The 63,074-nt window shown below is 40.6% G+C and overlaps 1 protein-coding gene across 3 annotated transcripts; it reads right to left on the bottom strand.

Annotated features, from left to right (window-relative positions):
* Window positions 1-4,435: 4,435 nt before the first annotated feature.
* Rbl1 (RB transcriptional corepressor like 1) lies at window positions 4,436-62,439 on the bottom strand. Of its 3 annotated transcripts, XR_004944806.1 has the most exons (23): window positions 62,100-62,439; window positions 58,068-58,201; window positions 53,724-53,924; window positions 53,347-53,411; window positions 53,129-53,257; window positions 52,870-53,030; window positions 48,987-49,036; window positions 48,062-48,248; window positions 47,148-47,314; window positions 43,836-43,948; window positions 43,371-43,474; window positions 35,145-35,282; window positions 33,267-33,431; window positions 31,488-31,620; window positions 26,719-26,982; window positions 24,807-25,018; window positions 21,904-22,080; window positions 19,986-20,057; window positions 18,993-19,071; window positions 14,012-14,160; window positions 10,266-10,430; window positions 5,967-6,243; window positions 4,436-5,826 (listed from the first exon to the last, which is right to left on the bottom strand). XR_004944806.1 is itself a non-coding variant. In XM_036186109.1 (22 exons), the coding sequence occupies exons 1-22, from the start codon at window positions 62,253-62,255 to the stop codon at window positions 6,073-6,075; spliced, it is 3,192 nt and encodes a 1,063-aa protein (XP_036042002.1). In that variant the 5' UTR covers window positions 62,256-62,439; the 3' UTR covers window positions 4,436-6,072. The 3 variants fall into 3 exon arrangements, 2 of the variants coding, with proteins under 2 accessions (XP_036042002.1, XP_036042003.1); XM_036186109.1 differs by having other exon boundaries at window positions 4,436-6,243; XM_036186110.1 differs by having other exon boundaries at window positions 4,436-6,243; window positions 33,267-33,422.
* Between the last annotated feature and the right edge of the window lie 635 nt (window positions 62,440-63,074).

The following is a 63,074-nucleotide window of genomic DNA, read 5'->3' as shown; positions in this document are numbered from 1 at the left end:
TAACAACTTTCAAGGACTAGCAATTTGTATTACATTGTTAAATGAGATGTATAGGTACAATACCTTGAACAAGAATAGAAATGTATGTACAGAATGTTCTAATGAAAATAATCTCAAATTTATATAAATATATGAAGATCCATATCAATGTAAAATATTTAAAACTGCTGGGTAGTCGTTGCGCACATCTTTAATCCCAGCACTCAGGAGGCAGAGCCAGGCAGATCACTGTGAGTTTGAGGCCAGCCTGGTCTACAGAGCGAGATCCAGGACAGCACCAAAACTATGCAGAAAAACACTGTCCCCCCAAAAAATTTTTTAACTAGTAGTTGCTTTTTAAAAGTAGATTCGATAATCTACCTTTTTATCTTATCATATCTATATCCTTTTTTTCTTTTCAGAGTAGATTCAATAATTTACTCTTTTATTCTATTATTTCTATCTCTCTTTTTTTCAGAGTAGACTCAATAATCTACCTCTTATCTATATCCTCTTTTTTTTTTCCAATCAAGAACCCTGAATCTAATCTCCTTGTTTAGCTTTTTATCCTGACTATTAACAACAACTTGTAACCAACCATCCTAAACAATGACAATTATCCATAATCCATTGAAAGGCCAAAAACCACCCATCCCACTTCTTGGCAATGTGGGTGTTGTGTTCTTAAAATTACTTCCTGCTGTCTGGAGGCAAAGGCATCTTTAGGGAATCCTGAAAAGAAAATTTTTGGGTTAACTGTCAAATCCTGGGAGAGGTAGCTGTATCATCTGTTGCCCAGTCTCTGCAAAATGGGGAAGTGCAGGAATTGTCTCAAGTCTTTGCTTGAGTAGTCTGTGAGGCTGTATCATCTCAGCTAGCTATCTCAAAATTGTCATGAGCAGTTTGTAGTCCAAAGCTGACATTTGGGTGATGTTTGTCATCTTAGTGGTATTATCATCATCCTGATGGAAGCATCATTGTGGGGCCCCATCATCTTTCTGGGGACTTCAAAGTCGCTGTTAGGTGTGGTCATGGTTCACTGCAGAAAACTGAGAGAGAAAGACTCAAACCCAAAATCATGTACAAGAAGTTAGATGAAGCCTTTTTTCTAGTGCTCTATATGACCATTAATATCATGACCAAAGTTTAAAACACACACATATATCTTATAAATTTTGATATAAAATTCAGACCTTAAGAAAAGTTTTAAAGAGTCAAAATAAAACCAAAGGATCGTAAGAATTAGTAGCAATAGAGTAGTCCCTTAAATTTTGTTAATATTAGGTGGTTCTTCTGACATGATACAGAAATTTTGCATTTTCCTTTAACAAGCATGCTTGAGTTTAGAGAAGGAGAGAGCCACACTCCAACTCCAAAGCCAGCTTTAATTTTTAATCGAACTGGGACTACATAAAGACCACTTGTGTTATGTGTCTGTAGAAAACAGCAGAAACAAACATTTAGGAAGACTTAATGAAATTTTTTCCTGTTAGACATGTGATATACCAATAGGCCAATTTACTTTTACTTGGGACATTTCTTCTGGATGACTTGCCCTTTTTCTTCAGATATCTCATTTGTCCAGTGTTCTTCAGATTCCTTAGCCTTCTTCTCTTGAAAGATAAAAACAAAACCCTTCCCCAATCCTAACTTTGGAAAAGTTCCCAATCTAATCTTTATCAATTTGGATTTACAGTTTCTCTTGATTTTTTTCTCTCTTTTATAGCTGTTCTATCATCCAGAACAGTATGGTTTCTTACAATAAGCATTAGGTTCTTTAATTGCTCTGAGGAGTTTCCTCCACGATGACAAGAAACAACTGAACTGAATTTGCATGGGGGCCTACAAGAGGGCCCTCAGGGCATTTCCCAATGGCAAAGGCAAGGAATTACCTTGTCTGTCCCTTGTTGATCTACATTCATTAGTCCAATGTCTGTCTTTGCCACACCTTCTGAATAATCCAGAAGAGAGGGGTGTTCTTTTTGGATTATTCCTTGAAAAAAAAAACACCATATTTCTAGGAATGCCCTGTTTACAGTCCCTTTTTAGGTCACCTAAAGCTAGGGTGTGGTCATCATATAAAGATTGTCTTTGTACATCAGCATAGCTGTCCTCCCTAAGAAGTTGATCTTGGGAAATTTCAATGCCTCTACCCCTGCTTTGTTGTTCAATGGTCTTAGCCTCATCCTTCCACTAGGTACTCCATTGTAATTGGGAACGGCTAAGACATCTGTAACCAACTCTCTCCAGTTTCGAGGGATAATTCTATTACAAGTTGACCATGAGTTTAAGATGTGCTTCACAAAAGGTGAGTGCATGCTATGAGACTATCACTTCTTTGAATCTCTTCAAATCTAACATTTACATAGGAGTCCATTCAGCTCATACATATTCTGGGGGATCTATTATTTGGTAGTTCCTGTAATGTTACTGGATAAATTAAGGTTGGCTGTTTGAAAGCCTTAGGCTGTTTCTCTGTAACCTTATAATGCAATGTTGAGATTTGGTTCTCCTTTAAATTCCTCTATCTGGGTCTGAATATCTCTATGATCTGTTTTAATAAGTTTTTCTAAGAGTTGTATCTTGGCTCTCAGATAAACCAACTTTTTAAGGGATAAAACAAGAATAATCAAACCAATAATATTTATAATTGACATTACATAAATCCCATCTAATTGTCCTCTCATTTAGTTGTTCCATTTTCAAACCATCTAGTATACTATCAAACAGAGACCAAACTCTTTCCATTGTAACAGTGTTTCCCTTTTTTTTTTTTTTTTTGGTCTTTTGTTTTTCGAGGGCTGTGTAGCTTTGGAGCCTGTCCTGGAACTCACTCTGTGGCCCAGGCTAGCCTCGAACTCACAGAGATCTGCCTGCCTCTGCCTCTCAAGTGCTGGGATTAAAGGTGTGCACCTCTGCCCCGCAATGTTTTCCATTTTTTAATGTGGGGAAAAAACTCTCTCTGACTTTTTAAAAATACTAATTCCCCCTTTAAAAACTTCCAATCGACTCACCAATCTGCTGACAATGAGGATTCAAATGACAGTGTGGCAGCAGCCCAAGGGGCTCCAGAGAAAGTCACAACCCACCAAGAGAGGAAAGAAGCCGAGCTAGCTGTATGCACGGGGGAACATGAAAAAGCAGCTAACTCCTTGGCTTTTGGAGCCCAAAGCCTCTGGAGTTTGCTGCAGATAGGCTGTAACAGAAACTTAGCCAGCATGATAGGGTTGTGGCCAATGCAGGGTGGAGACTCCAGACACGATTAGCTCCAACCTGAGTCAGTGGCTGCAGGCAAGCAGCTTTTTCGTGAATTCATGCCCCACAAGTTGGATGCCAGAAGTTACACAAATCCTGAATGGTCTTATAATAAAAACCCAGAGCCAGATATCAGGGTGAAAGCTGAAAGATCAGAGAAGCAGAGCAAGCCACAGCCACCACCTCTTAACCAACTCCTCAGCCTGAAAGAGACTGAGTTCCTGTCTCTTCCTGCCTTACATTCCTTTCTCTGCCCAGCCATATCACTTCCTGTCTCACTCAACCTTCCTAGTACAGGGATTAAAGGTGTGTGATCCCAAGTGCTGGAATTAAAGGTGTGTACACTACTCCCCAACTTTTATGTTTAATTTAGTGGCTTGTTCTGTCCTCTGATCTTCAGGCAAATTTTATTAGTTCAAAATATCACCACAAGACAACTTGTTTTTTTTTTCTGCTTTATTGATTCTTTGTGGGATTTCACATCATGCATCATCCCATGCCACTCATCTCCCCTCCACCCACTACATCTGTCCTCTGCCGTTGCAACCCTCCCCTGCAAAATTTAAAAGAAAAACCAAAACCAAACCAAACCAACAAAAACAAAAACAAAAAAAACCAAAAAAATTTATAAAAAAAAAATGTTTAACTGGGTTTATGGTTTCAGAGGGTGAAAGTCTATGATGTCTAATAGAGTGAAGGCATGAGGGTGGGAACAGCTGAGGCCTATATCTCAAACCGCAAGCAAGAAGCAGAGAACAGACTGGGAATGCCACAAATCTTTTGAAACCTCAAAGCCCTCCCCCAGTGACATATCTCTTCCAACAAGGCCACACCCCCTAATCCTTCCTAAAGGGTTCCACCAACTAGAGACCAACTATTGAGGCATATGAGCCTGTGGGAGGTATCTCATTCAAAGCATCACCATGAGTATGTGTGTGCATACATACATGCATATAGTTGCCCTTCGAGACTAGAAGACGGTATTGGGTCCCTTGGAACTGGAGTTATAGGCTGTTGTAAGATGCCCAGTGTGGGTGCTGGGAACCAAACTCTGGTATTTTGCAAGAGCAGCCAGTGCTCCTGACAGCTGAGACATCTCTCCAACTCCAATACATGAATTTTAGATGGCTGCACATCAACCTCTAATAATATAGTAAAAAGTTCAGTGGTTTCTAAAATTTTAATTTTTATTATACTGTTTTATGTACATTAATACAAAGTCCTGAAAATTGGTAAAAACATGTCTTAAGTTTTATAACATAGTTATTGAATAAATTCACATTTATATTTTGTACATTAATAATGGAAGTGATACAGTAGTTATAGCTACATAGAAATATGTACAAGGATTCAAGACAGACTATTATTTGGCTTATTTCAACATGTGTAGATACTACACAAAACACAAGAATACAATTTTCAGCAAAATAAAACATAACCCAAATCTTTTTAAAATTTAAAAATAAAATTTCAGTTACCATTCATCATTAATTGGCAGTCAAATCTTGGAATAATTCAAATTAGCTAATTTTGGATAAGTTAAACACTATGCTGAGCTAGACTGCCAGGTCAACACTGTATATTTAAAAAAAATAAGTTTGTAGCTAAAATATTTATATGGATACATCATCTAGATATTAATTAAAAATGGCTTATTCACATCCTTTCAGATTCTAGAAACACACAAGAAAAGGTGAACACTAAAGACCTGATTCTTTAGAAGGCTATACCTCCAGTGTGGAAAGACCTTCAAGGGGATCCAGGAGTTAAACCCCAGTGGAAAACTCACAAGAAACCATAATTATCGGGACAAAGAGTAATATAAGACAGAAAGAAAAAGTGGCTCTTGATCTAGAACATTCCGACTCTCAGGCATGAAGTAATTTGAATGTGAAAGCTTCAAATATTTCCAGGAATGAAAGCTGTCTTTTTCAGTCAGGCTTTTGCTATATAGCCCAAGTTACTGGGGAACTTGCTACTAGCCAGGCTGGCCTGACATTCCCAGCAATTCTCCTGTGTTGCTGGAATTATAGGCATGTCCCACTGTGCCCAACAAGAATGGATGATCTTACCATAATGCTACATTACTAATGAAATTTAATTTCTCATTTATCTGAATTTTATTCTACTAGATTAAGAAACAGTTTCTTATTTTGAAAACTACATAACCGAATACAATCACATATAATAATTAAGGTAATATCATGAAAATCAAAACCATCTAGTAGTTTTAAAAATGGAGCAAATGTCCCTTTCATTGGGTTGTAACATCAGACTAAGAGGGCCCAGGACTAGAAAACAGGGATTGGGGCAGTGCAGGGCTCAGGGACCGAGCTGCTTGTACTTATGAGGGGAAGAAGACAAGGGCACAGATATCTAGCATGGTGGTGACACCTGATGTGCTACTACAGCGGACCCAAGGCAGGCTGGTGCATCACCGAATCCACATATTGTGGAAGCTAACCTGACTTTCAACATGAGCAGACAGTACAAGCAACTCAAAGAAGACTCACTGACCTCATATGAAAAAGTACAGGAGACATTTGATCATTTTGAAAAGACAGCTAAAAAATAGTTTCTCCTTAATTCATCCTAAAAAGTAACCCAAAGAACAAAAATTTTTAAAAATATTAATATTTATAAAGGCACTTAAAATATTTTTTTTCTAATCTAACTGAAAATACATGTCTGTCAGATACATTTTGAATAAAAGTTTTTAAAAAGCAACTTACTTTTGGTGCAAGTTTTTGTATAACCCAGTGACAGAGTGTGAAGGATGGAGGCCCCAACTTTCTTTAGAACACCACCAAAGTGCTTCGGTCAGAAAAAGGAGTGCTGTTAGTGATTTGCTCTTTCACTGACAACGTCTTGAAGGCGTTTAAGTAAAACATCATCGTTCTCTTGGCAGAGACGTTTGGCAGGTGATTCTGCATCTCCACTGATGGCTATTACACGCTTCTTGGTTTTCTGCTCACCTTGTCTTATCATGTTGTTGATATCTTTTAAACTCTACAAAAACAAGAGGGCATGTGTAAAAGACAGGAAAAAGAGAAATTGTAAGTAACGAACTAAGCTAACTAAGCCTTTCTCCTTTCTATCTTCTGCCCTAATCTAAGCACTAGTGTAAAGATTATCTTTTGAATCTAAATCAACCTAAAGAGGTGGTTTCTTGAGTGGTTTTAAAAGAAGATGTACTTTTTAACAGTAGTTCTCAAAATGTAACCTGCAGACAGAAATAGCAGAGGCACGGAGCAGCTGATGTTAGAAATGCAAATCCACAAGCCTTACCAAGCACTTTCTGAGTCAGATGTTTTGAGGTAGGTCTAGCAGTCCATGGTGTGTGTGTGTGTGTGTGTGTGTGTGTGTGTGTGTGTGTGCGCGCGCGTGTGTGCAGGGCACACTATTACCATGGCATACGTACAAAGGTCAGAGAACAACTTTGGGAAGTAAGTTCTTCCCTTCCTTGTGAGTTTCTGAGACAGAATTCAGACATCAGGACTGTGCAGCAAGTGCTTTCCTCACTGAACTTGCTGACCAGCTGCATCCCAAGCTTATGTTTGTTTTTAAAACTTGTCATTCATTCATTCATTCTTTATTTAATGTGTATGAATGTTTTGTCTGCATATATGCATGGATACCATGTGCACTCCTGGTGCCCACAGAGGCCAGAAGAGAGGTCAGATCCCCCAAGACTGGCATTAGAAATGGTTGTGAGCCACCATGTGGGTGCTGGGAATTGAACCTAGGTCCTCTGAAAGAGCAGAGTAACATATACATACACACACACACACACACACACACACATACACACATACATACATACAGCATTGTATATCATATATAAGATACAATGTAGTATAACATAAATACAGTGTATGTACTATATAATATAGTATATGGTATGCATACTTTATAATATATAGTATATAGTAATTATATATTCATATAAATATAAAATACACATACTGCATAGATATTTAAATTGTTTGTGTGTTTGTCTCTGTTGTGGGCGGGGGTAGGTACATGTCACAGCATACAGGTGGACATCAAAGGACAATCTGCAGGAGTCATCTCTTCTTCTATCACATAGGTCCCAGAGATGTAACTCGGGTCATCAGGCTTGGTGGGAAGGGCATTAACCTTCTGAGCCAACATATTGGTTTTTTCTTTTCTCTGAGACAGGGTCTTATTATATAGCCCAGGCTGGCCTTGAACTACTACAAGTCTGTCTGCTTCTGACTGATGCACCACTATGTTTGACTTCACATGGTAATGCTTTAAAACTTAAACTTGCTTACTGGTTGTCTGTGAATCTTGATAATGTAAAGACTCAGATTTAGCTGGTGTGTGTGTGTGGGGGGGGGGGTCTGTGAGTCATCCTAGGTGATGCTGGTATCATAGGTACATGAGAAGTGGTTCCTGAAACTTCATCCCAGGTGTCTAGAGTGAATGTTATACCTGGACCTGCCTGCTAGCTCTTTGTGATTCCACAAGTCTGCAGGACAATACTAGTTTCAGCAAGTTCCCTGGGTGATTCTGACTCTGGCTTTTGAATCACTGCCTTGGATCCCAGACCGTCTAATATCTTCTAAACACCATATGGGGAATAAATCATGGAGGAGGAAACACAAGTCTCATCTTGGTCAATTTTCTTTGACAAGTACTGTAAGTGTGGAGTTAAGGAGCTTGTTATTGCACTGATACAATTTGTCCAAATAATATTTATGGCTTTTGGAAACTTAAGATGCTGCTGTGAAGTCTCAGATATACTGAAAAAGCTTATGTCTGACATGCTTCCATCAGTGCACAGGGTGAAGATGGAGCTAGTTTCTCCATAAAAGTAGACATAAGGATCTGGCTTTTTGGAGCCCACTCCCTGTGGTGGGATACCTTGCTCAGCCTTGATACAATGGGGAGGGGCTAGGCTCTCCTTCAACTTGGTATGCCAGACTCTGTTGACTACCATGGGAGGCCTTACCCTCTCTGAGGAGTGGATGGGGGTAGAATGGGAGGGAGGTGAGGAGCGGGAGAAGGGGAGGGAGGGGGAACTGGGGTTGGTATGTAAAATGAAAAAGATTTTAATAAATATATATATATGTAGACATAAGAGGAGGCCCCTGTTTTATAACTTTTCACTAACCTAGCTGTCACCTATCTAATGCACTTAACTTTCAAAGCCATTCTTTAAAATTAACATTCTCATATAAGCATGGGATTAGAATCTTCAGAAGTTTGAGGGCAGCTTGTACAATCCATTGAGACATTTCTCAAAACAAAGCGAAACAAAAAACACTAAACAGGGGCTATATATAGAGAGAGATGGTTCAGTGGTTAACAGCACTAGGTGCGCTTCCAGAGGCTCAGGTTTAATTGCCAGCATCCACATGGCAGCTAACAACTGTCCAAAACTCCAGTTCCAAGAGATCTGATACCATCTTCTAGCCTCCAAGAGCACCATGCACGTAAGTGATGCATTGATATACATGCAGTCAAAACATTCACGTAAAATAATAAAGTAAAAATTAACAAACAAAAAACATCTTAAAAAAAAAAAGGTGGTGGTAGTGGACACCTTTAATCCCAGCATTTGGGAGGCAGAGGCAGGCAGATCTATGAGTTCAAGGCCAGTCTGGTTTATAGAGTGAGTTCCAGGGCTACACATAGAGAAACCTTGTTTCAAAAAACAAAACAAAACAAAAACAGACATCCTAATATTCCCTGAAATGCTACATGGGTAGCAATGGATTAAGTTGTATCAACTAGCAGGGCAGTGGTCACACACACCTTTAATCACAGCCCTGAGAAAGCAGAGGCAGGTGGATCTCTATGAGTTCGAGGCCAACCTGGTCTACAGGGCAAGTTCCAGGACAGGCAGGGCTACACAGAGAAAACCAGTTTTAAAATGTCAACAAACAACAAGAAAACAAAATAACTGTATCAATTGAATGTAAGCTCTCTTTTCCACTTCTCTTTTTGTGGTAGTAGGATCAAACTCAGGGACTGGTTAATGCTTGGAACATCTGCAGAACTAAACATATTGCTTTTTTGGGAAGACAGTATGTTACTATGTAGTCCAGGCTGGACTTGAATCACAATCTTCCTGCCTCAGCATTGTTAGAATGCATATCAGATTGCTGCTCAGGCCACAATAACTGCATCAGGCCCTCCTGTCCTATACATATTGACAGGCACCCTATTGATAGCATACTCTGTGAATCTCCAGCAACAGGCTTAAAGGTGCCTGAGATTTTTTCTTGAGATGTTGAATGTGCAGGCTTGGAGGATACGTCAAAGGGGTATTGGTGGCCATGTATCCTGCTTGCCATCCACTTCCCTGCCCTGTACTAGAGAAGCAGGGAGCCTGGCTCTCTAGAGTTCTTTAAGAAGCCCCTCTCCTGCCTGGTGGGCTTGAACTCTCCTTAGAGTTCCCACACACTGTTTTGTTGGTCCATGTTGTAATTCGTGTTGGTCCATGTTATCTTTCAAATAAACTCCTTCCCTCTAACAACAGGTCTAAGCACTCCTCTTTAGCCCCACTTCTGAGACTGTTCAAACAACTCAAGAACTGAGTGCTGGGACTACAGGTATGTACCACCATGCCTAGCTTCGTAGTAGTGTTTCTGGTCAAACAAAGCATACCACAGTTAATAGCTAATATTTTATTAGCGGTAATTTTGTAACAAAAAGATTAATGAATGCTGCCTGATAAACTGATGTCTACTTTTTTTTTTTAATTATTTATTTTTACTTCATGCCCATTGGTGTTTTGCCTGCATGTATGTCTGTGTGAGGGTGTCGGATCCTTAGGAACTGGAGTTACAGACAGTTGTGAGCTGCCATGTGGATGCTGGGAATTGAACCCAGGTCCTCTGGAAGAGCAGCCAGTGCTCTTAACCTCTGAGCCATCCCTGCAGCCCCCTGAAGTCTAGTTTTAAGAGGGAAGTTACTTGAAATCAAACTTTTTCATAGTTACTTGAAAATCCAATACTGAACAAGTGTTCACATGAGGTGTTCTAAAGCAAAGGCCTTACCTTAGAAGGGCTGCCACTGAACTTGTACAACAGAGCAGTCTTAGGGGTAAGGCCTGATCCATTTTTGTGTGGTGAAACATAAATGGAATGCTGCTGGGAAATGCGTCGTGGGGAGCCCGGCTGCTGCTTAATATGTGGAAAAGGTGAGAGAGGTGGAGCATCCATCTAAAATAATCCAGAAATCATATTTTAAGACAAAAGGAAAAAAACATTTTTTTGTCCTTATGGCAATTATTTGTTAAAAGATATTTACATTTTAAGAACTTATTTAAGGCTGAAAAAGACAAAAAGAAGTTATTACTCATTGTTTTCATCAATGATTAATAGGTAAACTAAAACTTAACTTCTTGGATCACCCGAGAAATCCTGTAACTAGATTTGAAGATTTTGGGTAAGCTGGGCACACTGGCATGTTTGTAACACCAGTACTCATGAGCTGAGGCTAGCCTGGGCTATCTTTCCAAAACAACAACAACAAAACAAAAAACTGTAACAAATCACCAGGAATGTTAAGCTGGGAACATGTGGAATCCTGTGTTCATACTATGAAGGTAAGAACAGGGTTTGGGGCTCGTTCAATTCCAAGTATCATAATACAAACAAACCAGCCCCTCTACCACTACAGAAACAAAAACAAACCATAACCAACTGATAAAGATGAACATAAAGAAAAGAAATTTCTAAGTGATGCCCAAGAAATCATGAACAGGCTGAATGAAATGACAAATGCAATCCCGGATGTGAGCACTGGACTCCATGAAGAGGAGCACTGAAGAAAGCCCCAGCTGAGATGAAGACGGAACGAAAACTGATATTTCAATCAGGACACTCAGAAAAAATCTGACAAGTAGAACAGACCAAGTAGACACTAGAATATCAGGTTTCAAAGACAAAGCAGAGGTTAGACCATGCAAGCAAAGAATATAAAAACATTTTTAAAAATGCAGGAAAAGGGCTGGGCCAGATCTCTGTGAGTTTGAGGTCTGCCTGGTCTACAGAGCGAAATCCAGGACAGGCTCCAAAACTATACAGAGAAACCCTGCCTCAAAAACAAACAAACAAACACACACACACACACACACACACACACACACACACACACACACACACAGAGGAAAGGTGTAACAGGGTTCCAGACGTGAGCATAACTGACTCCATGATGAAAGTACCATTCAGGCTGGAAAGCTTGGCACACACACAGCACCATCTGCCGAAACTAAAACAAAGGCCAAATCTATCAAAATCCAAAGTTCTGGGAAACTCTCTAAATTTACTAATCTTGCTTTCTGGCTTCTGTAGTTCTGCTTTTGGCTAGTGTTCTTGTTAACTGACATATGTCAACCCAGGGCATGATTTTGTGGTTCAATCTCACCCTGGGAAAGGCTTGAGATCCCAAACACCCAGTTTAGTTGCTGGCCGGCTAGCAAAGACTTTCTATTGTCTTAAACGCACGTCCAAGCAGTCTTCTCTGGTGAATACCTCACAACAAAAGGATTTATTCAGGAACTATGGTAAACCATGAAAAAAACCAAATCTTTGAATACAGACACAGTTGAAGGAAGAGAATCTAGGGCAATGGCACAGACCAGATATGAAGATGAGAAAACTTCCCCAAACTAAGAAGATGTAAGAAGCATACAGAAGCCCAAATAGACAAGACCAGAAAAGAAACTCCCCAAGGCATATCACAAACACAGAACAAAAATAAAATAAAATAAAATAAAATAAAATGAAAGTATTGAAAGCTGAGAGAGAAAAAATACAAGTTACATATATATATAAATCTATCAGAATAATAGCTGATTTCTCAATGGAAACTTTAAAAGCCAGAAGAGCCTAGAGAAATGCACTCAAAAATTCTAAAAAGCCCACAACCCAAATTACTGTACCCACCAAAACTATCTGCCATGGTTGAAGAAGAAACCAAAAAGATTTATGTTCTGGGGCTGAAGAGATAGCTCAGTGGTTAAGAGCACTGATGGATCTTCCAGAAGACCCAGGTTCAATTCCCAGCACCTACATGACAGTTCACAGATGTCTATAACTCCAAGATCTGACACCCTCACACAGACATACATGCAGACAAAACACCAAAGCACACTAAATAAATAAATAAGTAAGTAAGTAAATAAATGAACGATTTTTGTTCACCAAAACAATCCTAAGGCGAACACTGGAAGCAATACTTTGCACTACAAAGAGGAAGAAGCATAGCCAAGAGACTCTAGAAAGAAAACAAGGTTGTCATTAATAAAATACAAAGCATAACTAAGAATACAAACAGAAAAAACAGACAAACAATAAAACAACTGCAATGAACACATAACTCGAAACAAAAACTTAAGAACATTAATGGACTAAATGGACTAAACTCTCCAATTAAAAGATTTAGACCAGCTGAATGCAATAAGAAATAAAATCCAGTCTGGGCTGTGGTTACACATACCTTTAATCCAACACTTGGGAGACAGAGGCAGGTGGATCTCTGTTCTGTGAGTTGGAAGCCAGCCTGGTCTACATAGAATTCCAGAACAGAACAGCTAGAGCTACATAGTGAGTCCTAATCTCAAACACACACACACACACACACACACACACACACACACACACACACACAAAAAAAAAAAAAAAAAAAAAAAAAAAAAGGAAAGAAACAAAATCCTACTTCTTGGGTCTGCTAGTTATCCAATACTAAGTGATCAGTCCTGATCCATACATACAAATGCCACAGCAAATGAACTCAGCAGGTTATATTTATATTTTTAAACACACACACACACACACACACACACACACACACACACACACACACACACACACACACACGGAACCCAGGTCCTTGCCCAGACCCCCTGCCTTAGAGCCTCCGACCTTGGGCCTAGCCCTAGTTGCTTAAAAAAACCCCACCAGATGTCTCCACATGGAAAGAAAAAAACCTAATTAAAAGTTACAACTATGGGCTGGGGATTTAGCTCAGTGGTAGAGAACTTGCCTAGCAAGAGCAAGGCCCTGGGTTCGATCCTCAGCTCAAAAAAAAAAAAAAAAAAAAAAAAAAAGTTACAACTAGTAGGCTCACAATAAAGTAGAATACAATAACCACAGCACCTTTCCTGCAGCTGCAACTGACCAATTAAGCCAAGGACAGGCACCTCCTACTTGGAGGTGCACCAATCCTGAGTCTGTTCCTATGTAGCCCATAGACCCTCAGCCCCTCTTGCTTTACCCCCATAAATACCCTGCCCCATTGCTACTCGGGGTCCCTCTTGCTCCACTGCTGTGAGAGACGGATAGAGAGTCCCCAGTTAACTCACACTAAAAGACTCTTTGCTTTTGCATCAGGTTTGGTCTCTTGATGGTCTTTGGGGGTCTGGACTCTGGGCATAAAAATATATGTGTTATAATAACAAAAAAAAAAGGCCATCCATTTGAGAGGGAGTGTGGGGGAGGGGGACGACTTTGGAGGGACTGAAAGTATAAGGGAGAAATTACATAAATATATTTAAACTAAAAATTTAAAATTTTTTGAAAAAAGTAGCAAGACTTAAAACATACTGTATGGGGGCTGGAGAGATGGCTTAGCAGTTAAGAGCACTGACAGCTCTTCCAGAGGACCTGGGTTCAATTCCCAGCACCTACATGGTAGCTCACAACTGTCTGTAACCCCAAGGTCTGACAGGTTCACAGATGTCCATGCAGGCAAAACACCAATGCAAATAAAATAAATAAATTATTTTAAAAAAACTTACTATATGGTCCTGATTGGACAAGTCATACTTCAATGCAAATGACTTCACTCTTCCTACATAGATTGTATTGTAGAATTTGATAAGATCACCCCTTTCCTCTTTCACTGGTTCACTGCAACAGTTGGGCGTCTTTGTGGCATCTTCTATGTCTGTTAAGAAGAATTCTTCATTGTGATAGGTATTCTTTAATATTACATTAGTGACTTGGATTACATTCCTTCTAACAAAATTAAAAGAAAATACAAATCCTTATAAAAAGCAATTATTATTTTTAGAAAAATCTTTCTGCGCACTTTACAAATCAAACCGGGAGTGTAGTGGTCCATGCCTGTAATCCCAGCAATTAGAAGGCTGAGGTAGGGGGATCAAGAGTCCAAGCCACCCTGAGATATACTATGAGACTTTGTTAAAACAAATAATCCAATCAGAATCTAGAAAAATGGAATTGTGTAGACTGAATGTGGTGCTCTTCTCTCTAGTGACTGTTGAGAAAACACATTTCACAAGGGCAGTTTTTGAGCTCACTGTCACCTCTGGCCTTTATAAAAGGGGAACCAGCTCTGATTAGGTCTTAAGCAACTCTACAAATGAGAGGCAGTGAAAAACCCCGAACTTGGGAGTACGGAAGGCCTACAGATGCTCACACTGGTTGTCTGGAGAGGGTGGAGTGACTCTAAAAGGCAAGGCATGTAGTCACAGGCTAGGAAAGCAGCATAATGAGCCAGATATGATGGCACACATCTCTGATGGCAGCACATAGAGGTCCAGGCCAGCTAAGGCTGCATAGGGAGACCATGGCTCAAAAAATAAAAGAAAATCAAGATGAAGTGTTTGGCTGGGTGGTGGCGACGCATGCCTCTAATCCCAGCACTAGAGAGGCAGAGGCAGGGGGATCTCTGTGAGTTTGAGGCCAGCCTGGGCTATAGAGTGAGTTTCAAGGAAGGCTCCAAAGCTACACAGAGAAACCCTGTCTCAAAAAAAAAAAAAAATTGTTTATCTTTTTGCAAATGCAAGGCAAGCAAGTAGTAGAGTTTTATTGTTTGTTGAGACAGTCTTCTGTAGTAGAAGGTAACCTCAAACTTGCAGCCATCTCCCTGCCCCAGCCTCCAGAGTGTTGGAAATTAGGCATGAGCCACCAAACTGGCCAGCACATTCTAGAACTCTTGTTTTCTCTTGTAAACAGGAACTCTCAAGTCTGCCTATAGTGTTTTCCTGTTTGTTTCCTATTTGTTGGTGTCACTCAGAAATAGATTGTGACTTCAGGCAGAGCTTCAGTCTACTCACTGTTTAGGGAAAAGTATATAAACTTCAGCTTACTTGTATAAGAATGACCTGTTTTCCCCTATTCCCCCCACCCCCCTGAGACAGGACTTCTCTGTTTAACAGCCCTGGCTGTCCTCAAACCAGCTCTGTAGAGCAGACTGGCCTAGAGCTCACAGAGATCCACCAGCCTCTGCTTCCTGAGTGCTGGGAGTAAAAGTGTGTGCCATCATGCCTGGCCTGTTTCTTTACAGGAGTAAAGAACACATTGCCAAGTTAAAAGAAATTCAGCATGTCAAAAATGAGTTATTTTCAACAGGGCTGAAGCATGCCTTTGCCTTAGGAAAATTAGAAAACTAAAACAATTCAGGGCTATGTAACCCCGGGAAAACTCCAAAAGGGTCTCAGACATAGTTTGGATGTCATCTCCCACAGCAAAGTGCTGGGAATTAAAGTCAGGGCCTGAACATTCTGGCAAGGTGCTCTTCTGACCTCCATGGGCACCTGTATACATATATAAATTTCAAAAAAAAATTTAAATCAAATAGACAAGGGCTAGAGAGGTAGCTCAATGGTTAAAAGTACTTTTTGCTCTTGCAGAGGACCTGGATTTAGTTCCCAGCACCCACATGGTGGCTCACAGTCCATCCAGTTCCAGGGAATCTGATGCCTTCTTCTGGCCTCCAATGGTACTACATGCAAGTGGTGCACATATGTGTGGCATCTATATATATTTAAAAAATTAAAAACAAAACAAAGCCCCGCAAGGTCACGGTCCTTAAAATAGAATACAATACACAAACTGCCTACTTGGCTCTGCAGTTGGAGATGCTGCTTTTGCCATGTGGTACTCTGCACAACTTCAGACTCTTGCAGAATCTCCCCCATCAACAAGAAGGCCTTTACCAGAAATGGTCCTTCAACCTTGAGCTCTTCAACTTTTAGAAGTGAAAGATATAAGTTTCTGTTTTTTCTTAACTATACAGTCTCAGGTATCTTGTTATAGTAACAGAAAATAAACTCAGAAACTTGGTAATAGCTGTTGTAGGTCAATCTCATCACATGAATCAACTGTAATTATTTAACATTTTCATTAAGTTATAAATTTCAGTTTTTTTATTTTTATTTTTTATTTTATTTGTGTTTTAATTTTACACATCAGCCATAGGTTCCCCTGTCCTCCCCCCTCCTGCCCCCACTCCCACCTTCCCCCCAGCCCCTCCCCTCCATTCCCATCTCCTCCAGGGCCAAGACTCTCCTGGGGATTCAATTCAACCTGGTGGATTCAGTACAGGCAGGTCCAGTCCCCTCCTTCCAGGCTGAGCAAAGTGTCCCTGTGTAAGCCCAAGGTTCCAAACAGCCAGCTCATGCACTAAGGACAGGTCCTGGTCCCACAGCCTGGGTGCCTCCCAAACAGTTCAAGCTATTCAATTGTCTCACTTATCCAGAGGGCCTGATCCAGCTGGGGGCTCCACAGCCTTTGGTTCATAATTCATGTGCTTCCATTCGTTTGGCTATTTGTCCCTGTGCCTCTCCAATCTTGGTCTCAACAATTCACGCTCTTACAGTCCCTCCTCTTTCTCAAAATATGAATACTTTAACATGGATCTTTGGTTTGAAATTTTTCTCAGGCTTTAAAGTGCAAGTGGAAAAGAAGGTGGCAAACCATCCCATGGTCATGAGTAGACACACAGTTCTACATCCCCAGATGACATATGAACACTGGAGGAAAGAACGTAAGGGGAGCAGTACTATGTCTCATGGGGACTGTTTGGGACACGTGTTAAAGAGATCTATGTCCAGCTTCTTAAGGGACTCTCAACAACTGCATCTGGTGCCTTTGTACAGTCATTAGTCTTCAGATTGAGAAGACTCAGGCTGTGATCCTTGCCACTTAAAGATGAAGAAGGCAGGGGCCAGCCGAGACGACTGCTGGACAGTAAACAACCACGTGTGTGATCTGCCAGAACATTTCGCAATCTTGACCACTAAGCCATCTCTCCAGTCCCTGTGCATGCTTTTTCAAAAGTAATTTTTGGGGTACAGCTGTAGCTCAGTTGATGGAGTGCTTGTCTAGCATACTCCAAGTCCTGGGTTCAGTTCTTAGCACCCCATAAACTGCATGGTGCTACAAACATTTAATCACAGTACTCAGGAGATGGAAGAGTCAAAATTGTAAGGCCATCCTCTGACACACAAGGAGATCAGCCTGGGCTAGAAATCTTGTCTCAAAAAACAAAAGCAAACAAACTCCACAGAACAGGCAAAGAATCCAGGGGCCTTTGATGTTCCACATGGTTTATCCTTTTATATATTTCACATTGCCTCGGGAATAATATGTTTAAGTAAAAAGAAGTAAATAAGGTCTCCAAATCCTGAAATAGTCCAATTCTGAAAGATTTGACTATTTTACATCCGATTCCCAGCTGGTGGCATCATTTTGGGAGGCAGTGGAAATTTTAGGAGATAGGACCTAGTTAAAGGAAGAAAGTCCCTGGAGGTGGGCCTTTATAGTTATATTCAGATTCCTTCCTGCTGTTCCCCACCATGATGATTGCCTCCTGACAGCCCAGAAATAATGAAGTCAGTTGGCTAGGGAACAATAACTCTGAACCAACCTTGTCTTCTTTTCTTCTTCCCTTCTTTTACATGGTTTCTCTCAGGTGTGTTGCTGCCACAAAAACTTAGCACAACGGGACTGCTGACTGAGTTCTTCAACGTTCAATCCCAGTACACCTACTTCTATTACTCTTCCTGCTGCTGAGATACAATACTCTGAAAGCACGTAAGGAGAACGGCTTTGTTTGGGCAAATGGTCAAGGGTACAGCTCATCATGACAGGAAGTCAAGGTAGCAGGTCACGCTGCATCCACAGTCAGATGCAGAGAATGATGGATGTGCACACTCAGCGAGCTTCCTCATGTTATGCAGTCTAGGATCTAAGCTCAGGGATGGGTGCTGCTGCTCTTCTTTGCCCACCATAATCAACCTCCTTATGACAGTCCCCCAGAATAGCACCTGGAGGCTTACTAGGTGACAAGCAACACTAACCAACCCAACACCAGAGTGATACAGAGCTGTGAAACTGAAAAATTGCCTTTAGGTCTGAGAGTGTAGTGCAGTGGTTAGAGTGCTTGCCTAGCACGCTTAAGGCTTTCGGTTTAATCTCTAGCAATATAAGAAAAAAGAGCGGGTGTGGTGAGTTGGAGAGATGGACCAGTTAAAAATGTACTACTCTTGCAGGTCAGTTTGGTTCCGAGCATCCACAACATCCACAACAGACAAATTACAAATGCCTGTAATGCCAGCTCTGGGGTCCCAACACCCTCTTTTGGTCTCCACACACACCTACAATCACTTTCTTTCCCTCCTTCCCTCCCTTCACACCTCTCTCTCTCTCTCTCTCTCTCTCTCTCTCTCTCTCTCTCTCACACACACACACACACACACACACACACAAGCAAATCTTTAAAAACAATGAGACTGAGGTTGGGGATTTAGCTCAGTGGTAGAGCGCTTGCTAGGCAAGCGCTAGGCCCTGGGTTCGATCCTCAGCTCAAAAAAAAAAAAAAAAAAAAAAAGAAAGAAATGCTGAAATAACAATGAGACTGTATTGCTCATTCCTCCTACATTATGAATCCATGTTGTCTGATATCTACCATATTGTATATAATGTAGTCAAAGATTTATTATGTATAGCATATTAAGTTGGATAACTTACCATCATCTGTCATTTCACAATCACCATTGTATGCCATAATTTCTTTTGGAATACTTTTCAAGAGAACACTCCTATATACCTACAAGCCAGAGGGGGAAGGATCACTCAGTCACAAAGAGATACAAATTAAACAAAATCCAAATAATAGCAAAATAAAGACAGTTAAGAAATAATTCTCATATGGGCTATCAACAAAACTTAAAATTGGCTGGGCAGTGGTAGTGTACACCTTTAATCCCAGCACTTGGGAGGTAGAGGCAGGCGGATCTCTGAGTTTGAGGCCACCCTGGTCTACAGAGCAAGTTCCATGACAGCCAGGGCTATACAGAGAAACCCTGTCTCGAGTAGAAAAAAATAAGAAAGAAAAAGAGAGAGAGAGAGACAGAGAGAGAGAGAGAGAGAGGGAGGGAGGGAGGGAGGGAGGGAGGCAGGAAGGAAGGAAGGAAGGAAGGAAGGAAGGAAGGAAGGAAGGAAGAAAGAAAGAAAGAAAGGTAGGTAGGTTATTAGTAGTCAACTGTTATGGTGCACACCTTTAATCCCAGTACTTAGGAAGCAAAGGCAGGCAGGTCTTTGTGAATTTGAGTCTACCCTGGTCCATATAGTTAGTTCCTGGTCAGCTAGGGCTACATGGTGAGACTGTCTCAAAAAAACAGAACAAAATAAAACCCAACAAACAAACAATAAAATATTATTATATGTATCTTTTTCTAGGTTTTCTAGTGAAAAAATGTCTCTCCTCTTAAAATGAACAGAAGTTACTCCAGAATTTATGAGAATATATGCATGATATGGGTGAGTCGCCAAGAGTCAGATTTCCAGCTTCTATTTAGACAGTCCTTTAATGAAACTATTTCTTGAGTTTACAGGCATCCACTAACCAGAATATCTAAACTACAGTAAAACTATCAAGCAACTACTTTTTATATGACTTGTCAGCAAAGAAATGACACAAAAAAACTATTTTTGGACAGTAGGAAAAATAATGTAACTCACATGACTATTAGCTTGGGGCTGATTCCTATAACTTTTCATTATTTCTTGAAAAGTTCTTTCTTCTTTTGTTACCTAGGGAAAAGAAAAATTACATTTATCAACTGCTTTTGGAAGAAAAATGGCTCTGAACAAAAACTTCAATTACAGGTTGGTATTGAGAGCAGTCTTGCAGAAAGCCATTAACCCCAGGCCAAATCATGACTGAAAACCACATACAATTCTGATTTTTGCTACCTTTAAAGTTCAGTCTTTGTGGCCTGTGGGGACACAGTTAACAGTTTCATTAATCAAAAAGCACCAGAACTGGTAGGACAGGACTGTACTGAAAGGAATTTTACGAAAAGCAGTAGAAGGAAACGCAGACCTGTGGAACTCCCTGAAGTCCCTGGTTTTATTACTTTTAAGGACTTAATTAAAAGTAAATTAACCACCTACTATGGGACAGTAAATATCTTGCAGTGACTCATAAAAGAACTCAGTAGTTAGTATAGGATTAGGTTTTGAATGTTTTAAGACAGTTTGTAGGAATTCTAATACTTAGAAGTCACAGTAGGCCTAAGGAAAGGAAACAGATTAGTGACCCAGAGGAATCCCTTCTGTAATGTGTTATCATAACATCAGCTTCAATTAATCCTCCCCTGATTCACTGTCCATTAGCACTGACCCCATTTTCTGTAATGATGACTTAGAGGTGGAAAAGCCTCAATTCTGATAGATTTCTGGAAAAACACAAATGATTTTTGTTAAAAACATTTATTAGTACTTTGTATAGAGATTTTTTAAAAATTATTTTTATTTTATATGTCTGAGTGTTTGTCTGCGTGAATGCCTATGTTCCAAATGCATGTCTGGGGGCCAAGGAAGCCAGAAGAGGATATCAGATCCCCTAGAACTAGAGTTACAGGAGGAAATAAAAGCCACGTGGGTGCTGGGAATTGAACCCAGGTCCTCTTGAAAAGCAACTAGTGCTTGTATCCACTGAGCCATTTCTCCAGCTCCTATATATCAATTTTAAAGAGATACTAGACAGGAAGGTCACAAGAGTCTGGAAACATACCCTTTGCCTCAAACGCTTAAAAATCAGGTCTTAAAATTATATACATTGGCTAAGATTGCTAGTTTGGCCAATATATTGTCAAAATAGAAGTTATAAATGATTTTTCTCACATATGTCAAACTTTTAAAAAAACAAGCAAGATAGGTTAATTTTATGACCTAAAACATGGTGTAGCCACTAAAAGCAGAAACTACTTGCAAAGCAGCATGATACAAATGAAAGGCAATAAAAAAACAGAGGCATCCTACACCAGATTATGAATGAAGAGGGCCTGTGTTGGCGCTTTACTGGGCAACTTTAGCCCAGTGACTTCCAGCTCTGGGCCTTACTCATCTGAATGTAGTGCTCACTCTACTTTTACGTTTTATCTCAGAGATGTCACAAGTAGAGGTGGAAATGAGCTATTCATATTTCCCAATTCCTTTAAACCAGTGTATTCTTTTTAAAAATTTAGAATTTCATTTATGATGATAATGATGGTGTGTATATGAACTCAGGAGCATATCTGACACAGAACATGTGTGAAGGTCAGAGGACAATGTTCAGGAGTCAGTTTTCCCTTTCTTCCCTTCCACTGTGGGTACCAGAAACCAAATTCAGGCTATCAGGCTTGTATGGCAAGCACCTTTACCCACTGAGCCATCTCACTGGCCCAAGGCAAACTATAGTTTTATCAAGTGGAAAAGCTGATTATTATGAAACTCACAGAAAAGTCCAGACAATGTAGTAGCTTGAAAGTATTAAATAATGGTAAGCAATACTGGCTTGTAGCACAAAACTAAGGATCCAGTTTAACAGCTATTTATGGATGCTTCAAATTAAGGCTACTAGGGCAAAGACCTTCTCCCATCCTATACATACTTTTGCCATGATGTAAAAGGCACACAGAAGGAGCTGATCCAAATGCCTATCTTTCATTAAATCAGGGCAGTGAACTAAAGTGAATTCAAAACATGTCCAGATCTTCCTTCGTAACTCATTTGAAACATCAAGTTTTAAACATAAATCACGTAAGCGCACACTTGCCAAATGATAGACCTAAGATAGAAGAAAACACATTGTTATAAAATAAATCATTTCTCAAGTTTTTATGTCTTACCATGAATATGGGCTTACAGGCCAAGGTTAAAAAAATAGGTAGGCTGTTAATTATCAAATCATCTAAATTTTTTTGTTTTATGTAGTTCACTGCTGGGTAGAGAGCATAGATGAAAACAAAATTCTCTTTGAAAAATTACAGTTTTTTAAAAAATATTATGCTTATTTCTCTATAATGTCACCAAGTAAAGTAAGAAAGAATAAAAACAAGGTCTACCTGTGTCATAACTATTATGACTTCAAGCTTTTCAAGTGTTCAGAAGCCCTGAATATTCTCTTTTGGTTGGAGTAAAATTGTTGGAATGTTTAATATGCCAGGTAGGAAAGATCTGAATTTCTGAGGCTGAAAATAACTTGGGAAGCAAATCTATTAAAAAAAAAAAAAAAAAAAGTCTCCTGGGATTGGAGAGATGGCTCCATGGTTTACAGTGTGCCTGGTGCCTGAGGCCACAAGAGAGGCCCTGGGACTGGAGTTACAGACTGTTGTGAGCCACTACTTGGGTGCTGGGAAGTGAACCCGGGTCTCTGGTAGAACAGCCAGCCCTCAACTGATGAGCCATTTCTCCATTCCCTAAATAAACATATTTTTAAAATAAGGTAGGGAGTGACTGAGGAAGACATCCAACATTAACCTCCGGCTCCATGCACATCCACACATGCATATATACATATATATATATATATATATATATACATATACACACATACACACACATACACACACACACACACACACACACATATTCCAAAGAAAAAAACCTTTATCAAAGTTAGGAATTTATTTTTTTTCCCCCAAGACAGGGTTTCTCTGTGTAGTTTTGGTGCCTGTCCTGGATCTCACTCTGTAGCCCAGGCTGGTCTCGAACTCAGAGATCTGCCTGGCTCTGCTTCCCGAGTGCTGGGATTAAAGGTATGTGCCACTGCGAAAGTTAGGATTTTTTTTGCATCAAAGAATATAATCAACAGAGTGAAAAGACAACTCCTGCAATGGGGGAAAATATCTGAAAATCATGAATCTGATAAGAATATCCAGAATAAATAAAGGACTCCTGTAACAATCACAAAAATCCAATTAAAGTAGGCAAAGGAACTAGACAGATATTTATGTAAAGATATATAGACTGACAATAAGCCACACTTAATATTAATAAGCATAGAGACACCAAAATCCAAGCCAGAAATGGCTCAGTGGTTAAGAGCACTGACGGCTCTTCCAAATGACTGGAGTTCAAATCCCAGCAGCCACATAGTAGCTAATAACCAGAACTGTAACTCCATTAACAAGAGGAGCTGACCCCTTTTCTGGCCTCTGGCGGTACTACACAAGTATGGTGCACAGATAGATATACATGCAGGGAAAACGCCCATACACATAAAAATAATTTAAATGTAAAATAAAAATGAATATACAATGCTCTGGTTTAATACTCAGTACCACAGTCCACAAAAAAGGAAATGAAAATCCAAACTATAATGAATTAACACTTAATGCTCATTCTCTTATTTAAAAAAAAAAAAAAAAGAAGAAGGAAGGAAGAAATGGTGAGTTCCACTGCTTCTCCTTTGTGAGGACTGCTGCCTCTGCTATGACAACAGATCTTTGTGAACCCTGGAGGTCAAGCCCAGTGACACCACTGAGAAGTCCAACAGCAGGAAGACAAACAAACAAAGCCTCTTAACTGCAGTATCTAGAAAGAGCCCTTTTTGTTCCTCCTTCTGGGCTTGAGGGGAGCTGTCTTAGTTTTCCATTTTTTTAAGCTTTTAACATGTTTCATTGCACTTTCAATAAAGTTCACATATTCCTCCCCACAACCGCCCCCCTCGAAAACACCTGCTGAAGAAGAAAACATGTACATCGGTAGTAGGACTGTAAAGTGGTAGTCACTGCAGAAAACACAATGGTAGCTGCCTAAACAAATACTGAGGGCCGGGGAGAGACAATAGCTCAAGTCACTCAAGTGCTTGCTGTCCTAGCATGAGAACCGGGGTTCAGTGCCTAGAACTAACTAGAAAAGAGAAAGAAAGGAAAAGAAAAGAAAAAACAGAGTATTGTGGTCAGCATTTATAACTCCAGTGCTGGTGAGGTGGAGCTGATGGGAATCCCCGAGACTTGTCTGCCAGTCAGCCTAGCTTACCTGGGGATCCAGATCAGTGAGCAGCTCTCAAGAAAAGGTGGACGGCACATAAAGAATGACAGCCAAGGTTGTCTTCTGGCCCACAGCCCCTGACACATCACATACTGAATTACTATCCCACTTCTAGAATATACTTGAACTGAAAGAAGAGACTCAGTGGCAATATTCACAGAAGCATTACCCGTACTATCAAAAAGTGGTAACAACCCAAATGTCCGCCAATAGGTGACTAGATAAACAAAATTGGCATGCATACACAGTACATTATTCATTCAGCTTTAAAATGAACAGAAATTCCCACATATGCTATCACGTAGATAAATGCTAAAGGTGCACTCAGTGAAATAATCCAGTCAACAAAGACAAACTGTGTGACTTCTCTCAAACTGTATGCCTAAAACTTAGCAGCAGCAAATTTTAGGTTATGTATATTTAAAAACAAAACTGGTAAAAAGAGAGGCCAACACTGCTCAGTATTCAGTCTTTCTAGAGTAAAGTCAGCTCTTCTCAGAGGCTATAGGAAACACATACCTTTCTATAAAACAGTGCTAAGGACCCAGTTCTCTTTGGTTTGCTTACTCCGGTCAGATGAGCATCTTGTGCTTTGGTCAGATGGGTCTGTTTTGGAGAAGTACCAATTAATGACTGGGCAGTCAGTGATACAGGGCTCTCAGCTTTGGACTCCTGAGTTGTATTCATGGAAATAGGAACCAGTGTGATCTCTCCAGCATCATTGGCAACACCTGAATGCACAAGCAGAAGTTTCAGTTTGAGATCCAAGCTGAATGTTCCCAGTAGAGTTATCAATTTATATGTGTGTGTGTGTGTGTGTGTGTGTGTGTGTGTGTGTGTGTATGTCTGTGTATGAATAAGCACAGGGATATGTTAGAAAAGAAGGCAGCTGTAACATAGTAACTGTATGTTGGAAATGAAGTTTTGTTTTTTCTCTTTTTGAAACAAGATCATGTCTAATTTTGATATTTTTATGCTTAATTTTATTAAAAAAAAACAAATTTTGAGTAGGAGGGTATAATGATTCATGCCTATAATCTCTGTACTTGCAAGTCTAAGATAGGAGGATTGCTGTGAATTTGAGGCCAGCCCAGGCTGCATGATGAGTTAAAGCCAGCCAGGTATAGAGGCCCTGTCTCAAAAACAAACAAACAAACAGACAACAACAAAAAACCCTTGTCCTCTATTTTGTATGTGCTTGTGATGTTTTCATATGCCAGTTAAAACTTTAAGAAACATCATTTATGTCTTTTATTTATGGGGAGGAGTGTGTGTATGTGCCATGACATGTGTGTGGAGGTCAGAGGACAACCTGCAGGAGTCATGTGAGTTCTGGGAACTGAACTTGGGTTGTCAGGCTTGCAGGAAAGATCCTTTATCTGATGAGCCATCTCACTGGTCCTACTTTAATATTTTAAAGAGCAAATTTTACTCTTTTGTGTGCTTAAGATGTCTTGGAAAAAATCTCCCTAATACACTAATTTATAAAGCTCATATAATAATAATAAATTCTAACCAAAAGGGTTGTAAATTTATAAAATGTGAAAATTTAAAAAGTAATATAGTTTCAAAACAAAACAAGAGGTGGAGGCCTGAATACTTTAAGGCAGTAAGACACTGTGTATGCTGCTATGAAAGCAGACACATGTCATTATATATCATCAAAATTCACAGAATGTAAAATACCAAGGGTAAGTCTTAATGTAAGTTGTGGGCTTTGGCTGGGGATGCACCAATGTGGGCTCACTGATTCTAAGAACATGTTGGCCTGGTATAATATTGATGCTTTCAGAGGCTCTGGGAGAAAGCAGGGATGATGACAGGAAGTGTATGAGAAGTATCTCTCCTCCTCTCAATTCTGCAGTGAATCTTAAACTGCCCTAAAATACAGGGTCAGTTAAAGGAAAAGAAAGCAATTGTGGTTTAAGAATAAAATACTGGGCTGAAGAGATGGCTCAATGGTTAAGAGCATTTACTGCTCCTGCAGAGAACCCAAGGTTCAGTTCCTAGCATTCACACGGTGGTTCACAACCACCTGTACTCCAGTTCAGGGGAATCTGATATCCTCTTCTAGCCTCTGTGGGCATCAGGCATGTATATGATACACAGACATTCATACAGGCAAAACTCTATGCACATAAAATAAAAATAAGCCGGGTGGTAGTGGTGCATGCCTGCAATCCCAGCACTCGGGAGGCAGAGGCAGGTGGATCTCTGTGAGTTTGAGGCTAGCCTGGGCTACCAAGTAAGTTTCAGGAAAGGTGCAAAGCTACACAGAGAAATCCTGTCTCGAAAAAAACCAAAAATAAAAATAAATAAGATAAAAAAAATAAATCTTTAAAAAGGTGTTAGATCATGTGATCCAATTTGATAAGACATTTCTTAAATTTTTACCTAACTCAAAAGTATAAAGTAGAGATGAAGATGTTACCATGCAAAGGAACTGTAACTTTCCGTCCGGCTGCCCCCGTTGCTGTGGCTGTGGCCATTGTCAGCAGAGCCTGCCCAGGGGAGATGGATAAGCTTTCAGCAGTAACACTCGAAGGAGCAATTTTCAGTTTTGTTCCTTCTGCCATAATCTTATCTGTAAATGTCTCCTTTGGTGGGTCATCTCCAAAAAGTCTCCTCTTAGCACTCCCTGCAGCAGGAGAGCTGTAGCGTTCATGGACAGAAATTGGAGACAGCGGTTGTATATCTAACAAAGAGAAAAAAAAAAGAGTTTAAAATCAGGTTTACTTATTCTTATGCTAAGCACTTGGAATCTAGAAGCAAATAACATGGTTTCCATCCTCATGGAAGAGAGAGACATAAGTCATTTCAGTAGAGTGTGAGGGTTATGGCAGCTCATCTTTCTGGACTCCTGAAGCTCTGTCCATACCAACAGAGCAACATATTAAGAATAAAGGAGAAGCTGAGAGGTAGAATGACATGACCACTAATTTAAGAATTAGCTTATATCTCCCTATATTACCTATTAAATAGCACCCAAGAAAAAGGAAGGTACAAGCAAAACTCAGTCTGAGGTCATAGTTTTGTCATTCCCACACTCCTAGCAGTTTAAGGCAGTGCTAGAGTGCAGTGGGTAGCCAGCCGGTCCAGCTTTGACCTGAAAGGGCCACCTCCACTGGGGCTTCGTAACTGTAACGCCTACAAGGCGGAGCCGACAGAGGACCCCTAAAGACCCGAGATCTGGATGGGCTGGCTCTCTTGGTTCCTGGATCCTAGACGCTGGAGGTAGATAGAGAAGAGTTCTCCAGAGAACACTGCTGGACTGAGCTTCACCTTTCCCAGACCCTGTAACCTATCCCTTCACTTGTAAGTTACCCCACAAAATAAACCTCCCTTTTAACTACGCGGAGTTGTCTTAATATTTAAACCAATATCTGGTGCCCTATTTGGGTGTCATTTTTGCCAAATAGACTAGGTATTGTAACTGTAATTCTTGATAATAGTTTTGTTATATGTAATTTTACTTTGTTAAAGTTAAAACTTGCCTTTTTGGAAAAAAAAGGAAAAGGGGAAGTGCTATGGATGATTTATTGACAAATAAAATGCTGATTGGCCAGTAGCTAGGCAGGAAGTATAGGCGGGACTAGCAGAGAGGAGAACTGGTGGAACAGGAAGGTGGAGTCGGAGAGACGCCAGCCTGTCGTCCAGGGAGCAACATGTAAAGGCAGCAGGTAAAGCCACGGAACACAAGGCGACACATAGATGAACAGAAATGGGCTGAGTTAAGTGTAAGAACTAGTCAATGGTAGGCCTGAGCTAATGGCCCAGCAGTTTAATTAATATAAGTTTCTGAGTGATTATTTTATAAGTGGTTGCAGGGTCTGTATCGCTGGGCAGGACTGGAGAAAACTCCAGCCACTCTGTGGTTTCTGAGTTAGTAAATACAGACCATCTTTAATAGGTCCATCTGAAAACATGAGCAAAAGTGATCCATGCCACTGCTGACTTAGCCTTAATTTGAGGGTCTTCTCCAGTAAAAACCAAAATGAGGATTAGGATTGTTGAGGTGGATTAGTCAATTAAGTGCCCATCATGCAACCATAAGAACCTGGGGATTTGAGCCGGGCGGTGGTGGTGCATGCCTTTAATCCCAGCACTCGGGAGGCAGAGGCAGGCAGATCTTTGTGAGTTCAAGGCCAGCCTGGTCTACAGAGCAAGATCCAGGAAAGGCACAAAGCTACACAGAGAAACTCTGACTCGAAAAACAAACAAACAAACAAAAAAAAGAACTTGGGGATTTGGAGCCCCAATAGCCACATAAAAAAGCCAGGAGTGGTCACACAGGTTTGTAACCCTAATGAAGGGTGAAGGGGGTACGGGGATGGGCAGAAACAGGCAGATCCCAGAGCTTACTAGACAGCCTACCTTAAGAGAAAAGGTAAAGAGCCCATGATGTTAACCTCTGTCACACACACAGTTAGGGACTAGGCCTCTCCAATGCTACAATCTACGGCACTGTCTCTGTCTTTCCCCTCAGTGGAGACAAAGGTTCTCCAGACTGTTTCAATACTACATGTTCTTTTTAAAGGAAGAAGAGATATTTTATCCTAGAACTAAATATGAGTGATCATGGTCTAGGAACACAGATTTAATTTATCCCAATTCTGTATTTCAGTATGGAAGCAGTTTTATAAAGTTTTCATATTAACACAACAAAGACAGTCATGAGACAAAAGCTGGTTACAGCAACCCTGGGGCAATCTCTCCTGTAGACCGCTTGCACTTTGTGATGACGTTCTCTCGCTCTCTTTTGTTTTTTTGAGACAGTTTCTCTGTGTAGCCCTGGATGTCCAAGAGTGAGCAAGCCAGCACTCCTCCATGGCCTCTGAATCAGTTCCTGCCTCTAGGTTCCTACTGTATTTGAGTTCCTGCCTGACTTCTCTCAGTGACGGACAGTGGAACTATAAGCTGAAATAAACCTTTTCTTCCCCAAGTTGCTTTAGGTGGTAGTGGTTTATCACAGCAATAGACACCTAACTAAGAGAGTCACTAATAATTATGCATGTCAAATAATTTTAAAAAAATGGACTTTGTCCTCCAAGAGTCAATATACTCTCAATAGTTCCACCATTGTTCAAAAGTTCAAGTCCAAAGTATACTTTGACTCAAAAAAACTATTAGTTGTGAGCCTCTAAAAAACTGTAATACAAGTTACATTATTTCTGGGTTTTGTTCTTGAGGCAGGGTCTTACAATGTAGCCATGGGCCAGGTTGACCTTGAACTCACAGGGATCCACCTTCCTAGAGGTACTGAGTAGCGTGATAAAGCACCACCACTACACCCAGCTCAACTCAACTATTTCTAAGATCCATTCAATCCTACATTGCTGTCCAGAACTTTTTACCACTTTCCTAAGCCAATTTCCCAAGTATACAATGTGCTTTTTTTGTTTTGTGAATGTTAGGCAAGCATTCTACCACTGAATTTTTAAAGTGAGGGCATCTCAGTTACCTATTTTACACTCAGTAGGTAATTAGTCAATCCACTTTTAAAACATAGGTAATAAAAATTACTCTGGCAATGATGTGGAGGAACTGTGTATTAGTGAGATGGTTGGGGAAGCAACTGTGGCTAAATGAAAATCTTTCAATGATTCTGGATGTTATAAAAGCAGCTCTGCCTTCTTTAGTCCTTAGTAAACAATTCTTCTAGCTTCCATGACTCACAAGAGTCTGCAGATTCCTGAAATACCTTTTCTTACCAGAGCACTTGCTTAGCATAGCTTGAGGCCCAGAGTTTGATCCCCAGCAACCCAAAAAATAAAAAACGTACAAAGAGTAACCTAGATGATGCTTGCTGCCTTCCCATGCCATGACTAACAGAGCATCTTTATTTTTGCCCTGGCAAACTGTCACTTTTAACAAGTGTGGATGGGTCAGCTATCATTTGTATATTCATTAAGTTGAGTGTCTATCTCAGCTTTTCCAGTGTTTGCAAAGTAGCAGTAGAACAGCCAATGCTTTCTCAACTATGTGAAGAAGTCAAGGGTGCAAAATACACACCTGGATGCAAAGTACACACCTGTGATTCTAGCACTCAGGAGGCTGAGAACGGCTAGCCTGGATACATAGAGAAGCTTTCTCAAAAATAAAACAAACTAAAAACCACGAGTCACATAATTCAGAAAGCTGAGTGTGCAGTTAGTACATGGTAAGAAAAGCAAGACTGCACTACAATCTGCCCATTACTAAGGCTCAAAAGGTGAAGTCTTAAGAGTGTAGATATAGGCCGGGCGGGGGTGGCGCACGCCTTTAATCCCAGCACTCGGGAGGCAGAGCCAGGCAGATCTCTGTGAGTTCGAGGCCAGCCTGGTCTCCAGAGTGAGTTCCAGGAAAGGCACAAAGCTACACAGAGAAACCCTATCTCGAAAAACCAAAAAAAAAAAAAGTGTATTAGATATGTCTTTTAGGGGATGTAGCTCAGTAGTAGAGGACATTTTTTAAAAATTATATTTTAATGTATTTAGTTAGGAGAACAGCAGACCATGGTGCGCAAGCAGAAGTCAGAGAACAACCTGAAGGAGTTGGTTCTCTCCCTCCAGCATGTGGGTCCTGGGAAATCACACTCAGGTTGCCAGAATCAGTGACTAGATCCAATACCCATTGGGCAATCTTGCCAGTCCAAAAAACCTTTTCCTTTCTCCTTTCCTCCCATTACCTTCCCTCCCCACCTCCTGAAGACAGGGTCTTTTTCTATATCCCTGGGTGTCCTGGAACTCACTATGTAGACCAGGCTGACCTTGAACTCACAGAGATCTGCCTGCCTCTGCCTCTAGAATGTTGGGATCAAAGGCATGCATCACCAGGTGCAGCCCAGAAGTGCCTTTTTTTTTTTTTTTTTTTTTTTTTTTTTGGTTTTCTTGTGTCAGGGTTTCTCGGTGTAGGTTTGGTGCCTGTCCCAGATCTCCTTCTGTAGACCAGGCTGGCCTAGAACTCAGAGAGATCCGCCTGCCTCTGCCTCCCGAGGGTTGGGATTAAAGGTGTGCACCACCACCGCCCGGCTCCAAAAATGTTTTTAATATGAAGAAAGTATATAACAGGCCATATAGAAGGTTGGGTTAAAGCACTGAGCTTCTTGTCAAATCTTAATGAAGAAATCAGATGTTTTACTATACTATGGAGTTTGAATTTTTTTTCTTAATAAATGGTCTTTGTCTGTTCCCCCCAGTATTTCATCAGTGTCATACCTACCCTTTCGAAGACTCCCGCTATCAGTCCGAACTTCCTTCACTCTTGGATGTATTATTGGAGACATTGGCATCATGGGGAGATGTCCTTGTACATTTCCTCCATTTCCTATTTCAAAGTTATTTGGGAATATAACCTACAGAAAACAAAAACCACTTCATCTTACAAAGATGAACTCAGTAATAGACACTTATGAGACAAAGAAATTTTAGTTTATTTCACTTTCCTTTTCACTTCTTCTCAAAATGTAACATTTTCCAAAACCTCCAATAGTTACAATGTGACCCAGTAATTCCAAGCATAGATAAAATACCACTCACTCACAGATGCCTAAGGAAAACGAAAACATGCCCCTAAGACCTATGTATTAACGGTCATAGCAGCATCTTTTTTTGTTTTGCTTTGTTTTTCAAGATGGGGTTTCTCTGTGTGTATCCCTGGCTGTACTGGAACTTGCTCTGTAGACCAGTCTGGCCTTGATTGAACTCACTGAGATCTGCCTCCCAAGTGCTGGGAATAAAGGTGTACCCCACTACTGCGTGGCCATTTTTTTAAAATTTTTCATAAAATATATTTTGATCTGGCTGGAGAGATGGCTCAGCAGTTGAGAGCACTGACTGCTCTTCCAGGGGGCCTGGGTTCAATTCCCAGCACCCACATGGCTGCTCACAACCATCTGTAACTCCAGTTCCAGAGAACCTGACACCCATGGCAAAACATCAATGCACATAAAATAAAAATAAATTTAAAAAAAGATGCAATATATTTTGTTCAAGTTTTTCACCTCCGCCAATTCCTCTCAGATCTACCCCACCTTCCTACCCACTCAACTTTTAAGTTCTTCCTCCCTTTAAAACAAACAAAACAAGAAACACACACACAAAAACCCTCACAAAAAATGAAAATAAGTGAAAGACTAATAAGACAAAAACTGCCAATACAAAGCAAAATGAAACAGAAGTCCATAAAAATACCACTTAGTTTGTTTTGTGTTAACCAACTACTCCTGAGCAAGGGGCCTGCCCTAAAAGGTAGTTGATATACCCAGTGAGACTCCATCAGAGAAAACTGATTTTCCCTTTGCTAGGAGGTATCAACTGTAGACAGTTTTTAGGTTAGGGTGGAACTCCCTGTTCACCCCCCCGACCCCCCCCCCCCCCCCCCCCCACCCCCCCCGCTCAGTGCTAGTACGTATTTGGCTTGAACCTTTGTAGAGCATCGTTCTTAACAGCCAAGAGAAGGAAACTTAAATGTCTATCAAATGACAGATGAATGGGTAAAATGTGGCATATCTATCTATTCAATGAAGTATTTGACAACAAAAGGAAATGAAAGGCTGATGCACACTGCAATATATATAAAAGTGAAACGAAACCAGACATCATGGACTTAGGTATAGCCATTTATATGACTATGCCAATCTAAAGAGATAGCAAGTAGATTAGTGGTTGCTTAGGGGGAGAAAGGGAGATTAGAGAGAAGGGATAACCAAGTAGTGAGAGTCTAACAGATGTGATACCTATGTTCTAAAACTGTTACCATGAATGTACATATTAACACACTAAAACCCACTCAACTGTACACTTTAAATGGGTGAACTGTATAGTACATGAATTTTATCTTGAAAAGGCTCATTAAAAAACTGACTGGGCAGTGGTGGCACAGGCCTTTAATCCCAGCACTCCAGAGGCAGAGGCGGGTAGATCTCTGTGTTGAGGCCAGCCTGGTCTATAGAAACCCAAACAAACAAACAAAAACACTATTAGCTGGGTCCTGACTTACTTCTTCACAGGTAGGGACTTTGTTTGCAGAAGCATGGAGCGCTTCCCACAGTGCAGAATTATTGCTCCAAGCCAAACTCTCCAAAATCTGCTCTTCAATGCTGTTCAGGTGCTTCACCATATCTCTGGAAAGCCCCTCCTCTGAGCGGATCACCACCTCAATAACCTGGAAAGGAGAAAGTTGACAGAGCAATGAGGTTATACTAACAAGCAATCACTGGTCTGGGCATACAAGCATGGATGGCCCTAGCTTTACTGTCACATAGAACCACATTGGAGCCATAATTCTGTGAACTGCTAGTATCTGTATACATTATAAATTAAAATACAAGATGCTTTTAAGCCTTTTTTTCCCTTTCTCTTTATTCTTCTCATACAATACATATTGACTACAGTCTCCCTACCTCCCATTCTCCCAGCACCTCCTAGCCCCAGATCCACTGGCCTTTCATCTCCCGCCAGAAAGAACAGGTTTCCCAGAATATCAACTGAACACCTTTAAAATATTGCCACACTGCGCTGGAGAGATGACTCAAGAGGTTAAGAGCACTGACTGCTCTTCCAGAGGTCTTGAGTTCAATTCCCAGCAACCACATGGTGGCTCACAACCATCTGTAATGATGCCCTCTTCTGGCCTGCAGGGACACATGCAGGCAGAACACTGTATACACATAAATAAATTAATAATAATAATAATTAAAGAAAATTATTCCCACATACCAGGCTGGCACAACAGGTAAAATGCTTTCTACACAAGCAAAAGGGCCGGAGTTCAGAACCTCAGATCTCAAATAAATGTTGGTGGATATGGTAGCCTGCCTGTAACTCCAGCCTTGAAAGGCAGAGATGGGGGATCTCTGGAGCAGGCTGGCTAGAAAGACTAGTTGTACTGGCAGATCTGGGTTTCATTCTGTCCTACTTCAAAAGAATATGGTAAGAGGGCAGTTGAGGAAGATACCCAACATCAACTTTGGGTTTCCACACGCACATGCATATTATAAGTACATGCCCACTCACAAATGCAAGCATGCATACATGCACTCATACATACCATATACAGACACATGAAAAGGGAAAAAATAGAAAAATATTACTACATAGTTGAAATATATGTTAGTGAAAGAGTACTTGCCTACTATGTGCAAGGTCCTCAGAACTAAGTTAATTAATTAGTTAAAAGAGCAGAGTAAAATAAGTTACACATATTTCTTTCATGTCTTCTTGGTTTTGTTTTTTGAGACAGGATCTCAAGTAGTCTAGGCTGACTGTGAACTTTCTATGTAGCCAAGGATGATTTCCTGAGTGCTGGGATTATAGGCAGGCTTGTAATCCTCGTGTCTTTCGTTTTAACAGATTAAAAACAGATCCAATGGGTATAAACTGGTGACTAGTCCAACAGTGGTAGGAACACAGTCCTACACTCCAGTCTAGCTTCTTTTTAATCTACTTCTCCTTTCCAGTATCTCCAAAGAACAGAATGAACTATTCGAAAATAATTACATGTTTCTGCTCTAAGAAAATACTGACTGGCTAATGACTCTAGCTAGCATAGGGAGAGGGCCTAGAGGCTCTGGAACGATAGACTTTCAAACCCACAGTAGTATCTGGGTACATGCTAAAGAGGCAAGGCCTAGGACAAGGAGAAAATCTGAAGTACTGAGTCACAAGTCCATGATTTGAAAAGGAACTCAAACTATGAAATTTGGCTCAATATACTCCTACTTTCCTTTTATCTTTGATTATACCCCAAAAGGAATAATTATTAACAGAACAACTCCAAAAATATTTTCTAAACATTGCAAGTGTGTTTCTTCAACATTAAGATAATTTTGTTTATGTGAGGTATATATACCGTAACAGAACTTTGCAATCACGTTACCTTATAAAAATAAAATGGTTGCAAATCGAGAACTTCAATAATCCATGGGAAAGTACGGGGTGAGCTATAGGCAAAGAGCACAATTTCCAGACAACAAGCCATCAAGGATCTATGAAATATATCTTGCTCCAAAAGAACCTTGGGGAAGAAAAAGATCAGAGTTCAGTATTTCTCAGTAATTTCAGCCTTTGTCCTTCTAGAAAGAAAACTATAACCTTAGTGGTTGGGGGATGAGGCAGAAAGACTTGTATTCAAGACGAGCACGAGTTGTAGAGGAAAGTGGAGACTAATCCAGTCAACATATAGAGAAGGACAGGTGGGCGGGAGAACGGACTATAAAAACAACAAAAGCATTTGTAAAAGTTATGCTAAATTACCAGAGATAATAGGATATTAGGATTTAGGTCCATTAATGTTATATACATATGTATGTATCATGTATATGTACATACACATATATATCTCACTTTCAAGCTGGTCAAGTTTTCCAATTATATTTACTTTTGTTCAGTGTAGATTTTAAATTTAAATGAGGTACATGTAAAAAAATCTGCTTTGAAATGTTAAATAAAATGGGTGATATTTCCATTGAAAGAAAAACAGGATTGTTTTCTTTTAATTTATTTATTAAAAATACCAAAATTTAATTATTTTGTCAGCATAAACGTTAGCACTGAAACAGAAGATAAGATATGCAATAGCTAAAAGTTCACAGAAAAATATTTCACTGGGAAGACACAAACCTCTTTCACCATTGAGTATAAGAAATAACAGGGGGCTGGAGAGATGCTCAGAGGTTAAGAGCACTGGCTGCTCTTCCAGAGGTCCTGAGTTCAATTCCCAGCAACCACATGGTGGCTCACAACCATCTGTAATGAAATCTGGTGCCCTCTTCTGGCTACAGTCATACATGCTATATATATAATAAATAAATAAGTTAAAAAAAAAAAAAAAGAACTAATATGTTTTCAGGTTTTTGTTTTTTGAGACAGGGTTTCTTGTGTAGCCCTGGCTATCCTAGAACTCACCCTGTAGACCAGGCTGGCCTTGAACTCACAGAGATCCACCATCTCTGCCTCCAGAGTATTGGGAATTAAGGGTGTATGCCATCACTACCCAGCTATGTTTTCAGTTTTTTAAAATAGTCACTTGTGGGCCAGAGAAGAGATGGTAAAGTTGCTTGACAACCTGAGTTTAATCCATGGGACCCACATAGGGGTGAAACTGACACCTCACCTCCACATGCACACCTTGTCACATGCTCGCTCTCTACACACACACACACACACACACACACACACACACACACACACACACTTAAAAACAATGGCTATTTGAGCCAGCAAAATAGCTCAGTGGGTGCAGGTACTTGTGCAAGCCTGACAAGCTGATTTTGATCCCTGACCCACATAAAGTTGGAAGGAAAGAACTGACTCCACAAAGTTGACCTCTGACTTCCAAACGTGCACCATGACATGCACATGTCTGTACACAAAACATATACACAATACTTTTTAAATTTGCATTCATTTATTTTGCTTGAGTATGTATTTGTGTGTATGCACACAACTGCATGTACCATGATGCCCATTTGGGGGTATTTTATGTGTGCTACGGGGACCAAACTAAGGTTGTCAGCTTGCACAGTATGTGCTTTTTACCCACTGAATCACCTTGCTGGACTCCAAAACTACTTTTGAAAAACCTATCTTTTATCAACAGATCAACAAGAGAATAAATGACCAGAAAGCCCATCTAGGATAAGTCATCTGTAACTACAAACCACAAGTCACACTAGACAAAGAGCAAAGGGAGAAAGGAAGACAAACAACTCAGCAGACACAAAGATAGTCAGCTATACCAGAGGGCCTGCAGACAGACACTTAAAGGAACTTGGTGTATGAAACCTGGAGGAAACACAGCAGCTGATGGCATGGGCAGAATGCAATGGAGGGATAAGACAAGGACTGACACAGAGGGGTAATTCAAAGTCTGCAGGGGTTAGAGTGTGCGAGGCTACACACAACCAGTCTTCTAAGGGTCAAATGACAGAAAACTGTTCTTCTTCAGAGGAACCGAACAAGACTCACAGGTACTTAAGAAGAGGTGAAAGTCTGAAAACTGGACTGTGAGACAGTTTCCCTTTCTTGTCTTGCACCATAACACTAATAACCAGGCAAGAGATTAGAACAGAACACTAACAGGTGAGACTCTCATCACGGAACCACTGGACTTTAACCTCACAGTTTATCTACTTTTTGGTGTTTTATTCATATGTAAGTGGACAATCAAGAATGACCTACCATTTGCAGAAAACCTTTCCTTGAAATCCAGAACAAAATATACAGAAACATTTAGCAGACATGTTGGGCAATACAAGAAAACATCAAAGAAATATAATTAACCTTAGAAATAAAAAAGAAATGCAAAAATTTAGGGGTATATGCTCAGTGTTAGAGCACTTGCCTCATATACATGGGGCTCTGAGTACATAAAACAGAGCATTGTAAAATTATGGAACAAAACAAATGCAATGAATCATAGGATATAAGTTTAGATGAAAAAGGCAGCTCTGTAGGAATGCCCAATGGAGGAATATAAAACCCAAAAAAAGGTACATTAGGAGGCTAGGGTTGTAGCGTAGTTGGTAGAGTGCTTATCTAGCATGCAACAAAGCCCTGAATTCCCTACCACAATATAAACTGGGTATGGTAACATTATGTCCATAACCCCAGCATGAAGATCAGGAGTTCAAGGTCATCCCTGGCTATTCAGTGAGTTAGAGGCCAGAGGCCAGTCTAGGCTACATAAGACCCTGACTCAAAAGAGAAAAAAAAAAGCTGGGCGATGGTGGCACATGCCTTTAATCCCAGCACTCGGGAGGCAGAGCCAGGAGGATCTCTGTGAGTTCGAGGCCAGCCTGGTCTACAGAGCGAGATCCAGGAAAGGCTCCAAAGCTACAGAGAAACCCTGTCTCAAAAAAACCAAAAAAACTATTACAAATTTAACATCAGTGGTAAAAGAAAGATACTGAAAAATTCTAGAAAGAAGGCTGAGGCAGTAGGATCAGGAGGTGCAGGCCAGCCTACACCACAGACCAAGTTCCAGGTCAGCTTGGGACGCAGAGAGAAGTATTTAAAAGAGTGACGAGCTGGAGAGAGATCTCAATAGTTAAGACCATTGGCAGCTGAGTTACAGTTCTCAGTCAGCCACAGGATGGCTCAGGCCATCTTTAATATACATGCAGATGGAGCACTATATACATAAATAAATCTTAAAAATTATTTTAAAAAAAGATTTCCAGAGCTGGGTCATGGTGGCACACACTTTAATCACAGCACTCAGGAGGCAGAGGCAGGAGGATCTCTGTGAGTTAGGGTCCAGCCTAGTCTATAGATCGAGTTCCAAGACAGCCAGGGCTACACAGAAAAACCCTGCCTCAAAAACAAACAAATAAGCAAACAAACAAATAACCCAAACCAAAACAAAACTGATATATCTGAATGAGACAAATTCACAATTATATTCAAACATTTTATTTATTTATTTTTATTTTATTTTATTTTGGTTTTTTGAGACAGGGTTTCTCTGTGTAGCTTTGCACCTGACTTTTCATGTAAGATTTTTTTGTATCAAGACTGACCATGGGCAATGAAAGAAACCTGAGAAATCAAAACCTTGAAAAACACAGAACTCTCTGTTACCAAAAATGCCTTCATGCTTGCCCTTTACAGCACACTACACTCAGCCACTGTTTAACCTTTTTACAACTTTATAACACATTATCTGAATCTATCTCTTTTAATTTATTGATACTATATTTGTAGCCTAAGACAGAGTTTATCTTGGTAAATATTTTGTAGAAACCTGAAGAAAATGTATATTCTGCTGTTGTGTAGAATGTTTTCTAAATGTCTCTAAATGTCCAGTTATATTTTATGACATAGCGAGTTCTGTTATTTCTGTTATTATTCATGACATTGCTGAGTCTATTTCCTTCCTGATTTTCTGTTGTTGAGAGAGAGATATTAAAATGTTCGGGGCGGTGGTGGTGCACACCTTTAATCCCAGCACTCAGGAGGCAGAGCCAGGCGGATCTCTGTGAGTTCCAGGCCAGCCTGGTCTACAGAGTGAGTTCCAGGAAAGACGCAAAGCTACACAGAGAAACCCTGTCTCGAAAAACCAAAAAAAAAAAAAAAAAAAAAAAAAAAAAAAAAGAAAAGTCACAGACAATAAATCTTAAGTTTTTTATGTATACAGTATTGTTCTGCCTGCACACCTGAAGAGGGCACCAGACCTCATTAATAGATGGCTACGAGCCACCATGTGGTAGCTGAGAATGGAATTCAGGACCTCTGGAAGAGCAGTCAGTGGTCTTAACCTCTCCAGCCCCTAAATCTTAAGTTTTAAACTGTGTGCTATTCTGAGCAGTATAATAAAACATCACACTGTCCACTCTATCCCACTGTGGATGTGAATCATCACTTTGTCTAATATATCCATACTGTATATATTACCTGCTCATTCGTCATTTAGTAGCAGTGATCATGGTGTGTATCTCCGGGCTTATGTTTAAATAACCCTCATTTTATTTACTAATGACCCGAAAGTGCAAGAGTAGAGTGGAAGCAATTTGGACATGACAAAGAGTAACCACCGAGTGCTCTGTCTAGGTGAAAGGATAAAAGCACTAGGAAGTACTTAGAGAAGGATAATATTCACATAATTTCATTATAACATCTTGTTATAAGTATTAGTACTAGTAATTATTAGTGTTGCTCTCTCACTGTGCTTATATAAATTAAACTTTGTCAGCCAGGCATGCTGACACACCTGTCATCCCAGAACTTGGGAAGCAGATTGGGAAGCAGATCAGGAAGATTACAGCCCATTTTGACTACATAGTGAGATCCTGTCTCACAAAACAAAAACAGGCTGGTGAGATGGTTTGGCAGGTAAGGGTTCTTGTCATGAAGCTTGAGGACATGAGTTCAAAGCCTGGGACACACCGGGGTGGAAGGAAGGAACCTAAAGCTGTCCTCTGACTTCCACATTCTATGGCATATATGTGTACAAATACATGCTTAATAAATAATAATTGCTTCAAAACCCCCAAAGGAAGCAAATTTTATCACAAAAATATATATAGTATATAAATATATATTTATATACTATTTATATTATAGCAGAATAAAGAAATACAAGATTAGGGGCTATCTGAAAACTAACTCTTCCACAAAAAGGGGGACTACTGTATCCTGATTTTTGTGCTGGTTACACAACCGATACAAGATACACCTGTAGAAGGGTAGACACGGTATTGCACTGTCAAATTTCTTGGTTTTGATACCATACTACTTAAACTGTAATCCTGTAGGAAACTGATCTGTCACTTCTGCATCTTTCTAAGACTCTATAACTATTTCAAAACAAAAGTAAAAATTTTACTTCTCCCTCAGGTGCTCCATTAAGATGGCAGCATAAACACAAGAGACAAATGAATGGAATTTGAGAAAGAGAACCAATACTAAAGAAATAAGATGAAAAATTCCAGGATGAACACAGGAATTCTATTCCAATAGTTATACAGCATCCTTACATATCTGCCTGTCTCTGCTGGCACAGAAGATGCGAGGACTCTAAGAGTTGCTGCAGAGGGCATAGAGGAAAGAGGCGAAAGCTGAACCATCTTACGATAGGTTTAGCTTTGTAAAAAATTTCTTTTAGGGGCTGGAGAGATGGCTCAGGTAAGGGCGCTTGATGCCAAGCCTGACAACCTTAGTTTGGTCTGCAGGGCCCACACGGCAGGAGAGAACTGACTCCTGCAAGTTATGAGACACGACGTCCCCCGTCCCCTCACCACACACTAAATATATACATAAGTACAAAGTAAATGTACAGAACAAAATAGAAAACACTCTTAGCAGTCCTTGAGGTGATCAGACTTGGTCAAATGTTCAAAGAAAACTCTTTTCTTTTTTTTTAAGAAAAAAAATATTCTTTTACAATTTCAGAATTTTTGAGTTATGAACAAATAGATAATTGTTAGCTTAATAGTTTGAGGGTCAGAGTGCTCAACAGGAACTGGGAATGAAGGACATAGAAAGATCAATTACAGGGAGAGAACACTGATGGTATACTGCTATGGGATAATGCTCTTGTATACTGTAAAGATTTGTCCCTGGAACTAGTTTAATAAAACACTGATTGGCTAGTAGCTAGGCAGGAAGTATAGGTGGAGCAACCAGACTAGGAGAATTCTGGGAAGAGGAAGGGCAGTCAAGAGTTGCCAGCCAGACACAAGGAAGCAAGATGAGAATGTTGTTTTGAGAAAAGATACCAAGCCATGTGGTAAACATAGATAAGAATGACGGGTTCATTTAAGTGTAAGAGCTAGTTAGTAATAAGTCTGAGCTAGCGGCTGAGCATTTATAAGTGACATTAAGATTTCAAGTCAATTATTTGGGAAGCAGCTGCTGGATATTTGGAAACAGGCAGGCGGGAGAGAAACTTCTGCCTACAGTATAGCAAAGATGACGTTTTTGTACTTTATTTTTCTACCTCAAGATGGATGTGTCAAAATCAACAACAGAAATTAAAAATAAAATCATCTTGTCCAAATATGCCATAAACTGCTGATCCTCCACAATGAGATGTCAAATCACTACTTCAGACAACAAACTTCCCATAGTTAGCATGCAGGTTACATGGCTGTGTGCCAGCACCATGCTGAGGTTGAGGGCAGCAATGGGCCAGCAAGTGATGACACTGCTCCAGTGCCTCTAGGGGGCACTGAGGGTACTCAGGCGCTTCGGGGGGCCAAGATGTGCAAGGGTGTGGAGCTATATGAGCTTTGTCTATATTCCAAAATGTTTTTCATTCAACTCGGGTAATTATCAAAAAAAAAAAAAACCCTATGAGTTCATACCTTCAATTTTCTATAGAACTTAAACCAGATTTAAAGCTAAACACCCAGATGTGAAACTTTCAGAACTGATTAGAAAAACTGTGGCCCTGTGGAGGGAATTACTGTATTCAGAAGAAAAAAAAGTATATTAAGCTAATATATAGCAGAATGGAAAGCATACAAAGAAGCTATGAGCAAGTTTAAAGAACAACTAACTCCAAGTCAGACGATGTCTTCTGAGAAAGAAATCAGGCAAAACATTTAAAAAAGAAAAGCATTATTAAAAAGGAGAGAATTAATTTTGCTTGGAAAACCAAAAAGACCTCAATCAGCATATTTACTATGTAAAAGCTTCCAAGAGGCTAACAATGAATCTACTCAGGGAAAACAGACTATACCAAGGCTTGGAAAAAAATCTGTCTAATGCACACATATTCAGCTTGCTAAAGATGATAGAATTCATTATGGTGACAAAATGAAGTCTTAAGAAGAGCAAATGGCTGAAATTGAACAGAATGATCTCATCAGTCATAATATGAAATGATCAGATGACATCACTGAGAATTAAGATTGAAGAAGAGGTGTCTTTGTGATTAGGCACAAGAAACCAATTAGGTTTCTATGCCTCAAGTTGTTGTCAAATTAGAAAGGATAAAGTTGGTTAACATTTGATATTCAATTCCTATTTCTGTAACTCATGGACTTCTGCCCGTTGAATACATTTCTACTGTTTTTTTTTTTTTTTTTTTTTTTTAGCTGAGGACCAAACCCAGGGCCTTGTGCTTGCTAGGCAAGTGCTCTACCACTGAGTTAAATCCCCAACCCCTCTACTGGTATTTTCAAGCCCTGATAGACAGTGGGAATTCCTGCCTTTTGCTTAAGAACTGGAGAGGAACTATCCATGCAGATGTGGTGGTAAACACTCTGCCTTTGATGGACGCAAACAGACTGAGGCTTTTATACTGGTGACAGTTATGGGTGAGTGTGCACCTTGTGTTCTGGGGCCAGAGTTGCTTTCACAGCTATGGCAGAACTGTGATGTAACTGTGTTTTCAAAGCAGCTTCTAGCACAGGTCAAGTGTAGAGTTGATAACTTTTTCTAGTAGGAACAAAGAGATTTACACATCTTTCCCATTATCTTTTTTCTTTCTTAAAGTAGAAACTAAGAAATTATGTGCCAAGTCTGTGCCTATTGTCTGTATTGCACAGAACAAAAATTCTGATTTTTTTCAAAAGAGAAAAAACAAAACAAAAAACCCACCTCTTCCCTGGTAGGACTTTGAGACCTTGCTGGTGGCTAGGAGGGTAGTTTTACTTACTGACATGTCCATTCCATGAAGTCTTCGTGTTTCCTGGACCATTATAGTCTCTAATATTTTATAATACAAAATTTCTGCCAGTTTTAGTCTGTTTACAGCAAAGTCTATCGGAAATAAAGGAAAGTGTATGTTATTGAAATTTAGTTGTGAGGAAAACTAAAAAGGAAACTTAAATTGTTACTTTAACTATAAGAAAAGGGAAAGAGGGCTGGAGAGATGGCTCAGCCGTTAAGAGCACTGGCTATTATTCCAGAGGTCCTGAATTCAATTCCCAGCAACCACATGGTGGCTCACCATTGGTAATGAGCTCTGGCGCCCTCTTCTGGCCTGCAAGCATGCAGGGGGGTAGAACACTGTATACATAAAAAATAAATCTTTAAAAAGAAAAAGAAAAGGGAAAGAATTCTACTTTGGGGGACACTCTCCATACTTAATAGTGGGCTAATTTTCAATTCCTCTTCTTACCTATGTGAGATCCTGGCTGCTTATCTGTGGACTGAGTATAGTGCTGGCAGAAGGTCTCTCCTATTCCTTTCACTATTTTTGTAATGTTTTCCATAGGATTCCGCATACAAGATCTATAAAATACAAGAGGGAAAACCCAGATTATCAACGTTTCTCAAGATTCTTCAAGACCATAGGGTTAGGATGTAGCTCAGATAGACTGCTTGCCTAGCACACCCAAGACCACTGACTACACACACACACACACACACACACACACACACACACACACACACACAGAGAGACAGAGACAGAGACAGAGTCTGGTGAGCTCAGCACTAGAATACAAAATCATGAAGATCATGAGTTCAAAATCAGCCTGGGCTACAAAGCTAAAGAACAAAACTAAAAAAACCTAAAAACTAGCAGTTTTTAGTGGCTAAAGTTCTATTATGAGTTATGAGCTTATAACTCTAAAATATATATATATATATATATATATATATATATATATATATATGTATATAGAGAGCAATATACAATAAATATATGTAGTTCCAATGAATTTCTATAATAAAATTAATGAAAGTAGCAAAATTTCACATGTAAAAAATTACATATAAATTTTTTTAACTTTGACTACCTTATATATGTTATATAAAACGTAAGCATGAACTATGTCTTTGTGACTGGCTTATTTTATTTAGTATACTCAAGGCGGAGACGCTGTGGTATATGACTGGCTTTCCCTCCTGTTAGAGGCTAAATAATACTTTATTCTATATCTACATATAATGTTTTCTTTGATTCATTCACCTGTAGGCATTCTGTTTCCAAATATTGATGACCGTAAATAATGTTGCAGCGAATACAATATACAAATATCCCTTATATCCCTTTAAATCCTATTTCAGCACGTGAGAGGCAGAGGCAGGCAGATCTGTGAGAGTTCCAGGCCAGCCAGGGCTGTATAGTGAGACCCTGTCTCAGTAACAACAGCAAAAACCACATAACAGAAGACCCTATTTTCAATTTTTTGAGTACATTAACCGAGTCCTATGATAATCAGCTTAAAAAAAATTTGTTGTTGTTATTTATTTTTTTTTTTTGAGACAGGGTTTCTCTGTGCAACAGCTTTGTCTGTCCTGGAATTCACTCTGTAGACCAGGCTGGCTTCCAACTCACAGAGATCCACCTGCCTCTGCCTTCCAAGTGTCGGGATTAGAGGCATGCACCACCACTGCCCAGACAACTTTTTTTTTCCCTCTGTGTAGCCCAGGCTATCTTGGATCTCTCTCTGTAGACCAGGCTGGCCTCAAACTCACAGCGATCCGCCTGCCTCTGCCTCTGAGTGCTGGGGGTAAAGGTATGTGCCACCACTGCCCAGCCCACTGAAGTATTTTGATATGAATATTTCACATTCCTAGAAAATTAATCCCAGGACTTTCATCTATGTGTCTTTATTTATGTCCTGCTTTTTCAAGGTTCACCGTGCTAGGCCTTATCATGCCTGCTGACCTTGTCAGTACAATGAGATCAAACAGAAGGGACAGGAGCAGATCAGTCCACTATTGCTCTAGGCCTCTGAGCTACATAGCACATCTCAGGCAGTCACTCTTTGCTCATTCTTCCTGTGAGGCTTATTACAATTTTGCCATCTCTGTGATCACCAAGATTACAAAATATAACCATGCCTCAGCATCAGTTAGAAACTGATGACTGTGAAGCACCATCCCCCCCCCCCCCTTTTCTTTATTAGTGTCTATGCAGATCTATGCAGTTGTGTGTGGACCCCAGAGGTCTACTCTGGGCATCAATCCTCAGGAACTGGCCACTTTGTTTTTCAGAGATTCTCTCACTAGCCTGGGTTCTTAGATTAGGCTAGGATGGCTAGCCAGAGAGCTCCAAGGATCCTCTTGCTTCTGCCTCCTTGGTGCTGTGATTGACAAAGGCATGTCACCACGCTCAACTTCTTTACATGGGTTCTGGAGATCAAACTCAGGACCTCAGCACTTTACCAAGTTATCTTCTTCCCAGCCCCTGAAAGTTATCTTTTAAAACTGTCCAGGGCTCACATAACCAGGATGTGCTCTCCGTCCTCCACAGTCATCAAGAAAAAGAGGACTGAGCTGCAGAGTTAGGTGCAGCCTAAGATATCTGACAGGACTCACTCTCAAAAGACAGCAACAGTGATTGGGTCTGGAGATCCTGGCACGGCTTGCCCTATCCCCGCTCGATTGTATTTGAGACAAGGTCTTGTGTAACCTAGCCTGGCCTTGAACTCCTGATCATTATGTCTCAACAGATCTACAGAGGAAAGGGCTGAGGACAGAATACTAATTAGTTCAATTACACCTTTATCAAATATACCCCTTTCCCAGTACCACTTCTTGGGGATGGCCATATGAGAACCATCCACTTCTTTTCCTAACCACTAATTCAGAAGTTTATAAGTCACCTCTCTTTCCTCAAAGGCAGCTACTAATCTTTATTTTTTTGATTCTCATTATTCTCTTATTTCATTAGGAATCAGGAAAGAATGGTCTCTGATCTGGCTTCACCCTACCATCTTTACCAAAAAAAACACACATCTTAAAAAACAGTTCCAAGCTGAGCAGTGGTGGTGCACATCTTTAATCCCAGCACTCGGAAGGCCAGGTGGATCTCTGTGAGTTCGAGGCCAGCCTGGTCTACAGAGCGAGATCCAGGAAAGGTGCAAAGCTACACAGAGAAACCCTGTCTTGAAAAAACAAAACAAAAAAACCCCAATTCCACATTACATACTAGCCCTAGTAAGTAGCCAGTCTCACCTTAAATAACCACTCAGGTTGAAGTCATTTAAAGTGAACTTAGGGGCCAGTTAGATGGCTCAGTGGGTAAGGGTACTTGCCTCTAAGCCTAACAACCTGAATTTGATATCCATATTCCAAATGGTGGAAGGAGAGAAATGACTTTCTCAAGTTGTTCTCTGGCTTCTACAAACATGTCATGCATGGCATTCTTAACCCTCCCCCCACAAATATATAAACGAATGCAAAAACATTAAAAAAAAAATCAACTAAAAAGAAAAACAACAAATAACTCCAGTACTTAACAGATCGGAATGTGAGCACTCAATAAACTTTCAAATACACTTGAAAGCCTATTATTCTGTGAAATTTCATAATTTTCAGTAGGTATTTCTGCCTAGATGTCAATGTATTTTGTAACTGAATTGATGTACTAAAACTTGTCACAAACACCTCTTAGCCTCAAAAATTCTGACTATATTAAAACCAGAATTGAACAAAGAATCTAATTTTAATAAAACATTCAGGAAAATATTATACTCACTCAAAAATACTCAGAAGTTGCTCACTTGGAGCATTTTTTAGTCCAGCCACAATACTCTGTAAGCGGCTTACACTCTGAGTAGCTGAAGCAACAGGTGTGGTGACTGCCTCTTTTTCTTGTAAATACCGCCGTCCAGTAAGTGGGGTAGAAGGTGCAAATGACTGTTTCTGTCAGAGGAGAAAAAAGTGCAAAATTAATGAGTTCTTTCCTCTGACCCGATGTTGGATGCAGCATCTGTCCCATCTCCTCTATCCCCATGTACATGTCCATTACTTACCACTTTCTTCCTTTTCAGGTCAGCCATCAGGTGTCCAGCAGCATTATGCAAATGACAGCCGGACAGCAGAATCCTACTTCCTACTTGTAGTCTCCTTTTATCTCACACCCCGAGCACATCTTAACTAGAACGTGTATGTATTTTGATTTATACGTGAGGAGACAGCAGAGCTAGTACAAATGTGTCTGTGCTAATGGAGTCAACAGACGAGCCGGGAAGTAGGCCCACTCCCGGCAGCAGTCACTTTTCCATTAGCTTTTGCCCTCTAATAAATCTCACACAGAGACATGGACTAAGCCTTGGTCCTCAGCACTCCAGTCTACAGTTACACAGCAAAAGCCAGAGAAAAGCAGTCTGTGTCAAGCATAGGGAAGAAAACACTTCTGAAGCAACATAACACAGGTTGAGCTGAGGCAAGAGACTGGTAAGAAAGCCCAAGTTTATATCAAAAGACATATAATGACAACCCGGGTGAGCTTGGAAAATGGATATAAGCTGTGACTAGTAAGTAGTAAGAGTAAGTGGCATAGTAGAAGAAACTCAAGATTTAACTTAAAAGATGCCTCTGCTGTTAGTAGAACCACACAGAGAAAAGACAAGTATCACTCAGAACTGCGGCCATGCTAGGTTATATTACTTTTTCAAAGTGTTGTTGAAGGTTGTACTCCACATTGGCCTGTGATGTCAGTTTCTCAAATGGGGTGTCAGCACTGAACTTTCGAGGTGTTCCAATTTCCTCCTCTGCATCTGCTCCCAAAAAGATCCTCTCATCAAAGTCGCCCACAGTTAGAACATACTCCTCATACTCCTTGTTAACCGCTTTGCTGCAAAGAGAATTGCTTTAAGCTGCCAGGACAAAACTGAGCTGTACAACAGACTCATCTCAGATGAAGACAGATCCATCCTACAGCTTGGAAAAAGTGATGGCTCTGGATTTTTATTGCCTTTGCATATAAAATATCAGAGGTCCCTCCTGATTAAGAACATTCATGCTGCTCACAGCAATAACTTATCTTGAAGTGCAAGTGAAAGGAACCATATACTTAATCTTAAAACAGCGAACCTAACTTGAGAAAATAAAGTAACATCTGATCACTGAAGAAATAACAGTGGCTTTGAAATAGGGGCATTCTCAACTGCTAACGTCAATTAATTTGAAGACTATAAACTCAAATACAGATGTCACTGAGTATATTTCTGAATTCTCAGGGGAATACAGTTGTTTCAAATGCCAATGTTTTATAAATGTATTTAGCTAAAAAGGCTTAATGACAATTCCATTCAATGCCATTAAAGTAAGACTTTTGAATTTGAAGGAGTTACCTTGATATTTAATGTTTCACTTAACAAATTTCCACAAATCATTATTGGCAGTCTGTGACATGCCAGGCACTATTTGTATTAGATATTTACTTATTGTCTATAAGATCTCATGTAGCATAGGCTGGCCTCAAACTCACTATGTAGCTAAGGCTGGCCTTGAATTTCTGATACTCCTGCCACCAAGTCCTAAGTACTGAGATTACATACAGGTGTGCACCACACTCATCTTAAATACTCACCTATTATCAGTAAAACTGGAAAGGTCCAAGAGACATTCACCTTTTAAAATCTGGCAACAACAACAAAAAAAATTTAGGGAATATCAACAATCACAAATGTGAGATTTCTGTAACATTTCACATATGTGTAACACATGTAAAAAGAATTATTAAATTTCCAAGCAGGGGCTTGAGACATGGCTCAGCGGTTAGCAGCACTGGCTGTTCTCACAAAGGACCTGGATCCTGTCCCCAGCACCTACACAGTGGTTCACAACTATCTATAACTCCAGTTCTAGAGGATCTGATGCCTCTTCTGACCTCTGAAGGATCCTGCACACATATGGTGCAAAGACACACTCAGTTATACACACACAGAAAATTAAATATTTTTAAAAGTACACCTAGACCAATAAAACCTTTATCATAGAACATTAAAACAAATTTAAAGTCAATTTTTTTTTTTATTTTCTAGCACCATCCTCCCAAATAAGTAAAATCAAAGGTTTTTGGTTTTAATGGTGCTGGATATTGATTTCAGGACCTCACTCATACTAAGTGAGCACTGCACCACTGTGATACACAACCCTAAAGACTAATTTTCAAAATACTGCAAGGTTTGTCTACAGCAGTTCTTTTCAAAATTTAAAAATATTTTCATTAATTCTTTAAGAATTGCACATGCCGGGCAGTGGTGGCGCATGCCTGTAATCCCAGCACTTGGGAGGCAGAGCCAGGTGGATCTCTGTGAGTTTGAGGCCAGCCTGGTCTACAGAGCTAGTCCAAGACAGGCTCCAAAGCTACAGAGAAACCCTGTCTCGAAAAACCAAAAAAAAAAAAGAATTGCACATAAGGTATTTTGACCATATTTACCCCCTCCTAATTCCTCCCATATCTACCCCTCCCTCCCTCCACTTTTTAAAATAACCCATTGAGTCCAACTTGTGCTACCCATAAACCTGGGAATAGGGTCATCCGCTGGAGTGTGGTTAGCTTCCATGAGCCATACCATCAAAGAACACAGACTCTCCCTCCCCTGAAGCCATCAACAAACCATAGTTCCTTGGCTAGGAATGGGGGCTCTTCCTACTCCATACTAAAATGTTGACTGGATTGATGCTGTGCAGGCAACCGTAGCTGCTGTGAACGCATTGAGTGGAGTGGTTCTGTCATATTCCAAGATATTGTTTTGCTCTGGTCCTCCCTGACCTCTGGGTATTAGAACCCCCACCACTCCAAATGATCCCTGAGCCTTGGGAGGGGTGGGATACAGACGGCCCTTTTGTAGCTAAGCATTCCACTGACATTTACCCTCTGCACTGAGAAAGCATTTTTAACAAACGTTTAACGAGTAATTCTAGTGAAAGAGATCATTATTAAACACGAATCTATGAGAAGGAAAACTAAAGTTACTATAACACACTTCAGGCAAGCAAAAAGTTTAAAAGGAAAGCCAGATGTGGTGTAGCAGATGCTTGCAATCTCAGAACTTGAGAGGTAGAGGAAGAGGATCAGTGGTTTAACGTTATCCTTGGTTCCACAGTGAGTTCGAGGCTAGCCTAAATTACATGAGACCCTATCTCAAAACAAACAAATGAAGATCAAAAGACAATTTAGGGGCCAGAGCTGGCCTAGCATTTACAAAGCCTTGGATTTGATCTTCAGTACCACAAACGGAAAGAGGGGAAGACCCTGATTCCTATTACTGGTGAGAAAGAAAAACCACAGTTATCGACAGTTCCGTCTACCTCACTAGATTTAGATTGTCATTATGCTGGGTCACAAAGGGAAATGCCTTCAAAAGCAAGGGTCCATCATACGTGAATGGAGAGAGAGAGCTGAATGTACATTTGCCATCCTAAAATCTACGGTCATCATTTAGCTTGGCAATAGTTTACTATGTAGAAATTCCAACACTTAGCTGGGCATGGTGGCACACACCTTTAATCTCAACACTCAGGAAGCAGAGGCAGGTGAATCTCTGTGAGTTCTAGGTTAGCCTGGTCTACAGAGTGAGTTCCAGGAGAGCCAGGCCGGTTACATAGACAAATCCTATCTTGAAAAACAAAAACAAAATTTCCAACCATGGGTTGGGGATTTAGCTCAGTGGTAGAGCGTTTGCCTAGCAAGCGCAAGGCCCTGGGTTCGATCCTCAGCTCAAAAAAAAAAAAATTCCAACCCTGAATTGCCATAGCTTCTTGTTTTTAAAAGCTTTTTATATAAAAAGGCATGTTATTTAAATAATAAATTGAACAAGATAAAACTAAGTATCATCCTACAAGCCAAACAAAACATCTCTGGCCTTAGAGCTGAAATACTATCCTGTCCAAGCATTCAATCCAGAATACTTGACTAGCCTCTAAGTATTTTCAAAACCAGAATGATGGTTTGGATGATGAGTTTGCTTTGGAATGAAATAAATTGTTATAATAATTATGCCAAGACAATACAGAGCTTTGGACCACTGTACCAAAGTATATTGCATCTACACAATACATTCTTTAAAAGTTTACTTTGCTGAAAGTGTTTAACATACCTACAAGAAACTATGATGTATACACACTCCAGGACATGTAAGATTAAACACAAAGTATGCAAGTGAGAAGAAACCAGTTAGGAAAGGCTTTATGCTTAAAGAAAAATACCATGGCCTGTGGGGTGGCTCAGCAGATACCGGCTTCTGCCACACAAGCCTGGTAACCTGAATTTGATGCCTGGAACCAACTTAAAAATGGAAGCCAAGAACCGACTCCATGAAGTTGTCCTCTGGCCTCCGCATGTGTGCTCACATATACACTACAGGCATTCATGCACATATACAATAATAGTAATACTTTAAAAAAAAAATTAAGCCAGGCCATGGAGGTACATACCTTTAATACCAGCCCTTGGGAGGCAGAAATAGGTAGATCTCTGTGAGTTCAAAGCCAGCCTGGTCTATAGAGCTAGTTCTAGGACAGCCAAGGCTACACAGAGAAACCCTGTCTTGAAAAACTAAATAATAATAATAATAATAATAATAATAATAAAAATCTCTTAATACTAAGTGGGGAACCAGAGTGATGATTTAAACCAAATCCTTTACCAAAGGGAAAAGACAAGGCCTAGTTGAATTATATGATTCAAGGTTGAAGAAATAAGTTAATAACTCTTCCATGATAAACTAATTCAAAAATATTAAAAAATAGACAATTATTAGAGAGAAAAATATTTCAGAATGCGTGTAAGTAGTCTGCAAGCAGTCTTCTGCTTTTATTATGTAGAACTAAAGCAATAGTTATAGCTGGGTGTAGTGGCACATGCTTTAATACTTGGAGCAGAGGCAGGAGGATTTCTGTGACTTCAAGGCCAACATTGTGTACACAGTGATTTCCAGGACAGCCAGAGATAAATACTGAGACCTAGTCTCCAAAACCCAAAAGAGAATAAACAAAGCAATAGTTGTTACACTATTACAATGCTTTTAGTAAACAGCACTTATCACAACTACTTATGGCAGGAAGTCAGTCAGCTCACTCTGAGCTCATGCTTTTCACTAACCTTTATCAGGACAACGTAGGTTCTGTCAGAACCCTTAGAATTGCTGGCATTGCATTTCCCTGACATATAACTGCACACTTTCTTCAACCACTCAGTTTCTCTTGTGACTAGAGGGCAATAGTGCATCCCAGCAGACACTGAACTTGGGACTCAAAGGCATTGGATCCCCTGAAACTGGAGTTACAGGAGGTTATGAGCTGAGAATGGTGCGTACTAGGAACTGAATGTGGGTCCTCTGTAAGAGCAGTAAGTGCTCTTAACTTCTGAGCCATCTCTTTAGCCCCAGACCTGGGACATCTGACCATGAGTCCACATGTTGAGAAGCTGATACTGACTCCTAAACATTGTATTTACTTCTTAGTACCTTCTTATCAAAGAGTTTGGAAATGTACGGCTTGAAGTAATGCTCCTTTATTCCTTTTGCTTCTACTAGAAGTCCATCATGCAGGTCACAAAGTACAGCAATGATGCACGGAGGCTCTTCTGCAGCTCTGAAGTCAGGAGCATGGAAATCAGATGGTAAACCTAGTTTACCATGAAGGGAACAGCAAGGACAAAAACAACAGTCAGTTTTTCAACTTTTTCTAAAAATAATAATTACTTTTCAAAAATAAATATTTTACCTTTAAATGATGGATTTAGCAGGTCTCGTCTATTTGGGCACATAATAGCATTGGCAAAAATTAGGTCCAAGCAGCACAGAAGTAGATGGTATGAGTTTACTAAATCATCACCAATCATACGAAAATTACCTTTATAAAGGAAAAAAAAAAAAGTTAAACATCCAGAAACATCATCAAATCCCAAGTAGAAATGGAAAGCACCGAGAATGTCAACTTACCCTTAGTGTAAACAAAGAGAGTCCAGCAGAAATTAAAGAGATCCTTTACACTGCAAGGAATTCTCCTAAAATGAAATAATGTATTTTTTTGGTCTGACTAACCTGCTAAGCACTGAAAGAGCAAATATAAATAAAAGGGTCAAATTCCATGTAAAACTCCACTCAAGTGGACAAATGGCTCAGAAACAGACTTGTTAAAACATAATCAGCATAAATAAAAATAATAATGAAAGTATTACCCTTATTTTCAAATATAAGTAACTGTCCATAAATTTCAAAAGAAATTCAAGTCTTTGCAGAAAGGTAATATGCAGACTTTTAAAATTAAACTCTCCTAGTAATTTTGCATCACAAATATATGAGATTAAAGGTCTCACCTCTGCTTCCTGCTTCGTGGCAATTTTGGCAGCTCTTCATATGGATTTTGAAATATATCTAAAAAAATGGGCTCAAATTTTTTAAAAATTACAGTAGATACTTCAAAATTTCTCTCTAGCCTTTCTATACGTTCACGAAATTCTTGTGGTAGGTTTGACATGTCCATCCATTTCTTCATTTTACTAAAAAACTGTATTAAGCTTCAAAGAAAAGGAAGAAAAGGTTTAAAATGAGTCCACAGAATGGATTGAAAATGACATTTTCTTCATGACTAAAAATCGTTTTAAAAACCTAAATTTATATAAAAACAAAACAAAATAGCCAACATAAACCCTCCCTCCCAGTGGTATGAATTACACTGGTTCTCTGCATCATCATGGAGACCGGAAGTGGGAGCAATCTTCCAGGATTGCAGGTGGCGAAGGCACCTACCTATTTCCTTCCTCCTCTACGCCTAGGCTACAAAGTAAATGTTAGTCAACAATGTAGAGGTCCACAAAGTTAGTTTGAAGAAAAAATAAGTCTCCCAAATGGAAAGTTGTTCACAAAGTAGCAGACTATTATAGGTTGGAGGTAAAATTTAAGTGTTTGAGTTCTTTTTGTTTTTCAAGACAGGGTTTCTCTATGCAGCCCTGGCTGTCCTGGAAATTGCTTTATAGACCAGGCTGGCCTCAAACTCAGAGATCTGTCTTCCTCTACCTCCCAGGTGCTTGGATTAAAGGTGTGCATCACCAGGACCTGCTAAGTGTTTGAGTTCTAACGTGTGGCATTAACACCAAAAATAAAATAAATATGTAGATACTTAGAAAATCGTAAGAGATTGTTATTCCACTTTCTCAGCTTATTCAATAGGAATATTCTGTGAGGGTGGTCTTAGATTAAAAACTCATAGTGTCAATGGTTTTAACTTTATTAAACATCTGGCACTATATAGAGGGATACTTGGTGAGTTTTTTTTTAAGTTATCAGTTAATTATTCACAGGTAAATCTGGCATGTTAGTTAAAATCTGAAATTCTAAAAAAAAATCCTTATCAACAGCAGCAACAAAAAAAAAAAGGAAAATTGTCACACTAATTTTTTTTTCCTTTTCTTCTCCCAAATTAGTTACTATGTATAAGTTTTCCCTTTTTTGGCAGGGGTAGATTGGGGCAGGAAGATGCTAAGTGTGGGAAGTTCTCTCCTTGGAGGAATTCCTCAGTTTTGAGAATTACTTCCTTTAGACCACCTTCACTGGAAATTGGGATGCAAAGTTTCCTGTTATGTATGTATCCAAGGCTGGCCTTGAATCATTGACCACATGATGAAAATGAACAGGGTGGCCTCCAAATTATGATCCCCTGCCATAGCCTCTTGAGTGTTAGGATAAGTAATGTCTCATCAGGCCCGACACATTACTTGCAGGCACTGTACCACTAAACATCATCTTCATGTCTCTGATAAACTATACACAGGATTACAGTTGCCATTTTAATGTCTACAGTCCAGAAGCATCTGCTACACCCAGGTTACAAAGCCACCATCACCATCCACTACCAGAACTCATTTGAAATTTTTATTATGAGTATGTACTGATCTAAATTTTGAAGTTATAATTCTCTTGTTTAGAGACAGGTCTTTTGCAGCCCAGGCTGGCTCTGAACTTGTTATATAGCCAACGATGATCTTGAATCCCTAATCTTCCTATCTCCATCACCCCAGAGCTGGAATGACAGGCTTATGCCATACCAGCCAGCTTTTATATGGTGCTTGGGATGAAACCTAGGGCCTTAGGCACACTAGGCAAGAAAGCACATTACCAACTGAGCTATATTCCCCCAGGCCCAGGATAACAGTCTCAGTAAGATCTACAATCACCCCAGTCCTCTTTCTAAATGGATTACTCTTTATTTGAGCCTTGTCTGATGTCTCCTTATGGTTAAAGGTACACAAGGTGTACATGTTGAAACTGGAGAACGGTGACACAGTGAATTTAAGTCTTTAGGACAGCTACACACAGTGGCATGCCATATCCATCCTCATCTCATCAGTGTCACTGACTCTGGTCATCTTGCCCATGTTTTCTGACATATAGCTGATAGTTATTTTTTAACTTGTCACTACTAAGCACCCTGTAGATCTTAGTTCTACTGTTTACTTGCTCCTTTGTCAATCACATCGGACTATTTACCTAGAAAGGAAACAAAGAAATGCAATAATCCAGACTCAGATAGGTGCTAATGTCCACTTCTGGGGTGTTGAGAGGGTTTGACTGATAAAACTATTTGAGAGCATCTCTACTTCCTATCCTTGAGTACCCAGCATAGAAGAAAGGCAATTATGAAAGCCCCATTCTGGGGGCTGGAGAGATGGCTCACAGGTTGGGAACACTGGCTGCTCTTCCAAAGGACCTGGTCTCAATGCCCAACACCCACATGACAGCTCACAACTGTCTGTACCTCCAGTTCCAAAGGATCCAACACACAGACATACATGCAGGTCAAACACCAATGTACATAAAATAAAAACAAATAAATAACTTGAAGCCCCATTGTGGAGGGGGTAGTCATATGAATAGTTTCAGTTCATAGTAATAAAAAAACAAAAACAAAAACAAAAAAAGAACCACAGCTGGGTGGTGGTGGCACACGCCTTTAATTCCAGCACTTGGGAAGCAGAGGCAGATGGATCTCTGAGTTTGAGAGTCTGTACTAAGTGAGTTCCAGGACAGCCAGGGCTACTCAGAGAAACCCTATGTTGGGGGAAAAAAATACCCTAACTCGAAAAAAAATTAAAAATAACCACAATAATTTTAGCTCTATGGAAAACTAATAAAGTCAAGATGATTAAAGAATCTTTATAGATCTCAATTTTTGTCATTGATAAAAATAAAGATTAATGTTATGGTAACTTTAAATTGAGAAAAATCTATCCACTGTTGTAGAAACAATCTGATCTTTTTGTCATCACTGGCCACATAATTTTTTAAATCTTTCTAATAACTGGCTATTATTAACATGGTATCTCATGTCTATAATCCCAATAATAGAAATAGAATAGAAAGGAATAGAAATATTCCTTATTAAAGGGGAATAAATAGGCATAAGTAACTGTAGTACTAATCCAAAACTGGGAATTATACTCAAAGAAAATCAATGGTCTCAGGAAGATTATTAAGTAGACTAACAAAACTAGAATAGAGATGGCAGATTTGAGAAGGTGCTGAGTTTCCTGAAGTTTGTAACTGTATCACAGTTCATTAAGAAATACCTCTGTAACTGGGCTTGATGACATACATCTACCATTGTAGCACTTGGAAGGCTGAAGCAGGAGACACAGTTTGAGGCTAACCTGGACCTGGGCTATATATAGTAAGATACACTCTCAAAAATAAGTAAATAACTAATTAATTAAAATATCATTGAAAAAATTTCAGGATAAAAAGGCTATAGAGAATACAACCCATCCTGAAATAATTAAGGAACAAACACTGAGAGAGAGCGTAACACTTGATATAGAAAGATAAAGTGATGAAGAATAAGGTAGAATGGCAGTACAGGTGAGACTGGGTCACAGGTATACGGGTATTCTTTCCATTTCTCCCATTTGTCCAATAATTTTCCTCTACGCTTTAAATTATTTCTAAATTTTAAAGATCAGTGAGCAAAGTACAGCTAGAATCAATGTAATGGAAGTTTCCGGAGAAAAAGTTGAGAAGCAATGTCACATTGGGGAAGAACATGAAGTGACAGACTAGGGACTGAACAACGTCCAACAAGTTAAAATGAGAAGCTGAATCCTAACAGATTTCGGGACTCTGTGTACATGTGGTGTGTGGTTTTGTGTGTGCATGTGTAAGTGCATGTCTGTATACTTGTTCAGGTGGTTACATGTGCAAGCCAGCAAATGACACTAAAATGTCTCCCTCAATCATTTTTCCACTGGAATTTTTAAATTTATCTGTGTGTGTGCGCGCGCGTGTGCGTGTGTGTACACGTGCGTGTGCGTGTACGTGCATGCCATATCTGAGCAGGTGCCTGAGGAGGCAAGGATGAAGTGTTAGAACCCTTTTGAAGTTACAGGGAGTTATGAGCCCTGATATGGATGTTAGGAACCAAATTCAGATTCTCTGGGTGAACAGGAAGCCCTCTTAAACACGAGGCCATCTCTCCAGAACCTCCACTTCAATTAGAGCTGCCATTTTGACTAGACTGGCTAGCTAGCAAGCCCCAGGACGGGTTTACCCCAGTCCCCCAGCACTAAGGCTCTAGTGCCGAAGAAGCCAGGTTCTCGTGCTTGTGTGACAGACACTCTACCCAATTTTAGTACTTCAAAAATATCCTTTGGAAAAACAAAATCATTTACCTTAACTTAGCTGAGCGTAGTATTCTGGTCAGTGAAACACAGTTTCCTTCCATGATGCCCTTCCCCACTGTAGGAATGATGCTCTTGCGGCAAGCAACATATAAAGAACATGCCAGCCAGTGTATGACTTCTCCCTGCAGGCAGATGCAAGAAAAATACAGAGACACCTTAAAATGCTTATCTGGGAAAGGCCTTACAATTTCATCTCTCTAAACTCTAAGAAATAAGATTAATACAATCCCAAACATCAATACAGAGCCCCACATTCTCCTCCCTGTTCTTAGAACCAGAACATGAAAAAAATAAAAAATTTTCCTAAATTTCTAAATCTAAAAATAGATCTCCTGGGGCTGGAGAGATGGCTCAGAGGTTAAGAGCACTGGCTGCTCTTCCAGAGGTCCTGAGTTCAATTCCCAGCAACCACATGGTGGCTCATAACCATCTATAATGAGATCTGGTGCCCTCTTCTGGCGTGCAGGCATACATGGAGGCAGAATGTTGTATACATAATAAATAAATAAATAAATCTTTAAAAAAATAGATCTCTTTCTCAATTCCAAATTTAACCTTACCGAAAGAATTCTACTAAAATCTCTTTGTATTCTCTCTCTCTCTCCCTGAGACAGAATTTTGTGTAGCCTTGGCTGTCTTGGAACTAGCTCTGTAGACCAGGCTGGCCTTGAACTCAAAGAGGTCCATCTGACTCTATTTCCTGAATGCTGGAATTAAAGGCCTTTAATCCCAGCACTTGGGAGGCAGGGGCATTTGGATCTCTGCGTTGGAGACCAGCTAGCTGGTCTACAGAGCGAGTTCCAGGATAGTCAGGGCTGACCAGAGAACAAAGGAGAATTACAGATACAGACACCAACATGGTTGCATAAACAAGACCTGAACAAGGGTGCTAAGACAGAAGGAAGAACCTGGACAAAGAACTACAGGACTGAGGGATGCTGACAGGGAGAAACAGCATACCAACTGCTTCTCCAACATCAAATGGTCAGCCTCAAGCGCAGAAGCAGACGGACTGTATTAATATGTTTACAAACACACACACACACACACACACACACACACACACACACACACACGGAACAACGAATTAAAGACCATGAATTTGAGAGAGAGCATAAAGTGGAGGTACATAAAGGAGGGAGGAGTTGGAGGAGGAAAGAGACGGGGAGAATGATGGAATCATATCAAAATCCAAAAAAAAATGGTAGTACTACTAAAAAGAATTACAGCTACAGAGCCGGAGAGATGGCCTTTGCTATGCAGGCCTGGAGACCTAGATTTGATCCCTGGAACCCATGTAAACGTGGAGGGAGAGAACTAACCCAACAAAAGTTACCCTCCTACCTCCATGTGGCACATGCTGCCCCCTCTACAAATGGAAATTTTATTTGAAAATAGTTCGTGGCAGGGTTGGGCATATACTTCAGTGGTAGAGTACTTAAAACAACAAAACTACAAAATCAAAGGTGGTTCTTAATCTCCAAGTCTAAAGTTAAGAATAATAACAGAAACTATTCTCTGTAATTGGTAAAAAAAAAATATAGGTTGTAAGAAGAGAAGAGAAAGTGTGGGAAAATACAGTGTAGTAACTGACTTTGACTGGAAGTCAACAAAAACTTCACAAAGGAAGATTTAAAACTGCTCAATAGCAAACTACTAAGAAAATGTAAGTTGGGGAGTAAAGGGAGAATGCTAGCAGGCTTGTGTGGTGGATTAGGCAGGGTGGAGACTGTAGAAAGGGCTCCTAGGCCAGCAGAGACAGGGAGATGCCTTTTCTCCAATTGTCTTTCACCACCAACTAAAAGAAGAAAAAGAACAAGAACGAACAAAACATAGGACAAAATACTTCCAAACTCAATTCAAATAGCTGTGCTTTCTTTTCTTTTCTTTTTTTAAAAGAATCATTTATTATGTATAGAGTTCTGCCTGCATGTATGCCTGACTGCCATAAGAGGGCACCAGATCTCCTTAAAGGTTGCTGGGAATTGAACTCAGGACCTCTGGAAGAACCAGCACTCAACCTCTGAGTCATCTTTCCAACCCACAAACCATGCTTTCTAAAGCAAACATGTAAGGTGTCGATCAAGTCTGCCTAACTATGGATTTAGAATTTAGATGGTCAATCTTCTCTGGAGTTACAGGTGAAGGGGAATAGCCAGGCAGAGTGACCTGCAGAAAGCACACAACCTGGACTGAGTTTAACATACTTAAGAATCTGAAACAAGCATCTAGTTTGACTTGGCCACAGATTGTACTTAATAATGCTTATTTGAGGAGATTAAATGAAGGCCTGGGAGATTAGAATGCTTTCTCAGGATGTCAAAAAACGTATTTTCAACTGAGATGTCATTATAATTCCCCTTACTTTTTTGTATAGTGTACACAAGTGCACATACATGTGCACACGTGTAAATGAGTGAAGGTCAGAGATAAATGTTGGGTGTCTTCAGCTATCACTCAACCTTTTGAGACAGTCTCACTGAACCTGGAGCTTTGTTTTCAGCTAGACTGGCAGCCTAGGGCAGGCGCTTAGGATTGGCCTGTCTCCACCCCTCCATCCTTCATAACCTGTAACCCCAGGGTTACAGAGCATAATGCCACTGCACCTGCACCTGCCTTTGACATGGCTGCTGGGGAAATTCTTCATCCACTGAGCTGGCTCTCCGGCTCTCCTCTAATTTCATAACCTCTCAGTTTTCCAGACATGTACCTTCTGTTGCAGATCACTATCCTTTATTCAGTCCATTCTGCCTTTTCCTGGAACATGTAAGGCTGTCTCAGGTACTTTTCTCTCATATGAGTACATAGATACATGTTCCATAGTCAGCTCCCCATTTCCAACTCCAGGTTGAGTCAGAGGAACAGCCTATATGGGAATCCAGTTCACATGTACAATGAAAGCTTTTGTACATCCCAGTGATATACTGAAATAGTGTCTTGATATCCCCTGGGGCATGGTTCCAGTACCCTAGAAGATACCAAAATCCAAGGATGTTCAAGGCCCTGATTTAAGATGGCAGTGCATTTGCACATAACCTATGGTCATCTCTAGATTAATTGATGTAAATGTTATGCAAACAATCATACTATAATGTTTGTGGAATGACAAGGCTGTTCATGTTCAGGACAAATGCAATGTTCCCCCCGATACTTTTGATCTGCTGAATCTACGGATGTGAATGCTACTTGTACATGCCATCACAATTCTACTTCTACACTAAGCTTATATACCGATATTCGAGTGACCCTAGGCAAAACAATCCTGGGCCGTGGCAACACCAAGAAAACAGGTATAGCAGTCACTGCCCTGCCGTGAAGACAAATATAAAAGTTACTGGGGAAATCTAATAGTGATAACCACCATTTATTTTATTCAGAGCCAGACCCCAGTAACGACCTGGCAGAGGAACGTGGGACTGAGAAGAGCTTTGTGTGTGCTAACTTTGATCAAACTACAGTGGGATAAATGAACTCACTGCTGCACCCTATGAAGCAGAAGGGTGGAGAGGTTAACTACAGCTGAGCCAGGCTGCATCACAAACCGTGTCACCTTGGGCGCCAAATTAACCTCTTACGACCCCGCTTTCTCTTCTGCCCGGTGGGGATCAAAAGTGATTCAAAAGGGAGGGGAAGACATAATCAAAGGGCTGAGCAGCGATGAGTAATTCATTTGATTACAGGATCTGCTCTGATCGACTCAACGGCAGCACCGCGCCGTTTGGGGCGCTGGGCGGCGCGCAGAAATCAAGTTTGGAAGTGTGGTGTCTAGGGGACCCCGGAGGAGCGGAACGGGACTCCAGAGGAGCAGAAGCTCCTTTTCTCAGCTTCGGTTTCCCGCCTCGAAACAAATGGGTGGGTTGGCCGAGGTACACCACCCTCCCCTCCCCGCACTGCTCCGAGACCCCCGTAGGTGGGGGAACTCCCACCGCCCCGTAGGCTTGGGGCTGGGGCTGGGGCGGGGGCGGGCCGGGGGTGGGGCCTGGCGAGGGTCGGGGCCGCCGCCCACCTGCCGCCGCTCACCTCTAGGCTGTAGTTGCCGCGGATGGCGGTGAAGTCGTCCAGGGCTTCGGCCGCGCTCCCCTCGTCCAGGTTCAGCTCCTGGCACAGGGCCTGCAGCGCCTCCCTGGCCGCGGCGACCACCGCCGCCCCCTCGGCGTGGGGCTCGTCCTCGAACATCCCCTCCGGCCCGACGGGCGGCGCGACCCGGCTTCGGGGTTTTCTTTTCCCTCCCGCCGAGCTACCCACAACCCCCCGCGACAAAGCGCGCGAAAATCGCCGGCTTGAGCTCGCCCTCCCTTCATCGTCTGCCTCCGCTTTTCTCCTCAAAGAGTCCCTTTCTCCTCTGCAGCCCGCAGTAGCCCCTCTCCGGGAGTGTGATAAGAAGATGGACCTCAGACTCTAAAGGAGGCCCGGCTCGGGCCCTTGGTGGGCAGCCCCGAGGCACCGGCCCGCGGGGACGACGTGAAGGAGCGGGGCGGAGGGATCCGAGCCGGTGCTGAGGCCGCCGGGACTGTAGCTTGCGACCCGCGCTCGCCACGGCGCGTCCCTTGGTGTGGGGAACTTGGGGCTACCTGTGGCGAGTTCGTTCACACTAGTGAGAAGCCTCCCCGAGACACTAGCCCGCGGACCTAGGTTGGTCAGCTCCCCCGGGCACCTTTACCCCGCTCTCACTGAGCTTTGACCCTGGTGGGGATGGAGGCGGGAGCAGCCGAAAGTGGCTCTTCTGTAGCAGCGCCACGTCGGAGGCTTCTCCCCTGCCAGAACCGAACGGAGAGGCAAGGGTTTCGGCAGGCGACGCCTCTCAGCCTCGCCCTTTCTCCTTTTTTCTTTTTGGTTTTTCGAGACAGGGTTTCTCTGTGTAGCTTTGCGCCTTTCCTGGATTTAGCTCTGTAGACCAGGCTGGCCTCGAACTCACAGAGATCCGCCTGCTTCTGCCTCCCTAGTGCTGGGATTAAAGGCCTGCGCCACCACCGCCCGGCGTTTATTTATTTTATT

The sequence above is a fragment of the Onychomys torridus genome, chromosome 4 (assembly GCF_903995425.1).
Source record: "Onychomys torridus chromosome 4, mOncTor1.1, whole genome shotgun sequence".
NCBI lineage: Eukaryota > Metazoa > Chordata > Mammalia > Rodentia > Cricetidae > Onychomys > Onychomys torridus.
This window is presented reverse-complemented; position numbering and strand designations above follow the sequence as displayed.

What these genes read in the sequence shown, in the direction of transcription:
- Rbl1 (XM_036186109.1), bottom strand. Translation starts at nt 62,255, where the DNA reads ATGTTCGAGGACGAGCCCCACGCCGAGGGGGCGGCGGTGGTCGCCGCG. An exon ending in CCAAACTCTTTGATAAGAAG is followed by an intron (nt 49,037 to 52,869) that starts GTACTAAGAAGT and finishes TGTTGTTGCCAG; the next exon opens with ATTTTAAAAGGTGAATGTCT. An exon ending in TTCAACAACACTTTGAAAAA is followed by an intron (nt 47,315 to 48,061) that starts GTAATATAACCT and finishes CTCCTCTGACAG; the next exon opens with AAACAGTCATTTGCACCTTC.